This window comes from Coffea arabica, chromosome 10e, assembly GCF_036785885.1.
Source record: "Coffea arabica cultivar ET-39 chromosome 10e, Coffea Arabica ET-39 HiFi, whole genome shotgun sequence".
Lineage (NCBI taxonomy): Eukaryota > Viridiplantae > Streptophyta > Magnoliopsida > Gentianales > Rubiaceae > Coffea > Coffea arabica.
The window spans coordinates 44,141,865-44,202,807 of NC_092328.1; the positions used below are offsets into that span (position 1 = coordinate 44,141,865).

Sequence of the window (60,943 nt, forward strand, 5' to 3'; positions counted from 1 at the left end):
ATACTATAAAAATTGACAGGTTGAAAAAGAAGTTAAGTAAATCCTTTGCAATGAAAGATTTGGGTCCGGCTAGACAAATATTAGGATTGAAAATCTCGCGAGACAGGCAAAATGAGAAGCTTTGGTTGTCTCAAGAAAAATACATTGAGAAAGTGCTCAACAGGTTTAACATGAGCAATGCTAAGGAAGTCTCAACTCCACTTGCAGGTCACTTTAAATTGAATATCAAACAGTGTCCTACAAGTGAGAAAGATAAAGAAGACATGAAGAAAGTTCCTTATGCTTCGGTCGTTGGTAGATTGATGTATACTATGGTTTGCACCATGCCAGATATTGCTCATGCAGTTGGAATAGTCAGTCGGTATCTCTCTAATCCCGGTAAGGAGCATTGAAATGCTGTCAAATAGATTCTCAGGTATCTCAAGGGAACTTCTAGATTGTGTTTTCGACAATGGTAAAATTATACTAGATGGATACACTGATGCAAATATGGCAGGTGATCCTGATAACAGGAAGTCTATATCTGGGTACTTGATGATTTTTGCAGGGGGAGCAGTGTCATGGCAAAATAAGTTACAAAAATGTATCGCCCTTTCTAGTACGGAGGCAGAGTATATTGCAATCACCGAAGCGTGCAAGGAGACTCTTTGGTTGCAGAAATTCCTTCAGGAGTTGTGTATGAAGCAAGAAAAGTATAGTCTTTATTGTGACAATTAGAGTGCTATTCATTTGTGTAAGAACTCTACATTTCACTCTCGATCCAAACACATTGATGTGAGATATCATTGGATTCGGGAAGTACTGGATTTCAAGTTCTTGACACTTAAGAAAGTGCATACAGATGATAATGGTGCTAACATGTTTACTAAGACATTACCTAAGGAGAAACTCTTGTTTTGCAAACAAGAAGCAGGTTTGGTGGAACCCCCCAAATGAGCTGGAGGGGGAGATTGTTGGGAGTGAGCCAGCCCATTTGTGCAAGAAAGCAAGTGCTTGAGGGTTTCTCAAGCTTAAATATGATTTTGCAGCCGCACAAGCATCGGTGTGAGAGTTAGAAAAAGTCAGCCGCCACTCCTTTATTGTGGTGAAGAACGACGAAGAGAGAAAAAGAGATAGAGAGAGATAGAAACTTTAAGGTCTTGATTGGAGGGTGATTCGAAAATCGATTGAGACGAAATTTTACACACGCGATTCTCACGTCAGGCTCTACTCATCTACCGGTTCAGATTTCAGATTTCCTTTTCGTTCGGTAACACCTTTCCAAACTCAGTTCTTTGACAGTTGTAATTTTTGGGGGTGATTTTATAGCAGATTTGTTTGGTTGATATTGGTGCTATTATTGTCATCCGAATATTTCGAATAGACCTGTGTATTCCCATTATTGTGATAGTAGAGTTTTTTGACTGGACTAGATCCTGTGATTTTTCTCAATTGGGTTTTCCACGTAAAAATCTTTGTGTCCTGTGCCTTCTATTTTTCTTGCATTTTATTATCACTGTTGGCATTATTACTTGGTGATTTGATTTGTTCCTGTTTTAACTAGTACTTGGGGAAAGAGAAATTTATCTTGGGCTAACTCTGATATTTTGTACCTGTACTGGTACCCCTTTCCCAACAGATCACGACGAGAGAGAAAATCTATAGGCTTTTAGTTGCTTCGTGAAGAGGTGATTTTCTATTGGACGAACTGTACCAACTGCTGGAGTGATCTCCTGAATGAGGTACGGCTTGGCGGAAGTCACCTGTTCATGTTATAAGAGGTGGGGCTGGATCATCTGGTTTGCCTCCGACGATTTAGTTAGTTCCCAGAAGGATATTAAGTAATGGAGTTTTTTAGAGAGTGATTCTTACAGAATATTTCTCCCCCCTCTTTCTGGGTAAGGATTCTGGTATTTATATGGGACAATTTGGAGGGAAGTACGGTGGGATTCAACTTCCTAGGACCTGACAGGCTGAGTGTATCAGTCTGATTTGACAGATCAATGGCAGGGACTGGTCTCATCAGATATCCTGTCCTTCTGCGGGTGTCAGTCTGCGACCCGACTTCGGTTGTCAAGTCAGGCACAGTGATACTTCAAGATAGTAGTCGTGGTAGCTGAGGTGATCGGGATGGATAGGTGGCACCCCAGGTGTGATGGCCTCGGCTCAACATAACGAGGCCCAGGGTGACCATTATCAGGGCCTATGCGGGGGATGGGCTCGGCTTGATGGAGCCGAATTGAAATGACCACCCTCACTTCGCAAATATCTGGAGTCAGAATTTGATTTTTTTTATCTAATTTAAGGAAATTTAACTCTATTTAAATGATTTGAAAAGAAAATCCAAAACCCCTTTTCCTTCTTTCTCTCTTCCATATTTTTTTTGTGAACTATTATTTCCTCCTCTATTCTTTCTTTTCTCTACAAGGCCACTTCGATCAATCCAATTGCATTAATTTAGTTAAACAAGGATACAGTCAAACAGTAAATTGTAGGTCTAACCATTTGAGAATTTTTGTTCTTTGTATACAAAAAATTAAAGGAATTTTATAAAATTTATTCATTTTCTAGTTATAATTGAAGATGTAATTATTTATTGTAAAACGAAAATTGATTGTTAATATTGCCCTGTTAAGTCCTAAATTGTCACTAGCCCAGAGGTATAGCAAATATTCCTTTTAATTGGGTTAATCATGCTCAATTTTCTTTTCCACAGGAAAAATTACAGCCAAGTGGACGGGAAAGGGCAAAATGGAGCGTTAAGAGCAAAGCTAATACTCCGAAGCCTAAAAACAGCACTCACTCAGGGATCGGAGAGAAGCAAAATTTCACTAAAGAAACAATCACGTTAAAGCACAGTTAACCTCTGGCGTATCTCATGCTTCCAAGTGTCATCGCTCTAAAACAACTGGAAAAGTATACAGCTGATTTCTGTAAAAAAAAAAATAAGTAAAAAACAGATAACAAAAAAAAAAAAAAAACATTTCCTCATTCCGGAGCCAGTGCAGCTCCCTCACCACAAAAACTTTCCGAGGGATTTTGAATATTCTCAAGGTATTACCCTCAAATGCTACCAGCAATAGGATTGCAAACAGTCCAATCCAAGAAGCATGTCCACAAATTTTCACGTGCAATCTTCTATGTTTCTGTCTATAATGTTTTCTCTGGAGCCGGAGAAAAGTTTGCTAGTGCTCTGTGCTATTGTGCCTGCATCAATTGATTGTCAAGATTCAATGGCAAATGTAGAAAGCAGGAGGAGCAAGGGATGTACGGCGACAATCAGGTTCTATCTGTACAAGTATTCCTAATCGTCAGGGTCCATATCCTCGCCCTGTTCCCAGGATGGAATTGCATTACTTTGGTCATTTCCTTCCGACTCCGGCTGCCCCTCTGAATCCACCTCATCTTCTTGTGATTCAAACTCTTCACCATTACCCTCTAGCACAACTGATTTTGCAAGACTTTGCTCCATCCACTTTGGACATTCATCCTGCCCTTCGTAGAGCAGATGGACGCTGCTATCCTTCCCAGACTGCAGAACCTCTGGTGTCCTGAGAGTCGTACAAGAACATTCTGGGATCGGGTGGGATAGAAACGACTTTGGCTTTGCTAGATGAAGTTCCTGATTAAGGCCCTCCTCAGCAAGGCTTTTGTTAAGATGGGCTTTGACAGCAAGAGTCCAATTATGTGGCCGATAGTAAAGATGAGCACTAGTACTGTTGAATAGTTCAGCAAGATATGTCCTGCTCGGGCAAGCACACCATAAAAAACCAAAACAAAAAAATAATGACAAATTTGAATCCAGCTTTTGACATTACAAAATAAAGCATCAGCCTCTATTCACGTCAGTGATAAGCCAATGTTACCGAGCGATAGAAGTTTTTGTTTCAAATCTTAATCCATATAATTAGTAATTCACCTCTCAACCCCAAAGAGGTAATTATGCAGCCAATTGCAAAAGTCATGTACTTTAATAGCTGGACTTAAACTGCATAGAAGTGCATTCAAACTAAGAAGGGGTATCTACTATACGGTAAGCAAGTTCCTTCGGGCTAGAAAACTAAACCTCCAGCATTTTTTAAATCCCTAATGAACTCACAAAATGATACTGAAATGGAAACCACACCCAAATTTTAAAAGCAAGGACAATCCAATACCTGATAAAAATACTTTTAACACAAGAATGATCAAAACATCACACTATTTAAGTTGAAGAAAGAACCATATGCAGAGAAAAAAGGCATTATTACGACTCCAAAGAATTTCATGAAATGTCCAAAAGTTCATTATCTAATAGGATGATCTAAAGTCTATAGCACGTTTTACCTGTTTGGTCGAAATGTTCTTGAAGAAGCCATCTCATAGAGCCGGTGTCCCATGACCAAGCCAGAGAAATCAGGCCATTGACTACCATCATTGTCAAAGCCAGGAAAAAATGCATCAGCTTCCACTGAAACAATGTAATCAAGAGCATCCCATAACAATCGATGTGCCTGCTCCCTTAAATCAGAAGGCGAAGGGTTTGGCTCTGTATCATTTTCAGCAACCCAGCCATACCAACCTTCTTTCTCGTGCCGATAAATTGGTCGATCAGGAGGAGGGGGAAGCGGCCTGGGGCGAGGACCAGCCTTTTCCCATTCCTCTTTTTGTTGCTTAACACTTTTTGCAGGTAAAGCTTCAAGTGGATCTGGAGGAAGTGGGGTTTCTGGGCCAATTAAATCATCCAGCTCTTGTTTGCTGCACAAAGAAGTCCGATCCACCAAGTAGGTATACATCGCATGTAAAGGAATCAAAACCCTTTGACCACCAAAGGTTTCAGAACCGGCCAGATAGATTGTAGTTGTTGGAGGATAGCCCATTGCTCGAAGCAGAAGCCCTACCTACAAAGGCTAGAAGAATAAGTTCTGCCACCATTATATACAAGAAAATTAGGAAAAAATGATTGATCGCCACCCCCCCTCCCCAAAACAACAAATAAATTTGGTCTTCATTTATTTTAAGACTTTGTCTCAGTCCTCCCTCATTTTCCTCAAACCTTGATCTATTAATGGACTTTTTCGACAATACAATTTCTACCACTAGTTACTAGTAATAAAAGATGTTACTTGCTTTTCTTTATTTTTCTTCATTTTAAGATTTTCATTTCCAAAGCCCAGTGGTGGAAACAAAAGGGTTTGAAAGAAGCAGAGTCCACAAGACTTGTGTGTTCTAGAACAATGCTTGAAGGTGTTTCAGAGTCCACTCAACAAGTGTCCCATTCATTTCATAACAAATAAAGGAAGAAACATTGAGGGAAACCAGGAGAATAAAAAATATCCTTGAAGGACAAAATGTATTTGCTGCTTGCAAGTAATCTTTAAGAAAGGTAAAAAGGGAGTTTTACGTGTAATCAAAGAAAAGACACATACCAAAGTTTACAGACAGGTGCAAAAAATACAAAAGTCTAATAATATATCTGAAACTTGATTAAATTAGCATCAGACCATGATAACTGAATATATACTTCTTCCTTTTTCCAATCTATATGTCCTGCAGGTCTAAACTGACTTAGTCTACTTCAAGAATAATAAATCATCAGTTCTTTAAACCAATATTTCGATTGGTGTTGAACCACAAATTCAGCCATTGGAAGTATCAATGACCGCAACAAATTGCGTCATTTGAGATATACTAGATGCACGTGATACACAAGTCAAAAAAGTGCAGACTATGCAGAGTCCTTTTCCAAGTCTTGTTTGCCTTCTTGCAAATAGAGATTTAAGCCTTCCTATTTGTCTTTAAACTGATGCTCTATTCCTCTATTCTGGAGGAACTTTGATAACAATGGGCAAGCATGGACAATTCCTCTAGCTTTCTTCTCTTTCTTTCGTTTATGTACTAGTCACCTTGTCATATCTTTCTTTCCTTCCCCCACCACCACCCCCCCCTCCCCCCCCCCCCCCCCCCCCAAAAAAAAACCCCTTTTGGCCACAGGTAATTAAAGCCCAATTACTAGATTCACCCCAAGTCATTCAGTACATTACTCATTGGTAAAATTATAGTTAACAGTTCTAACATGAAAATTTTGATTGTTAGAGATAGCTTTGTTTAGATAAGGTAAAACATTCTTGAAAAAAATCAAAAAAACTAATGTCAAATAATGTGAGGAATTTCCTGGGAGAGGAGTGCCAAGTTCAATTTGGACACTCAAAGATGTTCTTAGGACATCATTAGGCAGTCAATTTTAGGGGCAGATAATCAAACGACGTGGTATCAAAAAGTCGTCAATTGGTGCTTCAGCAAATGTATTGGAAAAGAATGCTTGAAATCAGATATATGTTAAGTCGTAGAAAGAAAAACAGTGACAAACAAGGCCAAAACAAACAATATGAAATAGCTGCCTGTACCTCTTCTGGCATAAGTGGGCATGAGCCATTTGCTTTTTGAGCATATGAATCAACACTTAATTCTTGATTAACAATCCCCTGTTTGATTAACTGCTTCCGCCGATACTGTATCAGCTCAGAATGAATGTCCTATACCACAAATGAACATAAAAAGTTAACTCAAAACATTGAAGGAAAGCATAAAATCTGAACTGTAGCAATATTTGGAAGACACTTCAAGATCTAACTGTCAAGCAGGACAATATATCCATGCTTGATTAATAAACAACAAAAATTCGAGGAACACCCTTGGATTATCCTACACATCACATTAAGCATCTTGATCCATCATCCATCACTGTCATCAACAGGAGTCAAATTACAGCAATCAGAAACAAGAACATGGAAAACAACGGAAAGGAGATTTATAAAGGACCTGAAAGAGTTCAGCACATCCATGATATGCTAGGGTATCTCTTATAAGCCCAGGGTGATAAGAAAGGTAAGGATGACCTGGATAGCGTAACCTGCACATAAAGAATTCCTCAAGAGCTTAAGAGCATTGCAAAGCACTAATGTCCAGCCACCTCAAACGAACAATTCTTAAATTAGGAAAAATTTTGTACTACATGAACAAGACTTGGACTGACGAAATTCATGTTTATCACAAATAGGATATCTGTGGCTAAAACATTTTGACATGTTAAAAAAATCAAGTTAATGAGAAAAGGTCTGTTAGTGTTGAGGAATGTTTTAACAATATATAAACAAGATAGTTCCAAATCTCTCTCTAAGGGTTTGGAACACATTTAATTTTAAATTTGAAGCCACTAAGACCATGACATGAGTACCTAGCATGATATGTATTCAACTTCAATGATTGGTAATTCAGCGAACTCAACTCAAACCCCCAATTTTGGTGCATGATAAATATTCTATCCCAACAAAGAGCAAGCAAAATAAAAAACAACCACAGTCTACAGCATGGACTAGATATTTGGGTTTACATGTTACTATTCCCAAAAAAAATATAGAATAATAATGTAACCCAAAAAAAAAAAAGCTTCGACAATTATTATTGAAATCTCATAATCCTTGGAATACAATCACTGACAATTGCAACCAAAACCCAATTTCTCCACAAAACTAGTTAGAAGGGTTGATACCTTTGTACCATCAGGCGCCCAAGTGCAACAATTTCTGAGCGGAACTGAAGAGCATGAAAAGCAACACGACATCTCAGCCTCTGGTATTCACCCAGGCTATTAGGAAGAATGGACTGCAAGTAGTGACAAAGTAAACACCTTTGGCCAGTTAGGGCAATTAGTGAACTTTGCATATGTAAATTACAGTTAATGTTCAGATGATGCATGAATATATCCTTACATTTGAGATGATGAAAAAGTACACCACATGACAAATACAAGGGTAAGCAAATACATATAAATCAAGGAGGAACCACTTCAGACACTACTTTCACATCTTTTTTATTATGTTCCAGATATAACTAAAAGATCACAGAACTGCAAAATAAATTCTAATGTTAAACTGCAAATTAGGTAATGGTAAATATGACATTTATGTCTTTTCTGCACATTCAAGAAAGTTATAAGAATCAACTATATATTCTCTTCAGGGTTCCTTTCTGATGCTGGAGCATTTTAGATCTTAATTTGTTCTCATTAGTATATTATTAGTTATTATTTGCTGCTAAGCATGCAGTAGCATTATTAACTGTTCTGCATAGCTGGTGCACATCTGCTAGGCAGGTGCCTTATTAAGAGTCTCTCTGTTTTTGTCACTCGTAAGACAACAATATGTTTGGATCCCCATACTCATCTTATTGACTGCAGTCACGCAGTTTTGATATCAGTTCACTACCTAAACTTGTATCAGCTCCCTTGGGCTATTTTGTAGCCTAAAAGCTAATCCCTTCAAACTCTTATGATTTCTCTTCATCTATCCTAGTAGTCTGGTGCTGTTATTGTAAAGGTCCTTTTAGTTTTCTTGCACAAATATTTCGCATTTGATACACACATTAGAAGTTCTAGTGTGAACTATTTTCAGAAGGTTTCAAGCCTTTACTACCATCCACAAAGTTCACAAATTTGAGAAGGTGCAACTACGAAAATAATGATCTAACATTCTGCCAAATTCATGTCACTCTACCATGTATAAGCCATACAGCACTCTGATGAGCAAGTATTTCAACTCACTGAACAACCTTAAAGAAAAGCAAAGAAGAAACAAAATCTGATATTAGTAATCCTACATTCTTCCGTAAAACAAGGGCCACATAAGGACCCAGTTTTCAAAACCAACGTTCAAAAAAATTTAAGAACTTATATCAATTAAGAAGAGTACCAAAGATTAAAATATTCTCATTATGAACTGGCCCGGGCTAGTTTTACAAGAAATATCTAGCCAACATTTTACATAGTCCAGCCTTCCCTTCTGTAGTTTTTAAAACACTCCAGTTAGTTAAATACAATTGACCATGTTGCACTTGTTATGAAACTGGTAGGCAAGTTTCCTTAGCTTTAGAAAATTCAAGGCCACGGATATTTCAACCATTATGATATCTCAAGGAAAATCAGTATAATTATACCTCAACATTAACATCTGAAAATCAAATCACACAGCTAAAAAGCATATGAATGTTTTATGGCATTACCTTAACAGCACAGCAATAACAGTTTAACTTGAATTGGACTCTGACTGTCCTGAATTTTAGATAGTTGGACCTAAGCACTGCTGAGATTTTCGTTAGGCCAGTGTAACTACAAATTCTCATGAAAGAAGTTTGGATGATGTCACGTTGAAGATCAGACTTGACATATGAGCCCAAATGGGCTAATCGAGGATCACTCTTCAGAACCAGATTTTAAGCTTAACGAAAGGCACAGAGGAAAAAAAAATGAAAGCTTGCCAGAAGGAAACAGGAAAAAGGCTTTCCACTCTCAGTTTTGGTCTAGAAGCAGCAGTCTATTGGATTTATTAGCATAACAGCAAATTAAGGTAATATCTTTAATCCCATAGTTATTTGTTTTCAAAACTTTATTAGACACAACCCAAGTTGCATGCATAATACATTCAGTCAGAAAAAATCTGTTCAATAATTGAGTTCATAAAGGAATAGTTGGAACTCTAATTACACTTGAACACCACCAATTGTCTAATTGGACTAAAGAGAGAGATAGAGAGAGAGAGAGAGAGAGAGAGACCTGTAGGCATCCTCCATCAGTAACTATGAGCCCAACAACCTTAGCTTTCTTTAGTTTGGGTAAAACATTGGTCAGGTAAAAGCTTGGAGGAGCTGAATGTTGGGGTCTGAAAGTTGGAAATTGCTTCTGCTTTCTGGCATCCTTGTGATTTGGGGGAAGATCCTTCACAATGATTACATCAGTTGCTAGAGCTGCAATGAACTGCTCCTCATTGTAGATATATGAAAAGCTTTTGAAGTTGGAACTGCAACTTGCAGATAACAGTTTTAAAATTCACTCAAGCATGCAGATAACTCTAGTTTTTATTCGCTCAAAAACAATAACAACCTGATTCCTTTTGAGCGAATACTTTGTTGAATCTCAGGGATAACAAGGGTGGCATTTAGAAGTCTTGCAACAGCGACCAGGTCACAAATCTAAAATGTTTCTCAACAGTTACAAGCTCTGTGAGGGTAAGAAACGAGGGAAAAAAAGGCACAAGAAAATGCAAACCAATAGAAGAGGAATATTTAAGCATACTGAATTCCTGATCTTCTCAAAGCCCCCAAAGATTTTTGCATAAATGAAGCCATTGTTCTGTGTGATTGGAACTGAGACAATAAAGAAAATGATGTCAAATGGAGGCAACCATAGTACAACTCAAAATAAAGGAAGCAACATCAGATGATGATACAATACAGGATGTCCAGTATGACATTACCATTAATCAAGGTGAAATGTTAACAGGCATTGCCACATTTTTTGTCACCTTTGACTTTCCTATTGTAAATGCGCAAACACCTACCTTTAGATGTCTGGAAGCAAGCAATAACAGAATATGGACCAAAACTTGAAATTTTCAGGATAAATCCTAAGTTTTGTGGAAAAACGGGTTGATAGTAACACAAAACTTATTCAGAAGAATGAAGAACGAAATGCAAAATATAAACACAAAATCAGAAGTGGCACCATAATATAAGAGAGTAGTTTTCATTGAAGATTATAGCTCGTTCTAAAATACAGCTTTCTTAACCTATCTTTTGCTTGAGAAAAACCTTAGATATTGATCATTTCCAAGCACAGACAAGGGGAATAAACTACCAAAATGAATGTTCGCAAACAAGTTAATGATGCTGAACTAACTAATAACTAGTTATACCCTAACTAATAATTAAAATTAAAATTTCACAAAGTAAAATCTCCGCATTTATGACGCACATTACCAGGATATGCACTTCTTGGTTTCGCATATGGATGCAATCCTTCCAATGCCTTGACCTTTCCCCACAACTTCTTATTCACCGGAACCTATTACCAATTATTCAAAACAACACAACACCATAAAAAATACAGTCATATTCAGATGCTCAAGTAACCTCTTATCCCTAATTTACCTCAACATCTTCAGCAGGAATGAATTGACTCCAACTTTTAGTCATGAATGGAATTCCAGCGTAATGAACAATGTTCGCACTCGACTTTGCAAGAAATAAATGCACTAACAAAGATACAAATGATAACACTAGCCCTCCCAATGCCGCCCATTTTATCTTCGATTTCATCTCCCCCCAAAATTACTCCAAAGAGCCAACAAACAATCTGCCAAAAAAAAAATTAACAAAAATTAATCAGAATAAGCAAAAATAATCAATTTCATAAAACAAAATTAATAACTTGAATTAAGCAAAAACAAAAAAAGGAATCGGCAATATACCAGCAAACTTTGGAGGTAACGACGAGGTAACCAATTTCAAAATTATTGTATTAGGCAATGGCAAGCATGAATAGAAGGAAAAAAGGGCAAATTAGGGTTTAAGAAATTGAAATTCTGAGTTCTGAGCGGAATCGCGAAAACCGAAGCTGCATCGAGATGAACTAAACGACGCCGAATTTACATAACATATATATATCTGTATGTAGGAGAGAGTAGAGTTGGGAATCGGTGTATGTAGAAGGTTTAACTATGTGAAATCAGTGTGTGTTTTTGTGTTTGAAGACTCTGAAAGAGTGTGAAAGAAGCGAAGAAGAAGAAGAAAGAAGCAGGAATAAAGAAGAAATGGGGAGCTGCCGAGAGAGTTCAATGCCGGGACTAGAATTTAGATTTGGCCCTTTTTTTTAAGAATTTAATTTTGGATTTTCTTGCTTTCTTGGATAATTAGATTTGGCCGTCTAATATTTCCTTTTTAGGCAAAATCCCTGTTTTTGGGTCCCCCTATTTTGAGTTGGTACGGGGCTTTTTTTGTTTTTTTTTGCGTGGATACTGTTTGTTTTCAATTTTCATCATACATGTCACCAGAAACTATATTATGCCCTTTATGTATTATAGAATTCTGTCTAAAATGATACTAAAATCTTCTCCATGGTTCCTTTTAAGCCTTAAAAATTTCTTGAGCATATAAGCTTTATTGGATGCAAAAAAGGATGATATTTGAAGTAGAGACATGGGAAAAAAAGAAAAGAAAAAATTTTGGATTGTGATTTTTTACAAAAAAAAAATTTTTATGTTTTTTATGAACACATTTTTCAATCACTTTTTTATCTCACATATATTAAATTACTACGGTACATCTTCCTACAAAAACTTCTAAAAATTGCAATCCAATCAAGCTAAAAAGGACTATGCGTAAAAAAAAATGCTATAAAGAAAAGGGCTATGCGTTGTTTTCGGAAGCAAGGGAAGGATTACCTACACAAGACACTATTCACGTACAAAAATGAAGAAAAACACTGTATATAATGACTACAAGATTCTATAACTATTTTAACTATAGTATTTGGTGACTAATATGGAAATATTTTAATGAACATTTTGTGATAAATTTGCATGATTCGATGGTTGAAATTTTTTGCAGAAATAGATTTATTCATGGTAAAGGTATAAATGACTTGAATTAAACCAAATACTTTTGTTATACTTTTGACAATTGATTGATTTATTTATTAAATTCAACTAAAACGAACTATTAACAAGTTGAGCTCAAATAACTTGAAGTTTTGACATATAAAATTCCAAATTATGCTAATCCAATCAAGATCAAGTCAAGTTTGAAAATTTAATTAACACGGAATGCTCTTTCGTATTTGGGATTTTATGCTGATCCAACCTAGCTCAAATTTTATATTGATATTCGGTTTTGGGATTTTCAACAATTGTTCATTAACACACCTAAGGGTCGATTTGGGATTGCAATAATTTATTGAAAAGTGGTTTATCCAATAGAACTTTTAATAAAGTACTTATTAAATGTTTAAATGCTTTTAAATATATTGTTTGGATACATAATTAAATAAATACTTATTGCATTGAATAATGTATAATTTGAGATTTTTTAAAAGTATTTATCTTTTTTTAGTTCATAATATACGATAAAATGATTAAATTTAATGTTTCAATTATAAAACACAAAAACTATTTTAAAAGCACCAAATTTTAGCTTTTACTAAGAGAGCTTTTAACACCAAAAGTTCCACGCTTAATTTTATGGGATGATATTTACTAAACGCCTCAAAACTCAAAAGTAATTTTAGCACTCAAAAATACTTTTTTATCAGAACCATTGCAACCCTCAAACTGCCCTCTGTTTGGATTGCTATTTTATGGAATTTTTATTTTAAAAAATGTAATATAGTAATTTGACGTATATAAGGTAAAAAAAAAAAGATTGAAAAATGTGTTTACGAAAACGTAAAAATGTGTTCAAGGGCAAATATTGGGTCAGTTGTAGCTTGAGGGGAATTTCGCCAATTTAGTCTCTGAATATTTTGACTAAAACCAATTTCGTTCTTGATAAATTGTTTTAACCAATTTAGTCCTTGAATAAGTTTCTTACATCCAATGTAGGACTTTTCACTACATTTTACTCAATCCACATGGACCTATTGGGGCATAATCATCACACTAGCCAAATCTTTTGCAATTAATCAGCGAAACAGATTAGTAAGATCATTAAAATAAAGGCGTAATCATCTATCTAGTTTTTGAAGACATTGGGGCTCCTCACAATTTCTCAATTCTCTCTGTGAAGAAGCTCCAATAAGATGCATCCGCGAAGAAACTACCTCAATGATGCATCAAGTTCGAGCAGCTGCCAACAATCAAATCATGAGAATGAAGAAAGTGGAAAATTATCAGAGGTGAAGAGAGGGAAGGTAGATCACTACAATGGAGATGAGGTTGCGTTTTGTGATTGTAATGAACCGTGTCAAATCGCTACTACATGGACATTGTCGAATCTTGGAAGAAGATTCCACGGTTGCAAGAATTATGGGATATTTTTTTTTATTTTGTCAATAAATGTGAGGGGAATTTTTTTGGCAATATAATTGGATATGGGTATTTAGTAGTAATTTCTAATTTAGTTCCATTTGCAATAATAGGCAATCTAATTTCTACATCTAATGGGGGTATTAATATTGATTACAACCACCGAAGGCTTGCAAGTGCTTTTTGTGGTTTGATCCACCAATGTCGAAGATGACGAAAAATATGATGGCAAAATTCTTGAAGGAACCAAGGAAAGCCAAACAAGAGAACCAGTTCATAAAAAATTGAACTTGCAAGGTTGGAAGAAGAGAACAAGATGATGAAGGCTGAAATTCAAAAGCTAAAAGATAAGGGCAAATTGATAGTTTTTGTTGTCGTTTGTTAACTACTGTGCTTGTTGGCAACGACAAAAGAGGACATGCTATCTTGGACTTAGGGCTCCAAATGTTAGTTTAGATGAATTAGGGAAGGCTATGTAGTTAGATTTAGCCTTTTGTCCACGAAACTTGCAAAGTTGCTGTGATTGGCCTTAATTTTTTTTGGTTATAATGTGGTTGTAAGGCATTGTAAACCATTTGATGTAGCAATTGTCTAAGTAATATATGCAATGGTTTGACAATTTGAGAAATCTGGATATATGCAAAGGCTGTGGCAACTTGGTGTCTAAAAAATATTTGACAGAATTTCACCTTAAAATTTGATATTCCATTAACATAACTAAACCAAGTAACACTCGACAAATGTCTAGCCAAAACAAGACAATAGGAAGTTTTCATATAACCAACACATTCTAGTCGTCCAAAGAGATCAATGCCAAGCTTTTAGTTCATGTCTAGCCAACAAATACAAGCCAAGGTAACATAGGCAGACTTTTACAAAACAATGATCCGGTTCATTCTCTATGCTTCCCCCACAAGATCAGTACACTATAATTACAATTGCAAGATCTATATTAAGAAAACTTCATTCCCTAAATTCTTTGCTTTCATGAATATCTTGTAGACCTGTAGTACGGTGATGTGTACATTAAGTTCCAAATGCACCTTCTCCTTAAATTCCTTAACAGTTACTTTCTTATTCAACATTAAAAATTCTGCATACTTTCTAGTTAGAAAACCTGAAGTGGCTCTCTCGTGGTAAAATATCCAGCCACAAGTGCTCAGGTCCCACAGTTTTCATCACAAGGTAGTCATCACTTGATTCAATCTTAAACAGCATCCATTCACAAACTTCTGCATTGCATTTAACTCTCATCCATGTGGCATCTTATTTTTCCTACTGAATATCTTTGCCCCACTTGACTATGTAGTTGTCCATTGCTAATTTGAACAACTTTTTATCATCAAAGACTTGTCCAACATGGAATTTAGGATCTTCCATGTCAACTTCAGGCCTGAACCTTACTAGACTAGGCTTCTTAGGCTTCCTTTTCTTTCTACTGTCTTCATCTGAGGAAGAGTGGTCACTGTTCAACTCATCTAAGCCAAGTGATTCAAATTCTTTATGGATCGGAATATGATCTCCTTCATCCAAGTGCAGGTCCTTAAAACTAGCAGGTTTGGCCCTAGGTTTTTTCTTCTTAGCTGCAGGTGTTGGAATTTTATGGTTTTTACACTTCTTGCCCCTATTTTTCCCTCTACGACCAGGTTGAATCTTTCCAATTCAACCACCTAACTCTTGCTCAGGAGGAGCAATGCCACTATAGAATATCATATCTTCATCATCATGACTAGAATCGTAATTGTTGTCGTGGATGTTTTCACCAAGGGATGAATCCGAATGGGCAGCATCATTAGCTTCATTATCATCATTTCCTCCATGTTCAGCAGCCTCTGTTTTTCCATTTTTGGACTTTACATGCTCCATCGTTTGTTCCAGATAAATTGGTATGTTTTTGAGGTCAACTAGTTCAACATCATCAAAGGTTATATCCACATGTAAACCATCTTCTTCTTGTTGAATTTTCTAGAGCAGTTACTGCGCTTGGACCAGTGTTGCTATTAATATCTCTTATGTGGAATTCATGGACACCATACACATCAGCTTCTGCATATTTTTTACCAATGCAAGCCACATCTATTATAGGATCCTCGCCATCTATTGGCCAAAGCTTGAGCACATTAGTTTCACGGGAGATTCTATACATCATCTTTGAATCATTCGAACAGCCCACAAGAGTGCAGAAGTCATGCAAAATTGATGTACTAACTCTCATTGGATTAACTCCTTCAAATGTTTCTATGCAACCCCTTACATATGTCTCTTATGGATCTTTAATATATACACCACCATAATGCACTGTCAAAGTAAAATAGTCCACATGTTAACTTGCTTTTTTATTTCCAACAAAAAACAAAAAACAAAAATTCCTTTATTCTTTAGAAATAAAGAACCTTGGTCCCAACTACGTGTAACTTTTCATGAACATGAAAGTTATGGCACACTATAATTTAGGGTTAAAAACAAAAAAGCCCCCTGTGCTAAATCTAATACACAACTAAGCCCCCTATGGTTTCAAAATATACAACACGACACCCCGTGCTTTGAACTAAGTTGTAACACTGACGGAAATCGGTAAAATTAACGGGACTGATGTACTGGAAGCTAAAAACAAATTCTTTATACTTAATTTTTAGCAAATATTCCTATTGTACCCCTTAGCCCCCAATAAAACTCCCTCCCAGCGATGCTTGTGTATAGAATCGATTTCTACTTGATGGAGAGAAATTGAACTAGCCTTTGGGAGAAATCAAATTACCACACAGGAGGTTTGAAAGGTAAAGCCATCCTCTATATACGAAGTCAATCTGCGAGGAACTTCTACATAATCTTGGCTAACAAATTGCAGCCCATAAGGTAAAAGCATTTGATTTTGGGTTTTGGCTAACAAATTGTTGTTATTAGGGTTTAAAGTAAGAATGTTGGTAACTAAATTGGGATTTATCTACTGATGAAGGGAAATGACTGGCTAAAAAATTTGCTCATGTCTTCCTCAAGCTCTCGAGGGGATAGTGGAGCTAGGAATCTACGGTACCAATATAAGCTGTGCGACTGTCGAAGAAAGGCAAAGGTGAAGATTGTTGAGTCCGAAAAGCCATCCAAAGGGATGCTGTACTTTGTTTGTGAAAGGGATGAATGCAGATTTTTCTCATGGTGTAATCCCATCTATAGAGATGAAACCGGCAGAGGAAACTTTTTTGAGAGGCCAATGGTTGAAGAACATTTGTCGTGCTTGAACTCGAATTCTGAAGTGAAGAACTTGAATGATGAAGTGAAGAACTTGAAAGTACTAGTTAGCTATTGTCTAATGGTATCTATTTTTTCACTTTTGCTTCTGTTGATGAAAATGTCTGTAAAATAAGACAATGAAGAAGCTTATGAATGGAAATGAAAAAAATCAGGTAGTTTGTTTTGTTCATGGAAATGTGCACTTTATTCTTCTGTTTTTCCGAAAGATGTCCTACCTAAAACAATGAAACAAACATCTAACTATTATATACACTTGTAAGCATATTTGTGCATTAAAAACAGTTTTGAGCAATAAGCACACACAATAACGTCTTCTGCATTCCAATTTTGAGTAATAAGTACACCAAAGTACATTAAAATTTCCAGTCCATAAACTATTCCAGAAATATATCCCACCCAACATTCCAGAAATATATCCCACTATACATTCCAGAAACGATAACAATTTCAAATAGAGTAGACAAAATACATCCCACCAAACAAAAACTGCCCAGACAAACAGTACATGAAATATTCCAGCCCATAAAAACTGCCCAGAAATAGCTTCTTCTGCAATTGAGATATAGCATTGCAGCCCATAATCATAATGCTCCATTAAAACAGTCAATAAGTACATTAAAGTGTCCAACATCAGCAAAGAATCCTCCAAATTGCTGAAGCCAACAGCATCCAATCAAAATACATCAAAGTTTCCAGTTTGCAATAATTGATAACAATTCCAAACAGAGTAGACAAAATACATCAGAAACATACATTCCAGCTGTTTGCCACCAACTCTAACAGCAACCACGAATTCCTTAAAACTACACAAAAATGCAATCAACAAACATACAGTCCACTTCAAAATTCAACTCTAACATCTTCTTGCTTTCTTGGATCTTAGGTTGTATAGGACATCAGCAACAGTAGGACGAAGGGGTCCTTTTGCTAGTGAAGTTGTTCCACTCACAGGCTGCAATTGAAGTAGAAAATATGAATGTTTGAAGGAAAAATGCTTCATTAAATCACTTTTGCGTTACATGAAATTCAACCTGAGAACATGATTGTCTAGCAGGCACATTTTTTGCTACACTCGCAATTGTTGGCTGCGTATACTGCTTCCCGGGCCTGCAGTTTTTTTTTTGAACAGGTGCAGCTTGTTCTTGATTTGGGACTGGTTGCGGGGGTATTATTGGTAAAGGAGCTGATGAATGAAGTTCTGAACTTGATTCAGCTACATTGGTGTCAGGAGCCTATAAAAAACAAGTTCATTTTAATGTTCAATTAAAATGATTTGGGACAACAATTAGTCTTAGCCTATGAAATCTGTAAGCTGTGTTACCTTGTAGAATTTAGAGTTGGGATGAATGGCATTCTTGCAGGTCCTTGAATTGTGTCTTGGCTGAAAACATCTCTCGCAAGTTACCACAAGACCCTTTCTGGTTGAGACCTGACCCTTTTTAGGCTCGTCGGCTGCCCTTTGCCGCATCTTTTTGGGTCTGCCAGGCATTCTTCGAACTGCAGGAGGTTTTGGTGGTTGTTCTTCACATCTCACCCAGTACTTATTACTTGGGACAGGTGTGATAGTGTGCTCATATGTTTTCAAATAATTTTCTCTACTGTAGCAGGCATGCACATAATCAAGCAAAGGCAATCTACGTGCTCCTATTGCAGCACATGCATGAGCACAAGGATAACCTGTAAGCTAGAAATAGCCACATGTGCAAGTCTTTTCCTTCAGATCCACCACAACAGATTTTCTGGGCCCACAATCAATTTCATATTTGTTCTTGCCATCCCATGTGGGAATACACAGCCTACTGAATTTTAGATTCCTATCAATCTTCTCTGCAATGTTAGGACATATTTTTCCTTGAAATTTCTGCATACCAGTCCTCTTCACTTGAATCCTTTGCATGAGCCTTCTTCGAATCCACTCAAGCATCCCTATGACAGGTAGCTTTCTAGCTTCTAAGATATAGTTATTAAATGACTCACAAAGATTGTTCACAAGAATATCACATTTGTTACTTTGTCTAAAATGTGACCTGCTCCATAAAACACTTGGCACTTTTTGCAGCCATTCAGCTGCATCCTTTGAAGCTTTTTCAAGGGAATTCATTGCTAATTTCCAGTCCACTTCATTCCCAGCACTTGCTGCTGCCCAGAACAAGTCCTTCAACTCTTTTCCTTTGAACTTCTGTTTGAAATTTTGGTACATATGCCTCAAGCAAAACCTGTGTTCAGAATTTGGAAATAACTCATTCACTGCATGGACCAGTCCTTTTTGTCGATCTGAGATGAATGTCCAGGGTATGTTTTCCACACCAAGTCCCAGATCAGCCATTAGTAGTTCCAGAAACCACTTCCATGAGTCATACCTCTCTACCTCTACCACTGCTACAGCTATTAGAACCATATTGTCATTGCCATCTCTACCAATTGCTGACAACAACTGACCACCAAATGCAGATTTCAAAAAACACCCATCAAGACCAATTATTGGTCGACAGCCATCGAGAAACCCCTGTTTGCAAGCATAAAGACAGTAATACAGTCTTTGAAATGTCCCTTGTGAACCTTCTTCTGCTGTATCAAGCTTAATCTTGACAGTGCTACCAAGATTTGTCTCTCTAATTGTAGCTGCATAACTCCAAAGGTGGTGATATTGCTCCATATCCGTGCCAAGCATCTCATCTTTTGCACATCTCTTTGCTCTGCGTATCTTGGCAACGGACACGTTAATCATTAGATCTCTTCTAATATCATTCTGAAATCCTATTGCAGCACACTGCGGGTCACCTCTTATCTTGTCTTGGTACTTCACGCTCAAATACTTGGCTGTTGCATGCTTGTTGTTGTAATCTCTAGCACAAACATGCTGGCCCTTCAATGATTTAATTTGAAAAGTAGTTTCACCTTGGACTGGTGTTGCACGAATCCTCCAAGAACAGCCCTTTGCACACTTCGCAATAATTTTTTTCGAGTAATTTTTTACCCAATCAACCTCATATCCCTCTCTTACCAACCATTCGATCAACACATATCTAAAAACTCTGAAATTGGAAAACTTTTGCCCAACCTTCAACTCAAAATGTGGCTTGAGAAACTCCACTTCAGGGTTAAAGTCATGACATTCTTCATGGCCTTCATCATTAGATCCGCACTTGTCCAGCAACTCTTCATCAGAAATTACTGGTTCTTGCCAATCCTCTTCGGGTGTATGTGGTGCTCCTTCTTCTGTTGAACTTTCCTCAGCCTTTTTACTGTTCCCTGTTTCAGCTTGTGATGGGATCTGAGATGGGTGTTGGTCAGCAGCTTGAGATGCAGCTTGAGATGAATTCTGAAATGAGATATGAGGTGGAATTTCTCCAATGCTATCTGCCCCTGCAGACTGTTTCTTATTTTTATTAGACTTTTTTTCCTTACTAGTTTCACTTTTGGCAAGGCTCTTGATAGCCACCTTCTCAGGGAAAGAGAACACGTGATAAGGCTTAAAATGAGTGGAATGTAGTATGGACCCACCTTCTGGTTTACTACTTCTGTCCATATCTTTTTTACTTGCGAAAATGTCCTCATCCTCTTTTTTTTCCAACCCCTCCTTCAACCATTCAGGCTCATCATCATCATCATCATCATCATCAGTGTTAAATGGCTTATTTGGATTGCAATTACTAACCCCATCATTTTTTTTTGTACCCCACCATCTCTGCTGTCTATTTTGGTGTTATGTACCCCATCTGCATTTTTAATTGTTGTTGATGCATCCATTGTCGAATTTGGCTCCAACACATTGTCCCCACCATGTTCTAGTGGCTTTTCAAAAGGATCATCCCCACTACAGGCATATATTATCCTTGTTGCCAAACCCCAATGTGCTTTATTCATTAATTTAACATCATCATGGTCCCTAATTGGATGTAGACCACCATCTAAGTCTACTCCTGGAGCACAAAACCAGAAAGTCACTCTAGTTGCATCCTCATCCACTTTTTTTAACATTCTGCAAAGGCTAACTATGCAGATGTGGTCCTCAAGTCTATTTTTAAAGATAGCCATACGGGTTCCTGTGTAGTGGAGGGCAGGATATTCTCTAAATTTTCCATCAAAATACATATGTATATCTACTGTCTCCTCTGACTTGTCTTCTTCTGTTGAATGTTTCAAGAAATATAATTGACAGGTGTCGAGCCTGTGCAATAATAAATACCTACTCGAGAAAAAATAAATTTTCTGTGTATAGTAGTGAGTAGGGTCGAATCCACAGGAATTGGAAAAAATTCGATTCTTTTCAAGTTCGGGACACGGGGGATTTTTATCAAGATGAAATTAAAAATAAATAATTAAACAATTTAACTAAAAATAATTAACCAAAATAAATAATTAATTAATACAATTGTAAATAGCAATTAAATAAATGATAAATAAATTCTAACCAAGGATACAACTACGCAGACACAGTCCATTCATCCGATCATTGATGCAAAGAAGGTTCACTTAATTTTATTAACAGGTTAGTTATAGTCGCCGATAAACTCTAACGACCAGCTTTTCCATAATTTATTGATAACCAAGGTACGACCGTTGATTACCCCTAACCAGAAAATACTCCTAGGTACGACCGTAGGAATTAATTTCCTAATTGCATTAAAAACTAGAAAAGCCTAACCCAAATTAATAACACGCTACGAGGGTTATTTAAATCAGATTGCATGTCCTCCTAATATGTGAAAATACTAGTTGTCACTAATATTAACCAATTAAACAATTACGGATTTAATTGATTAATTTGACAAGAGATTAATAAGTCAAATTGCACATCGGGCCCCTGATATCCAATTAACAAAATAATCCCATGAAAATTAAAATAGAAAACATGCAAATATTAATAAATTAAGGAACACGTAAAATTAATTAGATCTCACAGATATTTGGGACTGCGTCTTCGCGTTGATCCTTGACTAGAGAAGAAAATTAGCCACGCCTCATAAGAAAATTCCCACGCAATTTAATTAAATTCGAAGACATAAATAACTCTTGCTAGTAACTGAAAATGAAAATCTGATTCTCCGTAATCTAATGCAATAAAACTAGTTTCATGGAGGAAACTAGTTGAATGAAAGAGACCGAAGAAACATAAAACAAACTTCTGGAGAAAACTTCACACCCAAAATCCAACAAACCAATCAATTACCTATTCTACTTACGGAGCTTCTTTGGAAAGAAAACTACAACTAACTAGCCTCCTGTCTTCTGCCATCGTCCGATATATATCAGGCAAGCCTTTAGTCTTCATAGCTTCTTCATAGTCTTTTCTCCTTGAGCCCACTACTCTACGTAGGGAGCAATTGGAAAAGCTACAATCATCAAAGCCAACATCTTGGCTAATGAGTACATCTCCCACCATAAGGACAGACTTTCTACGTGGTCCCCGTTAGATAATGAGAGAAAACATCATTCCAATTAATTCCAGCACAATCATCAATTCCAGCACAAATACACCCGTGGAACCTAGCTTGTATGTTCTTTAGAAACTTCCCACGTGTGGAGTATTTGTTGTAAGAAAATCTCTCTTTTCTGCTCCACTTCCTGAAATTGAGTCCAGATGCCAAATATAAGTATATGTTGACAATTAAAATAATATTTGGCATGGAAACAGGGAAAAATTAATAATAAAATTACTAACAATTAACACCCTATCAATTTCCCCCACACTTAAATCATGCTTGTCCTCAAGCATAAGAATACTAAACTCAACAATGGCTAACTCTCATTTCATTTACTGCCAAGCTACGCTTATCCCAAAATCAAGTTTTAGTGGCTAAGTGTCAAGACATATTTCTCCCGGTTAGCTCCTGAAATCATAGACTCGTCCAATTCATGGCTAAGTCGTCTAAGAAATCAAAATATTAAACTAGCAAAAGTTAGCAATTGGGTCAACTGAAAACCAAAATCTCAACATTGAAGAACAAGGATCGGCAGGCCAACATGATCATAAGCTTGCACAAAATTTTTTTTTTTTTTAATTGATAAATGCTCAGTCCCAAGCTATTCAAGTCTTTTGACGTGAACTCTGACATTTTTAGATGAAAGAGCCCAGTTACTCAACTCTTCACAGCTTCAGGACCACCTACTCATAGATATCGCCACTTTTTGATGCGAGAATCGATACTTGTGGTGAAGACTCCCAGTTACTGGGTGATGACACTAGCGGAGTAAAGCCATTTATTAACCACAATTAAAGCACCAAAATATCAGATAATTAAAGATCATGGCCCACGTCATCTCCTAATATGGAGAACTAAGATCAACAATTGCCCAATCCACACAACAATTGCTAATAAAATATTTATATTGCCTAAACAATTTAACCACAATTTGCACCAAGTCATTAAACTCATAATATTCACCAAGATAATATGCTTTTACTTGCCATCTAACCAAAATTCATAGGATAAATCACAACCAGCAATAGAAGAGTGAGTTGCCACATTTATTCATCAAGACAACAATAAAAAAAAAAAACAATTTAAAGAAACTCCAATCAAATCCAAATCCCCCCCACACTTAAATCACACATTGCCCTCAATGTGATAATGAAACAGTAAAAATAAGAAGTAGGACAACGAAACTCCCCTGAAGCTGGTTCCAGCTATTAGCACCTGTAGTTGGAGGAGGCGGAGCGGAGGTCAAAGGGTCGGGATCGTGGTTGCACCATTCTTTCCAAATTGCACTCCAAACCACAATAGACAACAGTTGCTAACGAATAATGGAAACAAGAAATTCAAAGCACTACAAATCAATTTAATGAACAAAATGCACACTTCATTCACTCACAAGTTATACAGATATCTCAACACTTATAACAAATGCAATCAATAAACACTCGTGGTTCCAAACTTATCCAAATGTAATAATAATGCACCTCAACATCACCCCAATCAATGTAGTAATTGAAATGCAAACAGACAAAAGGCTCTCATATAAGGCAATTGAAGACAATCTACTTCAATAAGTAAATTTAAGTGTTAAAGGCACCTCCCAATTGGTCAAACAACTGTAGCAAATTACCTACAGTTAGACACAAAGTACAGCAGATTAAACACAATTCGACCTAAAAAATATATATATATATAGTGAAACACCGTAAACTAGTATCATCGGTGCACGCATAAGGAATAAGTAAATCACACGACTAACCACAAGTCAATCTACTAAATAAATCAAAATCAAGCAAAGTAAAAAGAAACAAGCAAAGTAACACAGAAGTACCCAACTAAGGAGGAATAGAAATGTCAGGTAGTCCAAACACGCAAAATTTTCAAAAACGTACTGTACTAAAAATAATAAAAACATACTGCAATAATAAAATAAGAAAATAAAAAAAAATAATAGAAAGAGATTGAGACAGGCGCGTGCATACGAAGCCAGTGGTGCGATGAAGGTGGTGGCTGTGAGAGGGAAGAGTTTGCGGCAGCTGGATCTGGTGGTGCGCGGCTTTCGGGGCTTCAGGCGGATCTTGGAGGCGGTGGCTATGACAAGGGTGAAGGAGGTGAGATGAGCTGGTGGTCACCCTTGGCGAGGAGAGCCGAGGCAGCGGCAAGAAGAGCTGTGGTGGGCGGCGGTTGCGGCAGCGGCGTCCGGCGTGGGCAGCGTCGACGAGTGGCAGGGAGGAGCGGCGCGCGAGCCAGTTGCCGCGGCTGTCGTGGGTCAGCGGAGCTTCTGGCGGCGAATGAAGAAGAAAAGAAAAGGGGGAAAAAGGGCAAGCAGCGGGGAAGAAAAGAAGAAAGAAAGAAGAAAAGAAGGAAAGAAGAAGGAAAGAAAGAATACAATTTTTTTTTTTTGAGCATTCTGGACAAAATCCGGATTTATGGCCGGATTTATGGCCGGATTAGCTGCAGAAAAAGCAGTTTTCTGCAGTTTTTCCTCCAAATTTGCTTGGCCAACCTTCCACATTCAACCTACTTCATGTTTTTTGAATAAAATTCAAATTTAATATGATCATGCATGAATATAACTTAAACATGAAACACTTTAAATGCATGAAATGCAGCAATTGAACATGAAAACTCCTTTTTTTTTTTAATATAAACACCCTTGCAATTGAGATCATTTGCATGAACTCTTGCCATTGTCACCTACAAAACACACAAACATTAATCGAAGAACTAAAACTAACTAAAAACAAGCCAACATGAAGAAAAGTAGAGTTGAAAAGTGATCCAAGCCTTCGTTTTTAAAAGGATCCGAGGTCGGATCATTGTGCTCAGAAAACGCGGCTCAAGAAAACGCGCCTCAAGGTGCGTTTTGTGAATTCGCGTTTTTTCACAAAACTTGCAGCATCGAAAACGCGACTACGTGAGAAAACGCGACTCAAAGTCGCGTATTTGAAGGCGCGTTTTTAATTTCTGAACAGGCTGGAAAACGCGACTTGGTAGAAAACGCGACTTCCTGTCGCGTTTTTAAGGCACGTTTTCTTAATTATAGGCGCAGATTTGAAAACGCGATTCTATGAAAACGCGATTCAGTGGCGTGTTTCATTAAAAAACGCGTTTTCTGCTGTAAAATTTAGCAGAAATTCAACTTTGGAATAATTACAAATGATACCCCAATTTCCCAAAATGCATCACAGATCATTTCTATGTCAAAATAAACCATTCACGCACATGTAAAATGATCTAAACATGCATTCTAAACCTCTTTAATGCATCAAAAACCACAATTACTGAATTTGAGGTATTGAGATCTTTGATCAAATTTCGCCTTTTTTGCCTCATTTGGTCACTTTTCCAAAACCTTGAAGTTGGAACTTTAATGCGTGCCTTCTTCGCATGGGCACGCCATGATCACCTGTCCTGATCATAGTAGAGAAAAATATCAAATTTAAGCAATACCCAGATGAGAAACGACATATTTAACGAATCGCACAACAAAAACCAACAAAATAAAAAATTGGGTTGCCTCCCAAAAGCGCCTCTCTTTAACGTCTTTGGCTAGACGGAGTCCAGAATTTGCTTAAACTAAGCAAATCGGGTCTTCCAGTTGCATCATCTCCACCCGTTCAATTGGAAATCCTTCATAATACGGCTTGAGACGGTGACCATTCACCACAAATTTCTTCTCCGTCTTCAAACTTTGGATCTCTACTGCACCATAATGAAAGACATTAGTTACAACAAAAGGGCCAATCCAACGAGAACGTAATTTACCTGGAAATAGTTTCAATTTGGAGTGGTATAGTAAAACTTTTTGCCCGCAGACGAATGTCTTCCTAGAGATCTGTTGGTCATGAAAGATCCGATTCTTCTCCTTATAGATCACTGCATTCTCGTATGCTTCATTTCGGATTTCTTCCAACTCTAGTAATTGTAACTTTCTTTGAATTCCGCCTTCCTCGATATCCATGTTGCATTGTTTGACCGCCCAAAATGCTCTATGCTCAAACTCGACCGGGAGATGACATGGCTTTCCAAATACCAATCGGTAAGGGGACATGCCAATGGGTGTTTTATATGCCGTCCTATATGCCCATAGTGCATCATCTAGTCTCACACTCCAATCCTTCCTATCGGGTCGGACCATCTTTTCTAGAATTGATTTGATCTCTCGGTTCGATGCTTCCGCCTGACCATTTGTTTGAGGATGGTAGGATGTAGAGACTTTGTGCAAGACACCATATCTCCTAAAAATTGCAGCGATCGTTTTGTTGCAGAAATGAGTACCCCGATCACTTACAATTGCTCGAGGCATCCCAAAGCGAACAAAAATATTAGACTTAACGAATTCTGCAACCACTTTGGAATCATTAGTGCGGGTAGCTTTTGCTTCTACCCACTTCGAAACATAATCTACAGCAAGCAATATATACAAAAAACCAAAGGACGAAGGAAAAGGACCCATAAAATTAATGCCCCAAACGTCAAAAATTTCAACAAAAATCATTGGGGTTTGAGTCATTTGATCCCTACGAGAGATATTACCCACTCTTTGACACTTATCACATGACTTACAAAATGAGTATGCATCCTTGAATAGAGTTGGCCAATAGAATCCACTCTCTAGCACCTTACGAGCCGTTCTCTTCGGTCCAAAGTGACCTCCACATGCAAAAGAGTGACAATAGGCTAGAATAGATTGAAATTCAACTTCACTTACACATCTACGGATGATTTGATCAGCACCCCGCTTCCAGAGGTAAGGATCATCCCAAATGTAGAACTTTGCATCGCTCCTCAACTTGTCTCTCTTTGCCTTAGGCCATCCTGTAGGAAATTTGTCAGTGACTAGAAAATTAACAATATCTGCATACCAAGGCAAAGATGAGTTAATAGAAAATAAATGCTCCTCGGGGAATGCTTCTCTCAATGGGATGTCATCTTCGATGACTTGTACTCGACTCAAGTGATCTGCTACCAGATTCTCCGTCCCTTTCTTATCTCGGATCTCCAGGTTGAACTCTTGTAACAACAATATCCACCGTATCAATCGCGGTTTTGCCTCTTTCTTGGTCAATAAATACCGTAAAGCTGCATGATCAGAAAAAATAATAACTTTAGCACCAAGTAAATAAGACCGAAATTTTTCTAAGGCAAAAACAACCGCTAAAAGCTCCTTTTCGGTGGTTGAATAGTTCAATTGAGCTCCGTTCAAGGCTCGAGATGCGTAGTAAATAGCATGAGCTACTTTTCCTACTCTTTGACCCAATACCGCACCAACTGCATAGTCATTGGCGTCGCACATGATCTCGAATGGGAGGTTCCAGTCAGGGGATTGGATAATAGGTGAGGTGGTCAATAACTCCTTTAACTTATTGAATGCCCCCTTACATGTTTCATCAAATTCGAAGGATACATCTTTTTGCAAAAGTTGGAACAAGGGTGCTCCAATTTTCGAGAAGTCCTTGATGAACCTTCTATAGAAACCTGCGTGACCCAAAAAGGAACGAACTTCCCGCACACTCGCGGGGTAAGGTAAAGTAGATATAACATCTATTTTTGCCTTATCAACCTCAATACCTGTAGATGATACAACATGACCCAAAACTATCCCGTGTTCAACCATAAAATGACATTTTTTCCAATTAAGCACGAGATTAGTTTCTATACACCTTACTAAGATCAATTTCAGGTTATCTAGACAGTTTTTAAAACTTTCACCATATACACTGAAATCGTTCATGAAAATCTCAATAATTTTCTCAACATATTCTGAAAAAATACTTACCATGCATCTTTGGAAGGTAGCAGGTGCATTACATAATCCAAATGGCATCCTTCGGTATGCAAATGTTCCAAATGGGCAGGTGAAAGTAGTCTTCTCTTGGTCCTTGGGTGCGATAGCAATTTGAAAATAACCTGAAAATCCATCCAAGAAACAATAGTAAGCTCGACATGCTAATCGCTCCACCATCTGGTCAATGAAAGGGAGGGGAAAATGGTCCTTTTTCGTGACGGCATTTAGCTTTCGGTAATCGATACACTGTCGCCATCCGGTGGGCTTTCGAATTGGTACGAGCTCACCCTCTTGGTTTGATTCCACTGTCACCCCTGCCTTCTTCGGGACCACCTGTACTGGACTTACCCACGGGCTATCTGATATTGCAAATATAATTCCAACGTCCAGCAGTTTTAAAATCTCTTTCTTTACGACCTCTATCATGAGAGGATTTAATCTCCGTTGAGCTTGCCGTACGGGTTTAGCATTCTCCTCGAGTCGAATTCGGTGCATACACACCGCAGGGCTAATTCCCTTGATGTCGGCGATGGTCCATCCTATCGCCTGCTTGTGTTCCCTAAGAACTCGAAATAGTTTCTCTTCTTGAACCTTTGATAAATCCGCGGAGATGATCACTGGAAGTGTCTCCCCTTCACCTAAGTATACATACTTCAGGTGTTTCGGCAGCGGTTTCAGTTCCAAGACAGGTGCCTGCACCACAGATGGAAGTAACTTTTTGTGAGGTTCAGGTATAAAAATGGGTGCGAGGTCATACCTTGTCTTCGTGGTTGGTAACGTTTGCAACGATCCAATCACGCATTTAAGCTCTTCACTCAACTCTACTCCAGAGGTCGTTTCGAACTCGAAGTGCCTGGTCAGAACGACCTCTAGCTCATCCCTGCCTTCAATTTCAAAAACCTCCTGTATAGCAGGGTCAATAACATTTATCGAGAAAACAGAGCCAACATTTGAATCGGATGGATATTTCATGGTCTCAAAGATGTTAAAGTGAACAATCTCACCATCAAATTCCATAGACAAAGTACCCTTATTAACATCAATTTTGGTTCTGGCTGTACTCAAAAAGGGTCTACCTAACAACAAAGGTGACGAATCACGGGAGTGTTCATCCTCCATGTCGAGCACATAAAAATCAGCTGGAAAAACCAATTCATTAATTTTTACCAAAACATCTTCAATCAACCCGTCAGGGTATGCATTGGTCCTGTCAGTTAGTTGAATTATTATTCCAGTTTCTTTCAAAGGGCCTAAGTTTAAGGAAGCATAAATGGACTTTGGCATGACATTAATTGAGACTCCCAGGTCTAACATGGTATTTCCAATCGAAGTATTACCTATCCTACAAGGAATAGTAAACATACCTGGATCTCCGCATTTTGGTGGAAGTTTCCTTTGTAGAATTGGTGAAACATTCTCCCCAACCATAACTCGTTCATCCCCTTTCAACCGCTTGCGGTTGGCACACAGGTCTCTCAAAAATTTTGCGTACCTGGGTACTTGTTTAATCGCATCCAGTAGGGGTATGTTGATCTCCACCTTGCGAAAGATCTCTAGGACCTCTTTTTCCTTGTCTTGCTTCTTTGGTTTCTCTAACCTGCTAGGAAAGGGAGGTGGATTAGTTTTAGTTATAGGAATTGGGTTCGAGGGTACCTTTGCATTTTTGTTGCCTCTGCCCTCCTCTTCTAATTCTTTCTCGATCCGTTCCTCATCCTTGTCTTTAGAAATCACGGGTTCGGGTCCTTGAACTTCCTTCCCACTCCTTAAGGTCATTGCGCTTACATTCTTTGGATTCGCCTCAGGTTGAGATGGCAACTTCCCTTGAACTTGGGACTCCAAACGGTTGATTGTTATGGCCATTTGATTCATTTGATTTTGCAATGATTGCACCTGTCCCAGTTGATTCCTCATGCTTTGCAGGTCTGAATCCGTCTTTTATTGATTAGCAAGTAATTGCTTCATCATCTCTTCCATGGACGGACTTGAGTTTGAAGGGAGTGGTGGTGGTGGGCGAGGATGGTACTGCTGTTGATGTCCTTGCTGTCTATTTGGCACAAAGTTAGACTGCCTATTTCCTCCATAGCTAAGGTTGGGGTGATCTCTCCAACCAGGATTGTAGGTGCTTGAGTACGGGTCGTACTGCTTTCTTGGCGCGGGCGCGTGGCCAGCCATGTTCACCTGTTCTGCAGTTTCTTCTTGAACCAATGGACACATTTCCGTAGGATGACCCACGGCAGTGCACACCCCACACACTTTGACATGTGAAGCACTCCCCACAGCTAATTGTCTTACGAAAGATGTTAATTCGGAGATCTGCTGTTGGATAGAGGACGTTTCCACCTCATTCACCCTACGCGTCGGGATGTCCTCTCTTGAACCAAACTGCTGTGAGTTCTCAGCCATCCCTTCAATCAACTCCCATGCTCCTCGAGGGGTTTTGTTCACCAACGCCCCTCCAATTGCAGCATCGATTATGCTTCTGTCCCTGAAAAGCAACCTCTCATAGAAATATTGAATGAGCAGTTGCTCACTTATCTGATGCTGAGGGCATTTGGTGCACAGTTTCTTAAATCTCTCCCAGTACTCATAGAGAGACTCGCTAGGGTGTTGTTTGATACCACATATCTCTTTCCTCAGGCTCGCAGCTCGAGACGCCGGAAAGTACTTGTCCAGAAATTTTTTCTTCAATTGATCCCACGTGGTGATACTACCAGGCGGTAGGTAGTAGAGCCAGTCTTTTGCAGAGTCCTTCAAAGAGAAGGGGAAAGCCCTCATCTTTATTTGCTCTTCTGTAATTCCCGGAGGCTTCATACTGTTGCAAACGACGTCGAACTCTTGCAAGTGCTTGTAGGGCTCCTCACCTGGTAGACCATGGAAAGATGGCAAGAGATGAATTAGACCAGATTTTAGTTCAAAGGGAGTGTCATCATTTAAATGTGGAAAAGTAATGCACAAGGGCTGCTGATTTAAATCAGGAGCAGCCAACTCCCTTAGTGTTCGTGCATTTGCCATAGTGACTTCCTCTTGGTCTGAATCACTTGAATTGTCACCAGACAAATTTGTCGGCTCAACCTCTGGATCAAGTTCCTGAGGAGCAATATCGTATTGCTCCTCCCTGAGCCGCCTGGTTTCTTTTCTCGTTCTACGCGCGGTCTTCTCTACTTCAGCGTCGAAAATTAATTCGCCTGTACGAGAAGAGCGAGGCATAAACTAGAAAAATACCAGAAAAAAAAATGAACTTAAAAAGAAACAAATGATTAACGCCAGTCCCCGGCAACGGCGCCAAAAATTGACAGGTGTCGAGCCTGTGCAATAATAAATACCTACTCGAGAAAAAATAAATTTTCTGTGTATAGTAGTGAGTAGGGTCGAATCCACAGGGACTGGAAAAAATTCGATTCTTTTCAAGTTCGGGACACGGGGGATTTTTATCAAGATGAAATTAAAAATAAATAATTAAACAATTTAACTAAAAATAATTAACCAAAATAAATAATTAATTAATACAATTGTAAATAGCAATTAAATAAATGATAAATAAATTCTAGCCAAGGATACAACTACGCAGACACAGTCCATTCATCCGATCATTGATGCAAAGAAGGTTCACTTAATTTTATTAACAGGTTAGTTATAGTCGCCGATAAACTCTAACGACTAGCTTTTCCATAATTTATTGATAACCAAGGTACGACCGTTGATTACCCCTAACCAGGAAATACTCCAAGGTACGACCGTAGGAATTAATTTCCTAATTGCATTAAAAACTAGAAAAGCCTAACCCAAATTAATAACACGCTACGAGGGTTATTTAAATCAGATTGCATGTCCTCCTAATATGTGAAAATACTAGTTGTCACTAATATTAACCAATTAAACAATTACGGATTTAATTGATTAATTTGACAAGAGATTAATAAGTCAAATTGCACATCGGGCCCCTGATATCCAATTAACAAAATAATCCCATGGAAATTAAAATAGAAAACATGCAAATATTAATAAATTAAGGAACACGTAAAATTAATTAGATCTCACAGATATTTGGGACTGCGTCTTCGCGTTGATCCTTGACTAGAGAAGAAAATTAGCCACGCCTCATAAGAAAATTCCCACGCAATTTAATTAAATTCGAAGACATAAATAACTCTTGCTAGTAACTGAAAATGAAAATCTGATTCTCCGTAATCTAATGCAATAAAACTAGTTTCATGGAGGAAACTAGTTGAATGAAAGAGACCGAAGAAACATAAAACAAACTTCTGGAGAAAACTTCACACCCAAAATCCAACAAACCAATCAATTACCTATTCTACTTACGGAGCTTCTTTGGAAAGAAAACTACAACTAACTAGCCTCCTGTCTTCTGCCATCGTCCGATATATATCAGGCAAGCCTTTAGTCTTCATAACTTCTTCATAGTCTTTTCTCCTTGAGCCCACTACTCTACGTAGGGAGCAATTGGAAAAGCTACAATCATCAAAGCCAACATCTTGGCTAATGAGTACATCTCCCACCATAAGGACAGACTTTCTACGTGGTCCCCGTTAGATAATGAGAGAAAACATCATTCCAATTAATTCCAGCACAATCATCAATTCCAGCACAAATACACCCGTGGAACCTAGCTTGTATGTTCTTTAGAAACTTCCCACGTGTGGAGTATTTGTTGTAAGAAAATCTCTCTTTTCTGCTCCACTTCCTGAAATTGAGTCCAGATGCCAAATATAAGTATATGTTGACAATTAAAATAATATTTGGCATGGAAACAGGGAAAAATTAATAATAAAATTACTAACAATTAACACCCTATCAATAATAAATATGCTTTAGTCTCCCAACTACTATGTCTCCATCATTGATATACAGAAAACCAAATAAACATAAAAGCACAAACAGAAAACCAATTTTAATAGCATTCTGGACCACTAAACCAGAGAAGACAGTAACAATTATAGAAATTTTACTTACAATTCTTTGTTAAATATCTTGTTGTAATAGCAAGTGACTGAGTTGTACTCAAACACACAAACACACACAAACAGAAACAGATCCTACTCAACACCCCTAATCAGCAAAAATTTCCCATCACAAATGGAAATTTCAGAAATTATTTGCGTCACCTAGTCAACACCCAAATATCAACAAAAATCTCAACTTTAAATCCAAACTTGCAGTCCCAAATCAGCAAAAATCTCCCATCAGAAATGGACATTTCAGAAATTATTTTCATGACTCCTAGTTCCAACACCCAAAATTTTTTAAAAAAATCTCGGCTTCAAAACTAAAGTCGTAGTCCCAAAACAGCAAAAATCTTCATTTTAAATCCAAAGTACCAATTTCAAAACTCACAAAATCAGGAATTTTCTAAGGTAAACACCCAAATACGGGTGTAAATAACATCATCAGCCCTCAAAATCTGAGATGGGTAACCCTAAATTGTAAACTAATTATAACATGCATGAACTGATTTTAATTAATTATAACATGAACGAAGTATAGCATACATACCCATTTGCCTTCGATTTTCTGGAATAAATTTTCGTCTCCTTCGATTTTCTTACTTGATTCCGTCTCCTTCGTCTCCTTCGATTTACTTCCTCTCTCTCTCTCTCTCTCTCTCTCTCTCTCTTCGTAGGGTTTGAAGGGAAGAAATGAGTCCGCTCAATTGCCTTTTAGGTATTATACAAGGGCATTTTGGTCCTTTCATCAGTTCCCGTTAATTTTACCGATTTCCGTCAGTGTTACAACTTAGTTCAAAGCACGAGGTGTCGCGTTGCATATTTTGAAACCATAGGGGGCTTAGTTGTGTATTAGGTTTAGCACAGGGGGCTTTTTTGTTTTTAACCCTATAATTTAAAAGCAAAGGGACCACATCACAGCTCACAAAACAAACAAAAGTTACTTTAAAAACATATTAAAAAATACCAAATTTCTCCGACACAGTCATAAACATACAATTTAATTTAATAATTATCAAAATTTCACCATCACAAATCATAAGCAAACAAAGTAAAATTTCAGAAGTATACCATAACCAAAGTAAATACTTTCTTTTCCATGTGGAAATCTATATGTAATTTAACAAAAAATTTCACCATTTCCGAATCCGTTCATGCCCCACCACAACTATACGATACTGGAAAATTAAACCCCCTCCCTCAAATCCTTCCATTATATATTATTTCACCAATTCAACACACTAGTGGCACTAAAATCGACCAACTAATACATACGGGTAGAGAGAGTTAGATTTGAAATTACGGCTTACTTGATCTTGTTGATGACTTTGATTAATCATTACCATCCTTGTCACCATCGCCAATGTCCACTGCGGAACTTGCGATGTTCTCGATTCGATTCTAGCCTCCATTGCGATTTTATCGAAACCCTAGTTCTTCCCCCAATTTCCCCCAATTGCATTCTATTTTTTTAGGTTAATCCCATAGGTGAGGTGTTCATCGATTAATTGCAAAAGATTAGACTAGTGTGATGATTTTGCCCCTGTAGGTCTACATCAGTGAAAAGTCCTACGTTGGATGTAAGAAACTTCTTCAAGAACCAAATTGGTTAAAATAATTTATCAAGGACAAAATTAATTTACGTTTGGTTCCCCATGGAATTGGAGTTTAGAATTGGAATTGAGGCTCCAATTCCAATTCTGTTGTTTGGATTCTGCTCCACTCAAAGAATTAGAATTGAATCTGAATTCTATGGGGGTCCAATTCCATGACTTGAATTCTTTATGGGATCAAAAGAATTCTAATTCCAATTCCACACCAAATCCTAAGAAACGGGTTTACACGCGGATCAAATGTGGGTAAAAATTATAACCGGGTCAAACATAAAGTTGCAAGAAACAAAGACGTCTCTTTGTCCCGATCGCTTGCAGAGCCTCACAGGTGCCCCTCCTCCATCATCGCTTCCACCTCCACTATAACATTTTACGTCTCCTACCACCGTCTCCCTCTCCGCCTTCCAATCCTCCGGCCACTCCCTCCATCCTTCTCCACTCCCGCCACCCTTTCACCCACCAGCTCGCCAATCGCAAGACCTACTCTGTCCAATTTTTTTCGCTCCGTCTCCACACTTACCTCTGCCACTCCTCCATTTCTGTTGCAGTCACCTTTATTCCTCTCATCCTTACTTTCTGGGTTCTCTCCTTCAGCTCTTTTGCTTTCCCCAAATTTCAGAAATACTTAGGGCTTGTGAAAGGTAACTTCATCTTTGAAATTTTTTAATTAATCATTGGTTATGGGCTTTGTTACAAAGCCTTGTTTCATTTGACACATTGCCACGGTTTGTTCTGTTTCAATGTGCCATCTCAAAATCCAGAAAAATAGGAGTAAATGAAGGCAAAACTTCCAGAAAAGTAAGTTTGACACATGGCTTGTTCTACCTAGTTTGGAAGTTTAATCTCTTGGTGCAGTAGGAGTACATGAAAGCAAATAAGACCGCAAAAGCCACCATTACTATAGCTACAAAGCCATAATTCTGAATCATATCCAAAATGCTTTTTGATGTAGTCTTTAATCATTGGGTGAGAGGACATCCCAGGGACTTCAATGGTGTCTTCTACGTCACCATATTGGTATGCAATTAGTCTATAAACCATCCATGCTAATGGGCAAATCCAGTAATATCATATCCACCACTTGGGAACTTTCTGAAGTTTTAAATAGGAGTAAAAAATCAATTTGTGCTTCTTTCCATGTGGTAATAATGATTGCCTTCTCCAACCGAGTATTTGGTCGACCACAAGGTTCATAAGAGAAGTCAGGCCAAAAGGGAAGAAAGAAAAATAAATCAGTAGCATAAATATTTTGATCTTCACTTAGAGCTTTTTCCTTACAAGTATATGATGACTACGCAGTTTTAATTCCAGAGAAATATGTCACAGGAATATGAGAATTTGACATCTTTTTATTTCCTGGTTATGCTGTCATATGTACATTATGTGCACATTTGTGTTGTGGTTATGTAAATGATCTGCGTAAGTGCACATCTGTGTTGTAGTTATGCTGTCATATGTACATTAAGTGCACATTTGTGGTGTGATTATGTAAATGATCTGCGTAAGCTTGATTTCAGATGATGTGATTGTCACTGGGGTGTTGAAGGAAAAATGGTCACCTGATGTAAAGGATGCCCGCTGTGACTTTGATCCTGTCTTAGTTGCAAACTACGTAAGGTACTTGTGGTTCTGTTCCTCGTTTAATTCAACTTTCAGATAGCTTTTCATATATTTGGCATGATTAGAGAATCATCTGTTTCTATCTAATCAAACATTATTGGAACTACTAGTTTAATCACTCTCTGTTCCTGTTAGTTTAATAACATTATTTTGTATTTTACGGCTACTAGTTTTGGATTGGTAATTGGTTATAATCACTACCAAGCTAGCAGAGTTAATTCAATAAGTGCTTTTTACAATTGGTTTCATTGTAAATGGATATAAATGATTATGCTCTTACTGATCCAAGGTTAGACTAGTAGTAGATTTTCAACATTACTGCTGCTGGTCAAAGCTCCTCCATACAGAGTTGGGGTTAGAGTTAGGACTTGTGTAAGGAGACCAAACAATGATTAGAGCATCTTACACCATCTACATGACATGCACAAAATATTCTAAATTGCCGCATTGGTCAAGGCATCACCATGAACCTTCCACTTCTTAAACTCAGTAGAGGCTAACATAAATGAACTTGCATTCTGATGGCCTCCACCACTGAATTCCGTCATGTGATTCTATGATATGCATTTTCATAACTGAATAGGAGAAGTGCTATGAGTTGTGAAGATATTAGGAGGTCTCTTTGTATTGCTCATTGACGTTCACTCTCCAGACTGGAATTGGCTCAGTTCATGGTTTTCAGTTTCACAAGGTATAAAGCTACCTAAACCAAATGATGCCTGTTGTTTGGATCATGTACTTGCCCAGTCCTTTTTGGTTATTATGGAAATCTTACTACCAGCACAATCATATTGGTATATTTGTACCTGTGCGATAAGAAATTGGCACTCTGAATATTGATTAGTGCTAGATTGGCTGTTTATTGCTGATTTGCTGGCTTTCTGATCAAATTTTTTTTTTTTGTAGAAAAGGAACTAATTTGTTTTTTTTCTCTAAAGCATTAGTAACAATTAGTTAAATGCAAGAAAAAAAATAAATTATTAAGGGCACTAATTGGCTTTTTCCTTAAAGCTTTAGTAACAATTAGCTAAATGTTAAAAAATTATTATATAGTAAAAAAGAAGAAATTTTTTATGTAAGGAAATGTTAGTTGGAAACAATTCTAATTTTTAATGAATTCTTCTCTCATCCAAACAAAGAATTTGGAATTCCAAATGAATTCTATATCAATTCTATGTATTTCCCAAACAAAAGAATTCCAATGTTTTGGAATTCCAATTCATAGAATTTTAATTCTATAGAATTTCAATTCCAATTCAATTCCAATTCTGTTGAACCAAACGCACCCTTAGTGAAAATGTTCAGAAACCAAATTGGCGAAATTCCCTAACTTTAGTTATTGCGTCAGCAGCATCGAATCCCGCCCAAAACGCAACATTATCCCCTCCGAGAGAGCACGCAATTGACACAAATATCCCAAACAAAAATCATTCCCTTTCCCTCTCCCAAAACCACCATGATCACCACGCAACTCCTCCTCGCACCACCGCCACGGCCACTGCTCCCCATTTTCTCTCCTAAACCGTCACTACCCCCAATCACCAGCTCAGTTAAGTCCCCCACTATTCACCTGCCAATTACAAAGCCCATAATCTCCAGCAGACGAGACTTTCGGGCCTGGGCCGACGACGGAGACGGGGACAGCGGCAGCCCCGACGACTACGACATGGACGACGAAGAAGCCGAGGAAGTAGACAACAAGAAAGACTTCGACGTTGACTACGACACCACCACCGCCATTTCCGCAGCCGCGGCCGGAGGAGAGGATGACATTCTGATAGTTCAGAGCAAGAGCTTTATTTCTACTCAGGGTTGGGATTCCGAGAAGATTGTGGAATATAGGATTAATGAAGAGGAGTTTCATAAAATTTGTTTGCTCGACTGTGATTTCTTTATTCGGAAACCTCCTGACCCCGACGACGACGTTTACGACTTCCGGGAGGTAGGAGAGTTTTCTCTTTCAGCATTGTTCACTCTTCTAGGGTAGTGGTACCTTTTGGCTACATTGTGTTGTACATTATGCTGCAAAGTTGTAGCCTGTGAATTTTTTTTGGGCTGAATAGTAGTAAGGTACCTTCTGGCTTAAATATTGCATAGTATGTTGTAAAAGTTTTAGCACGTTGTGATGTAGATTCTGTTGTACATTATTCTGTAACAGTTGTATTATGTGATTTCTTTGTTGATATTGCCCATGGGCGTTGCTAGTTTTAGTATGAGTTTCTTAGTGCTAAAAAAATAAGGGACGAAAAATAGTATGTCATTTTTCCGAAGTGTTGTACGCTATGCAGTAAAGATTGTAGATTTCTTTCTTGACTAATGAGTATGGTTAAAGGATGTATGAGGTTTCATTTTGCAATGTGCAGATGTATGTCACGCCTCCTGACACAGATGTATATGCGATCCCAAAGGTTCTTGCTCCAATGCCTCAAAAGGTATGCAATGGTTTTCAGGACCTTTTATGTATACGTAGACAATGTACTATAGGTTGTATGCTTATTCCACCTTTGGTACAATATGGTAATGATAGATTTGAGGATCTTCAGCTTTTAATGTAGAATATGATCATATTAGTTACTTTTGTATAGCCATACCAAAATTTGATTGATTTGCTTACTTCAATGGTTTCTCTTTGTTTTGTAGTACATTCGATGTGCACAGACTGATTATGGATGCTACAATGTAACAGAGCCACCTATTGATGCACCCAGAGATCCCATGTATAAATCCGAGAGGGAGGTCTTGAAGGTATGTGTGGGATACAGTTTGCATTATGCAGCTTTTCCTGTGGATTTTGATGCAGCTTTGCTTCCAAACTTTATCAAAAATTTGAATTTTGTATAGTTCGATATTTCCATTTTGTTAGGCAGCGAGTAGTATTTGAGTTTGTGCGTGGCCCAAATTGTTTAAGAGTGGCAGAGAACATTTATGTAAAAATTGCTTATTTCTGTAGTATTTTTCTGTGCTTATCAATTGTTATTCCCCTTTTTAGAGGATACTTTCTATCGTTGTTGATGTCAGTTGATGATCAACAAATGTGGTACTAGGTGTATAGTTTTTTAGCTCAGTTCTAGGTTTTGAGGCCATTAGACCTTCAATTGTAGCTCATGGAGGGTAAGCCAAAGTTGTTGGAAAGAAAGAGCTCATGATGTGTCGAGTTCTCGTAAAATGCAAAGAACTTGGTAGTGCCATAACTAGGAATACATGTGAAGTTCTTGCTCGTAAAATTCTACTCTGTTGGAAGCTCTCATTAATATATTTAAGCCATACATTTCTGAGCAAACTAGGGAAGGAAGTTGTAATTGGAAGTCCAGAAATGTGGAGGTACTGCAGTATCCTAGCCTGGACCTAAAGTGTTGCTTTAGTCTGTGTTCACAGTAATTTCGTTTTCAACTAAAAGTCATCCCGTGTCAATTCTCATCAAGTTGGAAAAATCATCCTCAAACTCAAATTTGATATGGGGATCAATAGGATTTCCAAATAAGCTGTTCCATCTTCTCCTTTGTTTACCTTTGTTTCTGTTTCTTGATCCTTCACCACAAAACTTGACTTGTAAAGATATCCTAGAGCGTGCCTAACCTAAATTGGTTGAAATGTTATTTGCGGATTTCTACCTGCTGGTACTCTAAAAATATTATCTGATTTATTGATATAAACATCTACGTCATATTGTTGTTTCCTTAATAAGCCACCATTTTGCTTTGCTTGTTTCGCTTCAATGTATTATCTCCTTTAGAATTTTTAGTGAAAGATATGCACTTGTCTCTCTCAATTTGTTTTTGTCTATGGAATTGTTGATTAAATAAATCTGTCTTTCTATTTCCTATATTTGACCAATTCTTTTGGTTTATTGTGCAGTTAAGTAAATGTTATTCCCTGTCAACTCTGAAGGGTTGTTTGAGCAATTTTGAATACAAAATCATCAAAACTACCCCATTTTTCGTTTTCCTATTATTTTGTATTTTACACCCTATTTAAACAAGTCTGGTGTTCCTTTTATGTTGTGACAAGGTTGAGCCATGATTAAAATATCTTCCTTCCTGAATAGCATGATTGTGTTTTATTGCAGATTTTCCTGACGAAGCATTATAGAAACCGCAGATCTGGTGATCCTGATTTCATGCTTGATTTTGAGGAGATTTATGTAATTGATTCAAAGACAAAATCAATAACAAGAGCTAAAGTTGTGGTAAGGAATCGTATGGGCTTTGAACTAATGGTTTAAGTCTTGCTTTTGAGTTTACCTTCTCAGAATGCCTTCATCGAAATTCTGTGCTTCTTAGGCTGGAGTATGAAGACAAATTTTTACACTAAAGTTTATACTATTGTACTGGTAAAAAAGGGATGTCCGGTACAATAGGTGCTTTGTCCTGACATATAGGCTTGACAAATCAACATAATATGGTTTTTTCCTCCGGACTAGGTGACTGTACCAGACGGGAAAAACAGGGACAGGAGGAATGATCTGCTTGTTATACGTGACAATGGAAATTCCTTCAGAATAATTCCTCCGGTAACTGTTCTTTTTATCTCGGTTTTATACTTATTTATGGTGGCTTTTACTTCAGCTGCTAGACTTACGTATCTTGTTTGTCCTAGAATGAAAGAGATACTCCAACAGATGTGATAGAGAAGGAAGAATGGAGCAAAACTAGGCAAGACATGGAAAGACACCTGAGTAAGCTGAGAGATTTCAGTGTGTCAAATTGGTTCTAGCCAACTAGTATCGTGATTAAGAAAGTTCTGGGCGTTGCTTTCCAATGAATGTCGTGCTGCCAATTGGAACTGTTCAGAGTATGATCCATAATCGTGAACATTTCCGTACACGGCCAGCAGCTACCCGTGACCTTATCTAGGACGCATTGCAAACCCCAAAGAGCTGCTGCTCTAAGGATGATCATACTTGTTAGCTTCAATGTATTGCCAGCGGTGACAAGTCGGCTCGTCACTTCGCATTCACCAAGTGGAAGAAACTTGTGAGTTCAATTCACCTGTTTCTTCTGTAGCTTTCTCGTGTAGCTGCATGGCTATTTCCCAGGAACTTGGAAGCTTTGGTAGAAGTTTTATGCAGCAAAATCAGCACTAGTAGGTGCAGAAAGGTTGTTTAGCCCATGAAAATATGCTTATACAGTGTTCTTCTTGTAAGGCAATCATGTGAGTCATGCCTGCAATGGATTTCTACCATGATGCTATCGATTGTGCCTTAATATAAGAGTCTTGTGCATCGTTGGGTGCTTTACACCCCACCCCTTTTTCATCCCCGTGTTATTATCCTGCTCATTTGCATTCATGAAAGGGTATATAGTTTCGGTCTACTTAGCAAATGGAGAAAACATAGAGGAAACGAAAATGGTCTGCTGGCATTTGTAACTTTGTAATTGCGCCTTTCTTTCTGACAGGCCACAAATTTCATTACATGCTAACAAAACCCAAAAAGAAAAAGAAAGTCATTTTGGGGAAAAAGAGAAATGATACAGCAAATCAAATTCAATCGCGAAGCATAGAGTCTGCAAGTTCAAATTAATATGCGAAACTTTGAAATTAAAAACCTCAACAAACGTGCAACAAAGAACCCTGGAAATCTGATCCAAGCAGGATAGGAACTTTGAGAGTGCCATTTCTTCTTGATCATCTTCAGGAGGAAAGACGGTAACGATAAGCAGCGGAAAAATAAAGTAACGTCGGAAATGCAGCCAAGATAAGCAGAGGGAAAATAGTCTAATCTGGAACCTGCCTTCAGCTAAAAATTTTCTCCATTGCTGTCAGCCTGTCACAAATCAGAAAGCACAGGATTAACATCGATTAAATTGAAGTGAAAATTATTCATGAATGGTAAATTCAGATTCAACTAAACTTCAACACAGTGGGCATTAAATGTTTCAAGAAATGTATTCTTTCTGCTTTCCTTTTTTGGAATTCATTTCATGAGCAGTTTATTTTATCTCAGAATTTGTGTTAATAGATCAACATATTACCATTGTTTTTAAACTCGGACCATTAAATGAATCAGATGAGCTTCCGGATTACTATTCAACTCGGTTCAAATACCTTTTTATTGTTTTATTTATTATGTAAATTAGATGACTTTAAAATTTAAAAAATAGTATGAACTGGTTTAAAGATATGATTTTTACCGGTTTTTTTATTGGTTCAGTCCATTCTTAATTGGATTTGACTAGTTCAATTGATCTTTTAGATTGACCAGTGACTTGAACCAGTACCATGATTGACTTGTAGTTCCTGTTATCACAAATTTGTTTTTCCATAGTTATCCTCTATAGCACTATCTTTTTATTTCTTTTGTCATCAACAAAAAGAAATTAATTAGTTTATCAATAACATAACATACATAAATTTGGCCAAGCAAAACAAACTTGTAGAGCATATTTTGCCTAAAGATGACTAATAGGATTTTTCAAAAAGGATCATTATTAGATGAAAATCTAAAATTTTTGGCTTTAGTAATCAATTTCAATGCATAAAAAAAAAAGAAAAAAATTTTAGCAATCTCCGAGACTATTGGTTGGAGTTCTTAAGTGTTCGAAAGCCTATGCATTTTCTTCTTCATCACAACAATCCCTGATGTTCAAAGAATCAATAGTCCTATAGTGTGATAGTTTTATTCTGACCACTCATCACTAATAATAACATGAATCCTCATAGTCCATCAAGAATTTTGAAATCCTTAAAATTAGAGGGATAAATATTTTCCATATATATATATATATATATATATATATATTTACCCCCTACCCCTACACACACCTTTTCCATCCCCTAACTGACAAACTCAAGATTCGAACCCTGAACAGCACAGTGCACAAAGCGAACTATTCTTTTGCCTTTTCCATGTATAGCTGCATGTTAAAACTATTTGAAACTACCATATTTTGACATAAGTTTCAATTCAAGAAACCAACCCGATTAGGACACAACTTTATCAATTTCATCTGTTAGAGGTGCTACATGGGAAAGAGAAAAAGTAACAAGACTAATGAAGTTTATGATTGAGAAGAAGTTAAGTTACCTGTCGACATGAGAAAGAAACTACAGAAAGGGCTTCTATATCTCCAGTCCGGAAATAAGGACCTTGAGCTCCTCATTTCCGGAGTCCCTTTGTTCTTCCTCGATTTTCTTGACAGAAATAGCAGCAGCTTCGGCACACCAATGCACCTCAATTATCTGTAATGTGGGGATCTCCCCAAAACTTAATGGCACCTCCTCAAGCTGCGTACATCTTTGCAAGACTAGCTGCTCAAGGGAGGGAAAGTGATCATTGGAAGCTTTCCACTGAGCAATGTCCAGCTTGTCCAATTTCAGGTATTTGAGATTCTGGAATTCTCCTTTTTTTGGTTCCCATTCCCGTCCCTCAAAAGCTTTAAAGAGTAATTTCAAACTCTGAAGGTTTGGTAGTCTCCCGATTGTTGATATTTCAGTCCATGGTAGGCGAAACTTTGACAGTGTCAACTTCTTGAGATTTGCAGGGAAGCTAAATTTACAAGGATAAGCAACTCTACCATGATAAAATATCTTGAGTGACTCGAGGGAAGTCAGAGCATCCAGCACCGGAAAATTCCATGACTCCATAAAAATGCATCTTAGTTTCCGAAGTTTAGGTAGCCTTCTCATTATTTTCTCTGTAGCTCTGCCAGGACGAAGAACTGGTGTAGAAAGGGTATCCAGATTGCCCAATACACATCGGGTTTCAAGCTTATTGTCATCCAAAATGAATGCAGCACGGTCATTTATGTGGACATGCCTTAAGCTTTCCATTTCCCAAAATGCGTCCGGAATTTCAACTTCGCCAGATAGTCCCTTCAGAAGAAAAGTTTCTAACTTCCTGAGCTTAGCTATTGATGTTGGAACAGAATTTACAGCTCCTCTGAGAGCTAAGTATCTCAACTGAACAAGTAGTTCCAGTCCAGTGGGAAAAGAACTACCCATGTTGATGCTCTCCAAATCCAGCACTCTTAGAAGTTTAAAGTTTTTAGAAATGAATGAAATGTCATAAGGTTGCCTTGGGAACCAATCATTATAGGCCAGAAATAGTAGACTATGTACACGAGGACCACAAGGCCTCAACATGGTAAAATGCTCCCTTTTGGAACAAATGCACAGCCGACGTTGTTTGTATTTCGGAGGAATTGTGGAAAAAGAATCAGCGAGGTTGTGAACTTTACCATCAGGAGTAGTGGCGAAATGTTCATCATACCCGTGGACAAGCTGGAAAAAGTTCTCCTCTTGAGCTTTTCTCTGGCATAGCTCCCGCAGTAGATCATGAATGCGGCATGATCTCACCCTACCGTCTGATCTTGTTTTGGCCACGATAACTAGGCTTCTATGTATCAAATCTAGTAAGCAGTCCTCTGCAGCATCCTCCAATCTCTTAACACCAGTTTCTTGCAAAAACCCTTCTGCAATCCATAGCCTTGACAACTTTGATACTGGAATCTCATGGTCCTCCGGAAAGGCTGCAAAGTAAAGAAAGCATCTCTTCAAATAATCTGGCAAGTGCAGGTAACTCAACTCCAGTACACGCAGGCACCCCATTTGTGGATCCGTAACAATGTGAGAGCTCAAATTTCTCGAAACTTGTTCCCAACTAAGAGGTGTCTTTTCTGTTGTTGCAAGCAAACCCGCTATCACAACAACTGACAGAGGTAGTCCGTCACACTTCCGTGCAATTTCCATCCCGACTTCCTGCAGCGATGGAGGACAACCTTCTTTTCCAAACAACTTTAATTCCAATAACTCCCAACTTTGAATGCTAGAAAGTAGATGAAGGAAGTAAGGTTTGCAACCTGACTTAGCTTCAAAAGCTACATCTTCCAATCGGCTGGTAAACAAAACTCTACTTCCATTGTTATCATTGGGAAATGAATCTCTCAAGTCGTTCCATGCTTCGATATCCCACAAATCATCCATGACGATGAGATATCTTCTCCTCTTTAGCCTTTTGCGCAATTCTAGGGCCACATCTTCGGCATCCTTTTTCTGGATTTGGTCAGTGGTCTCACTGATTTGGCTCAAGATATCAAGTAGTAACTGTCTCTTGTTATATACTTGAGAGATGCAGCACCATGCACGAACATAGAAGTGGCTGGTAACAGTAGGGTTATTGAACACTTCCTTGGCCAGAGTTGTCTTGCCAAGCCCAGCCATGCCTACAATTGGGATGATATCCCTTTCCATTGCTCCTCTTGTTAGTCGATCGACAACCCCCCTTTCTGCATCTTCGAAACCTATCACAACCTCATCAACTGTTGGGCTACTAGCTTGTGATTGTGCCTCACTGGAGGTCTTGGCACCTCTATCCGCTTCAGAGTCAAACCTTTTCTCGTCAGAAATCTCAATCATGTTTGCTTTTAAAAGTTTAATCTCTTCTATGACAGCAGAAAGCCATAGCATACGAATGCATAGGGGGCCATCTCCAACCACAAAGGAGTCAACAGCATATTCTAGTTCATATGCAATTTTTGTAATTCTAGTCCGAAGAACTTTCAGTTCCTCATGGTCATGATGTTGCTTTACACTTTTTATGAGGAAAGATATGAGGAAGTCCAAGTCCATATATACCATGTCAAGCTGATGCTTTGCAGAAGCAATTGAAATAGCATTGCAGTCAAGTAGCTCCCTCAGATTTCCCAAGAAAGAGCTTAGAAAGCCAAGATCATCAGTCTTGGGATATGGCTGCGGAATTTGGAGATAACTTTGCCCGATCTCAGCCTTCAAAAGCACTATTTTATCTATCAAATCAGAAAGCGAACGGTTCATTTCCTTGGACATGTCTTCTTTCGTTAAATTATCACCGAGCAAGAAAACTAGACATGTGGCTTCCTTGGTCAGAGCTTCGAGTTTCATCCAGATCTGTTCGCCAAATTCCTTGAACTCCTTAGGAAACTCCAAGAGAACGATCCTGAGAAATCTTACCCCCTCTTGAACCTTTTGAAGAGTTTGAACCGGATCCTTCATATCGATCATCCAGCTAGCATCGTGGCTTTGTAGTTCTGCTAAAAAGATCTCTGCCTTGACAAGATTAATCTTGTCGAGTAACTTGAGCAACTGAAAGTTGGCTTCATCAATTGCCTCATTTGCATTTTCATCGGACCAAAATGAGAGTATGAAGGAAGATGACTCCTTAGTCACAGCTTCAAAATGTTTCAAGAATAATTTTCCATCCTCCGTATCTTCCTCCATTTTTGAGGGATCCATGAGAAATTCTCTAAAATATTTAAGCCCCTCATGAAGGGTTATAATTTGATCATTAATAGGGGCTATGAATTCAGCCTTTTGGTCTTTTAGCCTCATCAAATATAACTCTCCCTCAATGAGCTTTATCTTTTCCAGCAGCAAAAAAATTTCAAGATTCACTTCCCTTACCGTCTCTTTGGTCACCTTCTTTTCGTGCATCAAGTGAATGAGGGCCGTAATCTCACGAGCCATTGTTGCTGCATCTTTACTGAGCTGCTTTATATCCTCCTTCTCCTTCTCAAGTGGATCACTGAGGAACGATCTCAGGAATCCCAGACTCTGGTGAAGGCCTATCATTCTATCCTTCGAAGTTGCAATGAAACTTTCCTGAGAGTCCTGTAGCTGTATCAGAAATATCTCTGCTTTGATCAGCTTCATCTTTTCCAGCAAGCTAGCAAACATACGATTCATATCCCTCAGTTGGTCCTCTGTTGCTTTGTTGACAAGAAAATTGTACTCGAAACATCCTACCTCCTTGGCCGTTGCTTTAATATCTGCTGATATTTGGTAATAATCTCTTGTGATCGGATAAGTTTGGGGCTTGATCACAAACTCCATCAGGAAAACCATCTCTTCAAAGATGATAACATTTTGGTCATTCATGAAGCTGACTGAGTTTTCCATGAGGAAATTGACAAAATTCAGAGCTTCTCTTTTACCATCACCCGATTTTTCCTTTGCCGAAGCGCTGAGAAGCGTAACATGCATCTCAATGAGCTCTGCAGTATCAGTCTTAAACTTCTGTAGCAGATCAGAAAGCTTAATCTCCACTTCACGTGCTTTGTATCTATAATTCGTTTCACCAACCCAACACAGATAGGACAAACATGCTGCTACCTTGGTCACAGACGGAACATACTGCATAAAAGATCCCATTACCTGCCTTGCATCATCTCTCCAAGAAGTATCAGATATGAGATTCTTAAGAAACTTGAGCTTCTTTACAAGAACTTCCATTTGCTTCTTCAATGACAAGATCAGATTTTTCGACTCAAGAAGATCATCTAAGTTATTTATGACAAAATCACACAAATCCGTAAGGCGTGCGGGATGCAATGATGAGTAGTTGGATGATGATGAATCCCATGAATGCTGATTCAACAATAATGTGTAATCTTGCTGTATATTTGGCTCAAAACACTTGACCTTATTTGCTATAAAAGAAACCGCACTGGCAAGACCCTGGATTGTTCTCGTAACTGAAAGAGCTTTGTAAAGGCACTGGGCTGCCTCGGAGGAGGCAGCTTCTATGCTGGAAATAAGCGGCTTTGATCTGCTAAAACTGATAAGAGAAACCTTCTTCAACAACTCCATGCATAACAGATACGTCCTCAGAAATCTCAGATCCTGTCTAAGGATCAGCATTTGATTCTTCAAACCATTAGTCAAACACCAGTGTTCCTCTGCAAACTCCAAATAGTACAGGGCATCATCATAGAAGAAAGGAAAGACCATGTTTCACTTGTTAGTTTTCTACCTTAGATTCTTAGCAGAATTATAATTCTGTCTCTCACTGGAGAGAACGCAAGTGATTAGTGTAAACTCTTACTGTTTCAAATAGCAGACTGCAAATTATGCAATGCAGTCGGCTGTGTCTCGAGGGCAGGAACAGTTACACCCCCCCCCCCCCCCCCCAAAAAAAAAAAAGAAAGAAAAACTTGTTGTGATAAGGATTGTATGGATCTGTTTCCGCCCCATGTGTTTTTCAAAGCATCTAGGACAGGTTCCTTCAATGGCTGAAAAGGTAGATAATTGATTAAGATTTTTTTTGGGTGTGATTTTTATGTTCTAAAAAGGGTGTTATGCATCATATCTTGCCCAATGATACGAGTCAAATAGGAATTTTTTTTTTTTGGCTTTGGATTGTGTATGACCTGAAATTGATAAGGGTTCGGAGGGTTTCAGATGTTAATTTTTTGACAAAGATTAAGGGTGTGTTTGGAAAATTACAAAAATTAAGGCTATGTTATGAAACAATTAAAAGTATGGATGTCCCTTTGTATTTCCAAGAGGATTAATTCTTGATTTATGGATACATTATGTATAGAAGTTACAATCCATAAATCTATTCATGTAGTGGAAGAACCGTTTCATAGGTTTCTTCATATTCTTGTAATAGTGGGTGTTTAATAGGATTGATGTTCCTTTAATCTTGTAGTACCTATATATAGAGGTACATTGACACCCTTTGAAATGAACTTTTGTATTATTTGACAAAAATAAGAATATCATTCTCCATTGCTCCACTTCTTTCTCTACTTCTTTCTCCAATATTTCACTTGATATTATAATAGCTTATTTTATTAGTTTTATAACACGTTATCAGCACGAAATCTCTACTTTTGAGCAAAAGGTGAAAACGGGGGCTCTACCTTGAACAAAGGTGAAGCACAAGATTTTGTCGAAATTCTGTCCATATTTCTTCAAGAAAATTCTGAGGTAAATTTCTAACTCAAAAACTTATTTCAATTTCTTATGGCTAATATTTGAATTATCGCAAAATACAAGTACTTACTGTTGAGCAACCACTAAACACAAAAAATATATTGTTTGATATATTTGAGGTAATATTTCTCCTTTTAATTCGACTTATTTATCTTTATAATTATTTGTTATAAATACTTATATTTTGATGCATTGAGTTTTGGAGATGCTATTATAGAAAATCAATTATATTTGAGGATCTACTTGTCCTTTGAAATACTTAAAGAAAAATATCCGACCACCTGAAGATGGTCGTTCTTTAACAAAAAGATTTGGCCACCAGAAGATGGTCATTATTTCAAAAGTCTGGTATGATAAATTTACCTGTGGCTACAAGAACATAATTATGCAATTTTCAGAATTAATTCTCAGTTGAAATTGTGTCGAGAAAATTTTACTCATAAGATATATTGAAAATAATACTCTCCACAATTGATTACTCGAATATGCTCCTGTAGTAGCAATATTAAGAGAAATTTTGAGAAGTATTTTGTACTTATTGCATGCTAATTCTAGTCCATTCCCAGAAGTGAATGTGACTAAATTTCAATTTATTAGTTATGGTTGCTGCCATGACTATAATTTTGGTAAATGTATATTTTGTCATGACAAGAGAAAAAGTTACCACTTGAAGTGGGATAATAATGATAAGGACAAGAAAATAAAGGTCCTAAAGATAAATGTCCCGAAGTACATTTGACGAATCAAAATTATAATCGCATCTTCACATAGCCAATTTCTTTAAATACCCTGAAGGTGTATGATGCTTAATTTAATTTATAATAGTAATTAGCTTTTCTTCCTGAAGAAGAAATGGATGTTAAACATTTGGGATCAAAGGATTATGGTGATGATATTTGTCCCATAAGAATTATAGTGACAATGATATGTGTCTCATTAATAAGTGCTACTATATACACTATATTCCAATGAGAGAGACAAACACAATCTGTTGTAGTGTTTAAGTGATTGAAAGCTCCAGAAGAGCCACTACTATATTTCTTCCTGTAGGAGAAAAGTTTATCATAAATAAAACACTATTTTTATCATGTCTCGAAAAATTTATTGAATTTGAATATCCGTTGAAATGGATATCAAATTGAGACACTAAATGAGACAATAATAGAGATCATGTTTAGAAATCAAGTGAGATAAAGGTTAATTATATCATAATAACCATTCGAGAGAGAAATGGTTATCGATATAGTTGTCTTCATTCTCATTTGATTTATAATCATCACCTGCAGTAAATAAGAAATTTACTGATCCCAATGAATACATGATTTGACGAAAGTGAAAATATTTGAGAGCCGACAAATATTTATACACACCCCCTTTATATTATATATGGCTCCAAAAAGAAATTTAGAATTTATGTCGGGTATGAATCACTTTTTACGATTAAATATCGTAAAATATTTGATGGGTGATCTATTAAATGATTTATTTATTCTGATGAGTTACGATTCCCGACATTAGGGGGAGGAAAAAATCAACCGAAAGGAAATCACCTGAAAAATTGAATTTCCTCGATCCTCATACAAAATAATGTGAACTAGAAGTTCAAGAAATTCTTCATTTGTAGAAAGTTATATTTATCGACTCCAAAAGAGTCATTAAATCAACTATTCCTGCAGGAAATACTCTAGCTAAAATTGATGTCCCTGAAGGACATGCACGAGTGCTACAAATAAATTTAAGGCCGGCCTACCTAAACAAAGTATAAATTGATTTGAAATATCTCTGGAGATTAAATGTCATGACAAAATTCAACCTCTTGAAGAGGTTGCTCCTGAAGAGCCAACTCCTGAAGAGAATGAAATCATAAAAAAAAAATTTAGTTGGAGCCTAATGAAATGTAGCACTTGATATTATAGAAGTTGATGAGGATCATGAATCTAAATTGGTTGATGAATGTCGGTATAGAAATGATTGTTCAAAGTGGAAAGATACGATCCAATCTAAATTGGATTTATTGGTTAAAAGAAAAGTTTTTGGACCTGTAGTCCAAACACTTGAAGGTGTAAAACCAATAGAATATAAATGGGTATTTGTGATAAAGAGAAATGAGAAAAAGGAAATTGTGAGGTATAAAGCAAGACTTGTAGTCCAAAGGAAATTGTGAGGTATAAAGCAAGACTTGGTCCTGAAGTACCATATCTCAGTGCAATTGGTGAAGCATATTGAAATACGACGATTAAAAGATCTCAAATGATGTTTGCATCAGGGGGAGAAATTAATACACAAGAATAGTGTACTCTTTTTCCTTCACTAGGATTTTTGTCCCGATGGGTTTTTCCCTAGTAAGGTTTTAACGAGGCATATTCTTTGTGTAATGGACATCTAAGGGGGAGTGTTATGAAACAATTAAAAGTATGGATGTCCCTTTGTATTCCCAAGATGATTAATTCTTGATTTATGGATACATTATGTATAGAAGTTACAATCCATAAATCTATTCATGTAGTGGAAGAACCGTTTCATAGGTTTCTTCATATTCTTGTAATAGTGGGTGTTTAATAGGATTGATGTTCCTTTAATCTTGTAGTACCTATATATAGAGGTACATTGACACCCTTTGAAATGAACTTTTGTATTATTTGACAAAAATAAGAATATCACTCTCCATTGCTCCACTTCTTTCTCTACTTCTTTCTCCAATATTTCACTTGATAGTATAGTAGCTTATTTTATTAGTTTTATAACAGGTTATGTTTTTCATGATATTTTTTTCAATCACCTTTTTATCTCACATATATTAAATTATTATAGTAATTTTTGTACAAAAAGTTCACAAAAATACAATCCAAACAGAGCCTAATTATTCCAAGAAACTACAAGAATACAAATATAAATATGTGCATTCACATGTTAGCTGCTAAGTATATGTACTAATCAGTCCAATAAATCAACTCCGCATTATCCACAATCTTATATAAATCGTTTTTATTGGCTAAAAATTTCTCCTCAAACTAGGTGTGCTATGAGCTATCTGCATCATTGGTATGGATGCAATAAATTATATGTACTAGACCACCAACCTTAATATTCATTCATAAATGACTGGGGCTACAAAATAGTTATGACCAATCTTTTCACTTTAGAAAATCCATTTTAGTTTGGTTTCTGTCAAAATCATTTGATGTTAGAGACAGTTTTATCAAATTATACACACGGCCAATAGCAAATGGCAGATAACTTATATAATCTTGTATTTACACTCTCCTCCCACAGACTTTGTCACCTCATCCAAACCACCTCACCTAAACTGATTGGATTCGATTAGGAGCTTTCTTTTAACTATTCTTTTTCGGGATTTTAAGTTTTCATTTAGCAACTATTTCTTTAAAAAGTTAAATAAATTATCAATAGTTAGGTAAGTTCTTTATACAAGCAATCGGTGTTGTGGAACTTAAATTGAAATATAAATCAAGTTACCCTATTTGCCTCGACCTTCACTGTCACGATCCGAGCCCGTACTTTGCTCGAAATGCAAAAGTCGTCGTGCCTTAAAGAATATAACTCTGCAAAGTACAAGGCATCAATAATTATTACTTCTTATTTGCAAAAGCAATAGATAATCTAGTGCGGAACTTATTTTTAATAATACAACAAATAAAAATAAAATGATTAAGTAATCAGTCTATTGAACCATACAAGGAATCCAAATATAACATTTTTAATCACTATTTGATTATTCTAACAGCAATCCAACGCTAGCAATCCCAATCAGCATAGCTTCAACAAACTCGTATACCTACTCATTCACTACATAAAATATTAAAATATTGGGATGAGTATCATCTTGCTTAGTAAGTAAAACATACCGCCCTTGTTGAACCGAATATGTCACATATATATACAATTATACATTTGCAATAGGTATACACATAAGTATACAATTTCATGTAAATTAAACATTCTTTGTACATTGGTATAACATATAAATATATTAAATATTTATCGGCTCTTAATGATTACATGCCTTCATCGGCGTTGAATACTCAATCTAACGATTGATTGCACTAAAATGGGCAGTCAAAGGGACCTTCGGAATACCCTTTAATCAACATTGCAGTTTACTATAGCCCCTACCGATTATGCTGTGGCCATTAGAGCCGTCATATCAACATTCATATTTAATCAAATAAGATCAAGTAAAATTGTATGAACATGAACATTTCATATATATATAGCTAGAGGTGGCAATTTGTCCCAAGTCCCAATGGGTTACCCATGCCCATGGGGACTTTGGGCGGGATGGGTACTGAAATTCGATATTGAGTTTAAAATGGGACAAATTTCAATTGTACCCGTTAATTGATGGGAATTTTTGAAAAATACATGGGTACCCATTGGGCTCAAATAATAAGGCTCCGTTTGGATTAGCTATTTTTTGGGGTGTTTTTGAAATATTTTATTGTAGCAGTGTATATGAAAAATTTTTACTATAAAATTTTTTTGAAATATTTGATATACTAATATCGATGGAATGTTTTGAGTTATTGTATATTACTGTAACATTGTATTTGAAAAACTTGTTTTTTGAAAAAATAGTCAATCCAAACGGAGTCTTAGATTCAAAAATTATCTTTAATAATTTTTATAGTCATACCAGCGAATATAATCTAGCAGTCTTCTTAGTCATTATCCAAAAGAATTTCCAGCATTTCAGTCAGTTTAGACCTGTCATCCTTAGACAATGATGAGGATAAATATTCAACACCCTAAGTGCCTTGGCCATCTTGATATATGTTGGAATATGGCTGTATATCTATCTTTTTCTTTATTTATTAATCCAATTTTTGGTGGGAATCTTGAGTATAAAGCACTTGCATGTTTATTTAATAAAACTAAAATAAATTTAATAAATCAAAAATATTAAAGTTATATAAAAAATAAAAAATGAATTAAAGGAAAAAAATTATGTAGAAAATAGATTTGGGTATTGGGCGGGATCAATCTAAACCCATGCCAAAGTAATCCCGCCCAAATTAGTTCCAAAACACATATGAGTAAGGTTGGGTCCAAACCCATATGACTCGGTTCCATCTCAAATCCAAGCAAATCCCGCCCATTTTGCCACCTCTACACATAGCGTTCATGGCAAAAAAAAAAACATTTTGGTGCATCAAATATAACCATACAAGGTCATTTTCATACATTCCTTAGTCCCTGGTCAGATACGTATAGACTAGTCATGTAACTTGCAATTGAAATCCGACATGATCTATTTGGCATCATTAAATATTAGAAGAATTGATCACCCTTGCCACTCATCGATGCCAGTCTGAAAAAACTTATGAAACATTTTGTAGACTTCTAGGCACATGACTAAAATTCTGAGTCCTTTATATTTCATTAATCAACATGATATGAATTATAACTTGCTCACAGAAATCTATGACTAATACTTGAATTACAAATCATGCTTGAAAATCTAGAGAGGTTTAATAAACTAGCCGTCAGTAACCCAAATTGATATTAAGTTCATCTAGTGAGAGGTGCGTGGTAAGCAAGGAATCATGTCCACCCTATATGATCAATCACATATGGATTACTATTCTAAATACTCTCACGGACAACCCAAGTTTAGATTAGTCAGAATACAATTCAAATGGTTCAACAATTTCTCAAGTTTTGATGTCCAGATAGCTTTAGTACAATTCATACAGTTAAAATCTTGATTTACTTTACAAGATGAATAAAAATTTAAAAAGAATGAAAATCTTAGAGCCTTACTTGCGGTTGTAGTCACGAGTTATTATCCGACTCCTAAATTCATTCTTCTCCCTTTTACCTCTTTTGAAAGCTTGCTCACCCTCTCCCTCATGCTCACCTTTGTGTTTGTTAATTTGTCAGAGAAAGAAATATGATTTAGTTTGTGTGTAGGTTATATAAATCTCTTACTCTCTAGTAGTGTTATTTGGAGAAATCAAAGCTCGATTGAAGAGGCAATATCCTAATTGGTAGTTGGTAAGGTCATGTAACTGGGCTTGATTAAATATAATTAGAATCTTACCATGGGAATTAAAGAAAATGGATTGACTACATTCATCATCGAATCTTATGACTAGTGTTGAGTAGTATGGCTAAGTTTATTTGCCTAAGTAATGATTTTTGGGGAATGATTTGCCTAAATAATATGGTAAGGACGTGATTTTAGGGATATTACATTGACTGGCATAATATTGTTCACCATTGGTAAGTTTCACTAAATTTATTGGCAATATTGCCAAAGCAAAAAATAGGGATAATATCAGAAACCTCCCTTGAGGTTTCTCTTAATATCACTTGGAATTCTTGAGGTTTTAGAAATATCATTTACCTCCCCTAGTAATTGTAAAAAGACTATATTAACCCTCATTTGACACATAATTCACAACATATCAAATCAATGTAGCTCCAAAATTGCAAAAAAAAAAAAAAGAAACAAAAGTCACTTTCTTCTTTTTCCCTTTTCCCTATCATTCTCTCTTACTCATTTTTTTTGGATGATTATGTAATATTTTATTTGTAAATTATAATAAATTAAATTTTGTTTGCCTTTTACTTTTTGTGATTGTGAAAAAGTGGGGTATGATTTATTTATTTGCTTATTTTGAGTTGATTTTTATAATGATTGGTATAGTTTATTAGTTTGAGTAATGGTTGAGAAGTTGTTAGAAAAAAATATAAATTCATAAGAAATCAATTTTGAACATATAGAATTAAATTGATGCAAGTGTATTTCTTTTCAAATATCTTTTTTATTTTTAAAATTTATATTTTTATGGGGTATAGCATTGTGATGTGGTAGTACTATAAGAGATTGTTTTTGACGTGATGGTTTTCTTGAAATGAACAAAGTGGTTTAGAAATATTTTTATTTAGCAAATGAAAGGATAATTCAGGATTTTTAAAAATTTTGTTACACAAATAACAAAAGTAAGGGAAGTAAGTGATATTTTTGAAACTTTAGGGGTGCCAAGTGATATTAAGAGAAACCTTAGGGGAGGTTTCTGATATTATCCCCAACAAATAAGAGTGAGAACAAATCTTACTGGATTTTCCTACCCATCCCTCTTAAATAATAGCTTAGATAAGTTTTTTTGGGCAAAATTGTTCATTAAGTCAGAATTTGCGTTGGATTATAATTTTTGCTATCGCAATATTATTAGCTATTCAATTAGATTGGTTAGTCTTAAGAAAAAAGCTTTAAATTCTGTTACCTTATTAAACTAACTTGCATTAGCAAAACTTTTCTTTTGCAAAAAACTTGATAATTACATACAAAAATAGGATTAATCTTGTATACACTATTACCGTTAGATATATGACCCATGTGTATCAAATTCAAATTTTGCTCACGTGCCATTCATCCAATGTGATAGTGTATACACTGACAATGTATATAAGATTTTCTCATAAAAATACTAGTGATTAAGGCACACTTGACACTTGATGTGTTCACAAATAATAAAAATATTTGTAAAAATTATTTTCCTTCCCTCAATGAAGCTGGAGACAAAATAATGCAATTCTTTAAAAATGATAAATGGGTCAATCACTAGACAATTGGAGAAGTTTGATTATTGTGGAGTTATCAATAATGTTTAGAAGTTTGAATAGTTTATCGATGATACAAATAAGTGCAAATAAGTGTAAATAGGAGGATTTGTGTCCTTTTTTTTTATTTTAATAAGTTGGGACCATTTTATCTTTTTAGTATAAAAAATGACCGCTGTGTATATTAATACTAATACTATGGTAGCTCATTCGAAACTAATTCAAGTCATAATCATGTGAAATTCAAACATAATTTTAAACTCACCTTAAAAGTAATTTTTTTTTTTAGCTCAATCTAACTCAACTCCTTCTAACATGGCATCCACAATTAACTTCATAAAACACATCTTATGTGCCCCAAATACATCCCAGCATGGCATTCATAATCCACTATATTTATATTACAATTACGGTTTAAGAAGTAAGAAACAACTTGCTCAATTTCTTTGCTAAATCAACTGAGATCCTTGTAAAGCCATATGATTATACTTTTTTTTACTTGTTTCAAGAATCTAAACCAGCATCATTTAACTTTTGACCAAAAAAATCAATGTACAGAGGGATAAGAACAACACTTTTAGTGGATATATAGTTGGTGCCTTTTGGAAGACGGTGCTTGGGTTCTTATGTTCACGGAATCAGTGTGATCAGTCAGCAATAGCTAATGCCATTGATTAACTAATAACCTCCCCATTAAACTCATTTTTACTTCTAATCCGATGGCTAAATCTTTAAAATACAAAGGTAAGTTGGTAAAAATTTAAGGTTAGAAATATAAGGATACAGCTATAAGATACCAACTGAATGGCCAAAACAATCCCTCTTCATAGCAAAGAACCCATAATTCATGCCACACTCGTACACAGAGAGTTTTAGACGTTAATTCCTATCATAACTCCACAAATATTGGCAGAATATTTTATTGTCTTCCACTCTAGACCTTTCAACTCCTTCAATTTCTTAATCAAAGCCTTCAAACCCTTCATACTAGCTTAAGTGGCACAACAAAGAGCTACCATCATCATGTTCTTGGTGTCAAAAAAATTTTCTCCCATTGCAGCCAAGATGGAAAATCCACTTTCCAAGAATACTTTTCCAGTTTTTTCTATGTTTCATGGGAGAAAAGCTGGAACGCACCCATAAGGCCTTGGTTCTCATCTAGGCATCTTTTAATCCGATTAACTGGCAATAAGAATTTAATTTTTTCCTCCAAATGTAATGTACAAGCATTGGATTCCAATCTCACCAACCTAAGAGGCAAAAAACAAATGCAGCAAAGAAAAAATCAGTCCCATTTAGATGCCAAGTATTGTGACAAAGTGTACCAAATGACACTCAATCAACAAATTTAGCATCAGAACAAATAAAGCAAAAATCAGAAAAAATAAAGCAAGGTATAAAAAAGCACGCGTATATTGAGCAAAAAATTTCAATTAAGATATTAAATTCATTCTTGTCCTTAATGTAGGAGATAGAGTAGTTGCAAAAAAGGGTGCAGAGATAAAGACTATCATAGCAGTGCGAAGCAACAGCAGCAAGCCCAATGAAAGTGAATCAATGACATTTTAAAAGTAGTGACAAACAATTGAAATTATCATAATCATGTCATTGGCTCTATCATATATGTTATACTAGTTAAATTTGTTGCTACTAATATATTATGTTAGAAATTTTGCTGCAAACGCTTTGACACAACGAAACTTGTTTAAATGCTTCCTTTGAATGTTAAACTTGTTTAGTATAAATATAGCTAAGGGGCTAGACCGTTGAGCAAAGAACATTTATGCCATTTGCATAATCTTACTATTGTATTGTTACTAAATTATGGTTCAAATACATCAATCCTATTAGTAAATGTTTATCTCCGAGGAGATGTTTGCATAGTGGATAGGGTATGCTTCTCTTTGAATTCTGGCAAGATAAAATATTGAGATGTTAAATTGCACCAAACACGCCATTTCTTGTTGTGTTTAGAGTTGTCTATGAGATGAAAATCCAGAGGAAAAAAAAAGAGCCTATATGAAGGTATTTGATAAATTAGAGACAAAAGGTAAGTGCTCTTCCTTGGCTAATATTTAGCGAGTCTAATATTAATAAAAGCTCTAACGAGAATGAGGATTTCTTGACAAATTATGTTGCTATGGATAACCTTATTAACTGTTTATAACAGTTGGATAGTGGGAGCTTTCAAGCACACGATTTTCTTATCCTAGTGTAATATGAGGGAAGGTAGTAGTCGAACACACAACAAAATTGATAGAGGGATATAGGTATTTAGGCAATGCTAATATGGCTGGAGAGTAGGCTTCTTTTTGGATTCCGGTAAGAGCACAATGGCGAGAAGTACACAACAACAAACAAGTCAATTCTTGTATGAGTAAGGAGTTTGTGGTTAATGAAAAGCCTAAGGAGACAAAAGCCTACGTGGAAGTATTTGACAAATCAAAGACAAAAGGTTGGTGCTCGACCTTTCTCGATTAAAACTTGGTGAGTCTAACACTATCAAAAGCAGGCTCTAATAAGACGTTAGAACCTCTTGATAGATTGTGCTACTACGGATGATTTTAACAAGTATATAAAAGAGTTGGATGTGTGGAGTTTCCAGACACAGGATTCCTTAAACTAGTGTATGAGGGATGATGATAGTTGATTATACAGCAAAATTGGTAGAGAGATTTTGTCAGTGAATTTCAATCTTAAGTTTGCAGGTGTTTATGTTATTTGGCGCACATGACATTTCTGAACCTTTCCTTATTTGTATTTCTATTAGTTTTGGTCCAAAAACATTCGTAATTTCACAGTTTTTAGACGAAACATTCAAGTTATAAGGATATTTTACTAGTTAAATGGAGAAGCCGATGGCAAAAAACTCCTATTCAAGTTGCATCTGTTTATACTTCCTATAAAAGTACCATCCTTGAAGTGTAAGCAGAATTTTCTCTTACTTTTTGTAATACATAAATTACCTAATGCATTTCAATAATGATGAATAAATAAATATCAATCATCTTAATTAGTTGCCACAAAAGTTGTCTATAATTGAAACAGCACAATGAAACAGTTAAATCCATCATTAAGAGCAAGCAAACAAATTGAAAAAAAAAATCCTAAAACTGAAAACCAATAGCCAAACCACATAAAGTGGACAACTCAAATGACACCAAAGAAAACGTTCAAGTGCTCCTGGTACAATTAATGATGGCTAAGTTGCTTGTACTTCATTTCTTGGTGAGATTAGACCAAGTCCACCCACAGGCAATACAGAAGCAATCTCCAATAGAGGGGGAAAAGAAGAAGGAGAAAAGGTTAGAATGAAAAATTAGTTTTGCTCAATTTGTTCTTAATTCAGCATCTAAAAATTATCCACAATACTATTTTTTTGTAAACTTAGAAATGTTTAAGAAGTCATTTAGATTAACAATTTCTATAGCAAAATCATTCAAAATAATGGGCCAAATCATAACTAGAAACTTTGGTGAATGTAAACATAATAAAAGCGGTGTAAACTATACAAAAAAAATAACCCCATATGCTTATGACGCAAATTTTGTTAACTGTGGTTCTCTCTAAATTTTTCGTGTGTTTATTATTTGTTTTCCCTCACTCTAAGTACCCCATATTACTATTTCTCCACTGTTATAATGCAGCAATAAACTACACGCTTACTCATATGATTGCTGTCCCTATATGACAGTAGTTTCATAGTCTCAATGTTATCCCTTTCTCTGGTTTCGTTATCATGCATATAATATTACTACTCCATATAACAATGCTGTCACATGACCAAAATGAAGAAAGAACTATGATAGTATTACTATAACTTGTGAATACTTTGCATGTGAAGAATATAATTAATTAAATTTTTTCAAAAAAAAAGAATATAATTAAAAAAAAAGTGGCAGACCTTTATTAGTGTATAAATTTGCAAAGGAGAAATTCAATATAACATATGTAACCAAAAATTTAATCATTTTAATACCATTCATGAAGGCTAGATTTACAAAGTATAACTCAACAAGTTTTGCTTTGTATTTAGCACTCAATATATGAGATCTCTAGCCAAAGTTAATTGTGTCTTTGATATCATTTTTAAAAGCTGAACCTAAAAATTTGAACTTAATAGATTTTGCTTTCGCATATGTAGACAAGAATAGTACATTATAATTTGCCATTGTTTCTTTGTATACAGAGATAAAAT

General features: G+C 36.6%; 3 protein-coding genes, 1 long non-coding RNA gene and 1 other non-coding gene across 7 annotated transcripts; 3 read left to right on the forward strand and 2 right to left on the reverse strand.

Moving 5' to 3' along the window:
- Positions 1-2,805: 2,805 nt before the first annotated feature.
- LOC113712679 (protein EMBRYO SAC DEVELOPMENT ARREST 30) lies at positions 2,806-11,635 on the reverse strand. The gene is made up of 11 exons (XM_072067362.1): positions 11,262-11,635; positions 10,942-11,146; positions 10,771-10,855; positions 10,088-10,158; positions 9,896-9,984; positions 9,569-9,812; positions 7,511-7,623; positions 6,781-6,871; positions 6,366-6,494; positions 4,306-4,859; positions 2,806-3,722 (listed from the first exon to the last, which is right to left on the reverse strand). Exons 2-11 carry the CDS (start codon positions 11,107-11,109, stop codon positions 3,284-3,286), a joined length of 1,983 nt encoding a protein of 660 aa, XP_071923463.1. The 5' UTR covers positions 11,110-11,146; positions 11,262-11,635; the 3' UTR covers positions 2,806-3,283.
- A 5,002-nt stretch (positions 11,636-16,637) lies between these two features.
- LOC140014922 (uncharacterized) lies at positions 16,638-16,904 on the forward strand. The gene is made up of 2 exons (XR_011821674.1): positions 16,638-16,667; positions 16,768-16,904. It is a non-coding gene; the product is annotated as an uncharacterized lncRNA (long non-coding RNA).
- Positions 16,905-30,804: 13,900 nt separating this feature from the next.
- On the forward strand, positions 30,805-30,911 carry LOC113713111 (small nucleolar RNA R71). The gene has a single exon (XR_003453443.1). It is a non-coding gene; the product is annotated as a small nucleolar RNA R71 (small nucleolar RNA).
- A 4,206-nt stretch (positions 30,912-35,117) lies between these two features.
- On the forward strand, positions 35,118-41,719 carry LOC113713013 (PLASTID TRANSCRIPTIONALLY ACTIVE protein 6, chloroplastic-like). 3 transcript variants are annotated; one of them, XM_027236704.2, is made up of 9 exons: positions 35,118-35,486; positions 36,363-36,462; positions 37,049-37,156; positions 37,817-38,407; positions 38,829-38,897; positions 39,106-39,210; positions 40,532-40,651; positions 40,886-40,975; positions 41,062-41,719. In XM_027236704.2, the coding sequence occupies exons 4-9, from the start codon at positions 37,922-37,924 to the stop codon at positions 41,176-41,178; spliced, it is 987 nt and encodes a 328-aa protein (XP_027092505.1). In that variant the 5' UTR covers positions 35,118-35,486; positions 36,363-36,462; positions 37,049-37,156; positions 37,817-37,921; the 3' UTR covers positions 41,179-41,719. The 3 variants fall into 3 exon arrangements, with proteins under 3 accessions (XP_027092505.1, XP_071922877.1, XP_027092504.1); XM_072066776.1 differs by lacking the exon at positions 37,049-37,156 and having other exon boundaries at positions 37,372-38,407; XM_027236703.2 differs by lacking the exon at positions 37,049-37,156.
- A 78-nt stretch (positions 41,720-41,797) lies between these two features.
- Positions 41,798-48,482, reverse strand: LOC113712202 (putative late blight resistance protein homolog R1B-23). The gene is made up of 2 exons (XM_027235524.2): positions 43,490-48,482; positions 41,798-42,229 (listed from the first exon to the last, which is right to left on the reverse strand). The coding sequence occupies exon 1, from the start codon at positions 48,166-48,168 to the stop codon at positions 43,525-43,527; it is 4,644 nt and encodes a 1,547-aa protein (XP_027091325.1). The 5' UTR covers positions 48,169-48,482; the 3' UTR covers positions 41,798-42,229; positions 43,490-43,524.
- Positions 48,483-60,943: the final 12,461 nt, after the last annotated feature.

Excerpts from the sequence above, each read along its gene's own strand:
- LOC113712679 (XM_072067362.1), bottom strand. The coding sequence starts at position 11,109 with ATGAAATCGAAGATAAAATGGGCGGCATTGGGAGGGCTAGTGTTATCA. Across the intron at positions 7,624-9,568 it reads CTGATGGAGGATGCCTACAG|TCCATTCTTCCTAATAGCCT; the intron begins GTCTCTCTCTCT and ends CACTACTTGCAG. Across the intron at positions 6,495-6,780 it reads GATGTGCTGAACTCTTTCAG|GACATTCATTCTGAGCTGAT; the intron begins GTCCTTTATAAA and ends TTTGTGGTATAG.
- LOC113713013 (XM_027236704.2), top strand. The coding sequence starts at position 37,922 with ATGATCACCACGCAACTCCTCCTCGCACCACCGCCACGGCCACTGCTC. Across the intron at positions 38,898-39,105 it reads TTGCTCCAATGCCTCAAAAG|TACATTCGATGTGCACAGAC; the intron begins GTATGCAATGGT and ends TTTGTTTTGTAG. Across the intron at positions 40,652-40,885 it reads TAACAAGAGCTAAAGTTGTG|GTGACTGTACCAGACGGGAA; the intron begins GTAAGGAATCGT and ends CCTCCGGACTAG.
- LOC113712202 (XM_027235524.2), bottom strand. The coding sequence starts at position 48,168 with ATGGTCTTTCCTTTCTTCTATGATGATGCCCTGTACTATTTGGAGTTT.